The 70,073-nt window shown below is 44.8% G+C and overlaps 15 protein-coding genes across 15 annotated transcripts; 6 read left to right on the forward strand and 9 right to left on the reverse strand.

Annotated features, from left to right (window-relative positions):
• Positions 1 to 16,947: 16,947 nt before the first annotated feature.
• Positions 16,948 to 18,069, reverse strand: N7510_011832 (zinc-dependent alcohol dehydrogenase family protein; the record flags this gene model as incomplete). The annotated part of the gene is made up of 3 exons (XM_056983756.1): positions 16,948 to 17,474; positions 17,534 to 17,839; positions 17,907 to 18,069. 3 exons carry the CDS (start codon positions 18,067 to 18,069, stop codon positions 16,948 to 16,950), a joined length of 996 nt encoding a protein of 331 aa, XP_056827917.1.
• Positions 18,070 to 18,796: 727 nt separating this feature from the next.
• On the forward strand, positions 18,797 to 19,402 carry N7510_011833 (GFA family protein; the record flags this gene model as incomplete). Its single annotated transcript, XM_056983757.1, has 2 exons — positions 18,797 to 18,922; positions 18,989 to 19,402. The coding sequence occupies 2 exons, from the start codon at positions 18,797 to 18,799 to the stop codon at positions 19,400 to 19,402; spliced, it is 540 nt and encodes a 179-aa protein (XP_056827918.1).
• Positions 19,403 to 21,466: 2,064 nt separating this feature from the next.
• N7510_011834 (uncharacterized protein) lies at positions 21,467 to 22,523 on the reverse strand (the record flags this gene model as incomplete). Its single annotated transcript, XM_056983758.1, has 3 exons — positions 21,467 to 21,736; positions 21,788 to 22,219; positions 22,275 to 22,523. The coding sequence occupies 3 exons, from the start codon at positions 22,521 to 22,523 to the stop codon at positions 21,467 to 21,469; spliced, it is 951 nt and encodes a 316-aa protein (XP_056827919.1).
• Positions 22,524 to 23,630: 1,107 nt separating this feature from the next.
• Positions 23,631 to 24,404, forward strand: N7510_011835 (SDR family NAD(P)-dependent oxidoreductase; the record flags this gene model as incomplete). Its single annotated transcript, XM_056983759.1, has 1 exon — positions 23,631 to 24,404. The coding sequence occupies one exon, from the start codon at positions 23,631 to 23,633 to the stop codon at positions 24,402 to 24,404; it is 774 nt and encodes a 257-aa protein (XP_056827920.1).
• A 6,759-nt stretch (positions 24,405 to 31,163) lies between these two features.
• Positions 31,164 to 33,112, reverse strand: N7510_011836 (uncharacterized protein; the record flags this gene model as incomplete). Its single annotated transcript, XM_056983760.1, has 3 exons — positions 31,164 to 31,208; positions 31,250 to 32,570; positions 32,634 to 33,112. The coding sequence occupies 3 exons, from the start codon at positions 33,110 to 33,112 to the stop codon at positions 31,164 to 31,166; spliced, it is 1,845 nt and encodes a 614-aa protein (XP_056827921.1).
• Positions 33,113 to 34,599: 1,487 nt separating this feature from the next.
• Positions 34,600 to 35,463, forward strand: N7510_011837 (glutathione S-transferase; the record flags this gene model as incomplete). Its single annotated transcript, XM_056983761.1, has 5 exons — positions 34,600 to 34,673; positions 34,728 to 34,881; positions 34,935 to 35,045; positions 35,108 to 35,299; positions 35,365 to 35,463. 5 exons carry the CDS (start codon positions 34,600 to 34,602, stop codon positions 35,461 to 35,463), a joined length of 630 nt encoding a protein of 209 aa, XP_056827922.1.
• Positions 35,464 to 43,609: 8,146 nt separating this feature from the next.
• N7510_011838 (uncharacterized protein) lies at positions 43,610 to 45,437 on the reverse strand (the record flags this gene model as incomplete). The annotated part of the gene is made up of 2 exons (XM_056983762.1): positions 43,610 to 44,925; positions 45,407 to 45,437. 2 exons carry the CDS (start codon positions 45,435 to 45,437, stop codon positions 43,610 to 43,612), a joined length of 1,347 nt encoding a protein of 448 aa, XP_056827923.1.
• Positions 45,438 to 47,283: 1,846 nt separating this feature from the next.
• On the reverse strand, positions 47,284 to 47,907 carry N7510_011839 (uncharacterized protein; the record flags this gene model as incomplete). Its single annotated transcript, XM_056983763.1, has 1 exon — positions 47,284 to 47,907. One exon carries the CDS (start codon positions 47,905 to 47,907, stop codon positions 47,284 to 47,286), a length of 624 nt encoding a protein of 207 aa, XP_056827924.1.
• Positions 47,908 to 51,122: 3,215 nt separating this feature from the next.
• Positions 51,123 to 52,231, reverse strand: N7510_011840 (uncharacterized protein; the record flags this gene model as incomplete). The annotated part of the gene is made up of 2 exons (XM_056983764.1): positions 51,123 to 51,740; positions 51,794 to 52,231. 2 exons carry the CDS (start codon positions 52,229 to 52,231, stop codon positions 51,123 to 51,125), a joined length of 1,056 nt encoding a protein of 351 aa, XP_056827925.1.
• Positions 52,232 to 54,197: 1,966 nt separating this feature from the next.
• N7510_011841 (alpha/beta fold hydrolase) lies at positions 54,198 to 55,076 on the reverse strand (the record flags this gene model as incomplete). Its single annotated transcript, XM_056983765.1, has 1 exon — positions 54,198 to 55,076. The coding sequence occupies one exon, from the start codon at positions 55,074 to 55,076 to the stop codon at positions 54,198 to 54,200; it is 879 nt and encodes a 292-aa protein (XP_056827926.1).
• A 1,201-nt stretch (positions 55,077 to 56,277) lies between these two features.
• N7510_011842 (glutathione S-transferase family protein) lies at positions 56,278 to 57,096 on the forward strand (the record flags this gene model as incomplete). The annotated part of the gene is made up of 3 exons (XM_056983766.1): positions 56,278 to 56,408; positions 56,470 to 56,675; positions 56,774 to 57,096. 3 exons carry the CDS (start codon positions 56,278 to 56,280, stop codon positions 57,094 to 57,096), a joined length of 660 nt encoding a protein of 219 aa, XP_056827927.1.
• Positions 57,097 to 61,952: 4,856 nt separating this feature from the next.
• On the forward strand, positions 61,953 to 62,799 carry N7510_011843 (glutathione S-transferase family protein; the record flags this gene model as incomplete). The annotated part of the gene is made up of 4 exons (XM_056983767.1): positions 61,953 to 61,983; positions 62,034 to 62,201; positions 62,272 to 62,426; positions 62,476 to 62,799. 4 exons carry the CDS (start codon positions 61,953 to 61,955, stop codon positions 62,797 to 62,799), a joined length of 678 nt encoding a protein of 225 aa, XP_056827928.1.
• A 633-nt stretch (positions 62,800 to 63,432) lies between these two features.
• On the reverse strand, positions 63,433 to 65,105 carry N7510_011844 (Zn(II)2Cys6 transcription factor; the record flags this gene model as incomplete). The annotated part of the gene is made up of 2 exons (XM_056983768.1): positions 63,433 to 64,172; positions 64,694 to 65,105. 2 exons carry the CDS (start codon positions 65,103 to 65,105, stop codon positions 63,433 to 63,435), a joined length of 1,152 nt encoding a protein of 383 aa, XP_056827929.1.
• Positions 65,106 to 65,894: 789 nt separating this feature from the next.
• N7510_011845 (carboxymuconolactone decarboxylase family protein) lies at positions 65,895 to 66,452 on the reverse strand (the record flags this gene model as incomplete). The annotated part of the gene is made up of 1 exon (XM_056983769.1): positions 65,895 to 66,452. The coding sequence occupies one exon, from the start codon at positions 66,450 to 66,452 to the stop codon at positions 65,895 to 65,897; it is 558 nt and encodes a 185-aa protein (XP_056827930.1).
• A 914-nt stretch (positions 66,453 to 67,366) lies between these two features.
• Positions 67,367 to 68,149, forward strand: N7510_011846 (isocitrate lyase/PEP mutase family protein; the record flags this gene model as incomplete). The annotated part of the gene is made up of 1 exon (XM_056983770.1): positions 67,367 to 68,149. One exon carries the CDS (start codon positions 67,367 to 67,369, stop codon positions 68,147 to 68,149), a length of 783 nt encoding a protein of 260 aa, XP_056827931.1.
• Between the last annotated feature and the right edge of the window lie 1,924 nt (positions 68,150 to 70,073).

Below are 70,073 nucleotides of genomic sequence, written 5' to 3' on the forward strand. Positions count from 1 at the left end.
ACCTGATAGCTGTCGTATTCTCTCTGCCTGAATTTGAAATAACGCTCGTCAGTTGTTCGGCCCCCCTTGTCCGGTCGCCTCCTGCCTCTCACGCCCGAGTCTCAACGATACTCGCAAATATTAGAAATGTATTTTGAAACTATTTTTTCGGGCAATCTGTAATTACGACTTCTGGTCTGCCATCTAAAGTCCGAAAGTTCTGGAAGCTGAGCCGGTCATGGATGCACGGAACGCTGAGATGCCTGCCATGAAAGGCGTTGTACGCTGTTCGGGCCTGGTCTAAGTTTTGTTTCCTCTTGGAGATCAGCTCCTGGTCCATAACCACTTCTTTCTCATGGCTCTCCACACCCACCCACAACGCTCTTCCATGTAGTAGAGATATGATTCAGTACAAAATTTCCTGTATATTTCAATCCTGCAAAAAACTGCGTGTTGCACAAAATTAGGGAGTGATGATTAAATACGATAGTGATAATCTTGTTTACGTGTTGTATCAAACGAAAAAAAAAACCTGCCCCGTTATCCAGCTGAAGAATGGCAGCTAAAGTATTTTCAGTTTTTCTTTACCCTCTTCCAGCCGGTAAGCCACTTCATCATCGTGGGCTTTGGGGCGGGCGAAGGTCACCTAGTGTCCAGAGAAAGCTTCTGATTACCAACGCCGGCTAAAGTCGCAGCGTAAGTAGATCTCATGCAGCTATGCTTCCTCGGAGAGACGGCTGCAATTCTCTATTTGTGCGACTAGGTCGTTCTGGTGTCGCAGTATAATTAGTTGGGGCGACAGACCGGGTATGACTAATGGCAGGCCGCTTATAAATAGTTACGTATAGGGTTAATTAAATATCAATGGCCAAACGACACTCTCTACCGCAAATTATGCGCATTTCCTAACACCCTGGCAACCCCCAAGTCTGCTGCTAAAGGAAATATCATCGCATTCATCCAGAGAGCTGTATTTCCAGATATAACTGATTCATCTGACTTTGTACCATTTTGCTCAGTTCCCCAAGCCTTGGCCTTCTTATCTTCGTTAGCATTTCATACGCTTCAACGGTTCTACCATGCAGCAGGATCTGCATCGGCAAAAGTAGTGCCAGCAGAAATCTGATCAAACCAGATTTGGCGTGTGCCTTGGCTACCTTTCATGCCACCGTCGTCGTGCCAGCCGTTGGCGTAGATACCGACGTGGTAGTCAAATGGTCGAGCATCGTTAATCATCGTCGGCACGTTGTATACCTCGACGACTTTGTTGCCATCAAACCAAACTTTGTAGAAACCGGTATCGTCGGACTGCCAGCTGGCCTGGATGGTGACCCGATGCCACGCTCCTGATGTCACGGTAGCGATATTGCTGAAAGTCCGAATCTGCTGCTCGCAGATCGTGCCGTACTTCAGCCGAGTATAGAGCTGGTTACCAACGATCCAGATCATGCTGGATGGCATCCAGTCATCGCACCCAGTATCTGTGAAGTCGGCGATGAATTGACCCAAGTTGTACGATTGGGCTGGGGAGAATTGCCAGTCATCCTGCAGGCGGAAAGCGAATCCATAGAAGCCTTGGTCACCGAGCTTGTAGACGGCAGACTTGGCTTTTTCCGAGTGAAAACGACCGGTCCAGTTGGGATCATAAATCTGGGTCATCTTGAGGGCGGTAGTGCCCTTGAAGACGACATTGGTGACCTCTTGGATGCTGCCCTTGTCCTCAATTGTCTGCGCATTCCAACCTGCAAGTGTGCCGGTGTTGCTGAAAGTCTGGGTTGCAGACACTACAAGGCTATATGCCACTATAGTAGGAAAGATCTTGAAAAACATGACTTTCTGTTATGTATAGCAGGTTGACGGAAAGTGAAGGTGTATTGATTCTGTGCCTCTCCAACCCTTCTTATATAGGACACAGATAATTATAAAGCGCCACGAATCCTACCCGAATCGGAGTGTGTGTGTTTCGAGCTAGTGCATTGAGCCTCGTCGTGCGCGTAGGCCGGTGCTCGCTTTGCTGCGGCAACCGGAAGTAGACGTAAATCTAGCTTGGCATCGTTCCAATAGCTGAGGGGTAGCAACTTAAGTGCTCAAACTCCTCTTTTCCAATGGACTATGCAAAGCCTTCTGGGCTAATTCGTAGGGAGAGATTGGCTTCTGTCTTTTCTGCATGATTCCCGCTTTCATTCCATAAGTTCCGACTAGTTGGAATCGGACTGACCCCACTTTCAAGCCTATGTAACCCATACCCCCTGAAGTGGAGAAGTAATAACACTTGATCTAGAGGAACTACCACCTGGTTGGCTTTCGGCAACTCGTTACTCCAATTGAGAGTTGCATCAACGCCGACCTTTTTGTCCCTTGAAGGCTACAGAATGATCCTCGGCCTTTGCTATCGAATTCGGCATGGTCATATGAACAGACGCTCTCGTATCGCTCCAAAATAAGAGGCTCGGCTTTCGTTTTGCCATAAATATGGTATCGTAAAATGGAATTGGAAAGAAGTACATTTCTTGTGAACTTGAGGAACTCTCAGCTAGACTTCCCCAAACTAATCGATCTACCAAGCACCTTTGTCTCAATCATTCAACGGTTGAAAACTATACGAAAACCCGAATATTCAATCAAAACCGGGTGGAATGAATGTAGCATGTATTATGGCATGAAAACAGGTAAAACGACTTGGCTTGTCTATTCTTCCAAATTGGGAGCACTGCCGAGCTGAGGACCCAGTAGGTTACTACTGTAGGCCCTAGCGTCAATTTTATTCGGCCGCCCCGCGTCTCAGTATGCAGTTTTGTATGGTTATGTTGAACCAATACGTTTGAGAATGTAGATACAAAAAGTAATAAAAGAGATTGTCAAATTCTCTTGCTGACTTGTTAGCCGTCTCTCGGTCTTGGATTACCTACTGAACTAGGATTGGGGATTCTGGGCCAGATGCGAGTACCGTCACTAATGGTGTATTCTTCACTGTGCGAAAAGTTTAAATTCTTACAAGAGAGTGGGGAAGATCTTCACAAAATACAGTTACGGTATCGGAGCAATTGGCGACTGCGCCGACTTCCAGTCCGTAGAACAAGCGGCGAGATAACATGCCGAAATGGTGCGTTGTAATTGAGGCATAAATTGCACTAAGAGTGGCTAGTCACTAGTGTCAAGTGGTCAATATTCTCAACATGGTAGTCCGGGGAATCCCGGAGTACAGTGCCGTAACGGATTATACCCGCCCGATGGAGATCTATCAACAGGTCTCCGCTTCTAAACAGGTCACTTCAACCAACCCCTCATTCAATGTATCATCTCCAGTACTGGTCAGTTCACCGATTTGACTGCCGGACATGATGGTTTGCAATTGGTGGGTTGTCCATTTTCCGACGATAAAATTACGTGGGCATGGTTTGAGATTATGGTCAAAAACGAACTGTAAGTAAAAGCAGCCATCGAATCTATTCTCTGACTCCGAGGAAACCTTGTATAAGTACTCCTGCGGTCTATTTTTCTTTTTACTTTCCACGCTATTCTTCACGAATACTAAAAATCATGTTATGTTCAAATTTCATCTTATATTCTACAACCGGTATTCTCTCGGTTGTGTGCTTATGTAATGCAATTTCAGTCCCTTCAGAGGCGAATCAACAGCCCGACTCTACAACTGCCAGCCTGATACCTATTCCCACCGAAGCTCCAGAAAGATGGATTCATCCCGGAGTATTTGTCAATTCCATACAGCTGGATTTCGTCGCAGAAAAAGTTGATCATCATGAGGAACCATGGAGTAATGCATTTACCAGGATGATGAACTACAATTACTCATCTCCGACGAGAACTGCAGTCCCGTACAAGACTGTTGAGTGCGGGCCAACATCAACACCCAACATTGGCTGTTACCAGGAACGTGAAGACTCTATGGCAGCGTACATCAATTCGCTAGCATACTGGATTACCAAAGAGAAGAAATACGCAGAGAAAGCCATTTACTACATGGACGCTTGGTCCAGCACGATCCAAGGCCATAACAACACCAATGCCCCATTGCAAGCGGCTTGGTCCGCTGCCAACTGGGTTCGTGCGGGTGAACTTATGCGCTATGCCCCCGGTGCAAGTTGGTCACGGAAGGGCATCCGGCAATTTGAAGATATGTTGACAAATGTCTATCTCCCGATTGTTTTGCCGGGCGATACGGCTAATAACGGCAACTGGGATTTGGGTATGTATTGCTTACTGGATAAAGCACAAGACAGACACCGTTGATACATCCTGAACAGTCATGATGGAGTCTTCCCTCGGCATTGCGGTATTCACTGAAAACAAAACAACGTATGAGGAAGCAATGGGCAAGTTTGCTGGCCGAGTCCCTGCCTATATTTACCTGACTTCCGATGGCCCGTACCCGGTACCTGGCAGAGGCGTAGAAGACGCCCCGACGGCACTCATCAAATACTGGCAAGGACAAAAGTACTTCAACATCAGCGGCATTACACAAGAGACTTGCCGTGATTATGCCCATACCAGCTACGGAATCTCATCCATATCGCATATTGCTGAGACGTCTCGAATCCAAGGTAAAGATCTATGGCTCACAAATTTAGGAATACGAGTGAAAGCCGCGTTGGAGCTGCATGCATCGTTCGAAACCGAACAGGAGTCTATTCCCACCTTTCTTTGTGGTGGGCATATACAACGATCTATGGATCCAGGTAAGCTAAGAAGATATTCACAAGAAAAGAAACGTATGCTTCCAGACTTATACCGCGATTACAGTTCTGGAGCCTTCCTATAATGCGCTTGCTTACCGAATGCACAAATGGATGCCTTATACGCACAAATTCCTGATGGAACAGCGACCCGCTGAGATCGGAGAGGCTGAGCCATTGTTTATTGGTTTTGAGACCGTGACAAACGCTGGGATTCCATTCTAAAAAGGGCTATGCTAGCTGGTTCGTGCAAATGGTGTCTATAAGAGAATATTTTGGCAAGCTGTGAAGCTGTGTATTAGTGGATATAGAGCCAATTATTCCTCCACCGTTAGAATGAACTAGTGAGAGTGAAAACGGCCTGTCGTAGCTTTTGAGCAAATGCAACACAATGTAATGGTCTTTGAGATAATACGCTCTGATCTTTGGCATGCAGGATTAGCTGCTGACGGTGTATACGATGAGTTTCCGGAGGCCATAAACAGAAAGAGAAGGAGTCAGGAGAATACGCATGCGTGTCACTTCTTTAACTCAAGGCAGGCGAAACGTGCAGAAAGAAGAAGATAGAAACAAAGAAACAGAGGCGGAGAGAAGCAAACTATCTACCATATCCCAGAGGGGCAGGTCTGTCTTCTTTAGTTAGCAGTCTCAAACTGCCAACAGTTTTTTTCCACACCCACGACAATATTTCATCAACTAGATTTGAACGTCAGCATTGGTCTCGGTACGGGAGGCAAAAAGACAACGTCTCTCTCAATGCCCTGGCCACTGCCGTCACTGTTACAGAATGGAGAGAGTGCATCCCGCAGTAGCGCGATGCTACCTCATCTGATGCCTAACCTTTTAACTTACCGATACCTGTTTCATCTTCCCCGCGTTAGGCGGAGCTATAAGTTCCACCAATCACGTTACTGATTGCTGAGATGATCCTTCTTGGCTATTGTTGATAGGCTTAAAATTGACTCAGGTTTCTTTTATGGGTTATTTATTCAAGCGCTAGCTAACTGACCTATTTTGCGAAAGTATACTTACCCGAGCATTTCTTTTTCAAGGGTCTATGGCGGAATATGGACTATGGGCTTCCCGCACGAGGCCTTGCGTATCTATAAAAGCCTAGATGGATCGGAGTCTGGCGATATAAACCGTCAAAGTTACTCCTGGATATAGCTTAGTCATTCGAAGAGCCGTCAATTAATTATGAAGTGGCTAGCATCAACTTGGATCCAAGCCACCGTGATCACGGCTGCGCTCATTCCAGACATGTAAGCTCTCTGTTCGGTTCCTAAATTCCAGGTTCCTATATTAAAACATATTACAGCAATAAGGCTCATGCATTTCTCTCTGTTAACAAGTTCGCCGATGAGTCTATGGATAGTCTTCCACAATGTCTCCATGCCTCTCACGGAGAGCCTTTTTGGATGGAAACCATCAAACACACAGGCATTTCTCCTTTCCTCGAGGACCCATCGTATGCAGTATTCCGCAATGTGAAGGATTTTGGAGCCAAGGGAGACGGCATTACAGATGATACTGAAGCCATTCAGAAGGCAATTGATGGTAAGAATGACTCGTTGATGCCATGCGATCCTTGCTGACCGCGACCGTAGATGGAGGGCGTTGCTTTACCGGTTGTGGGCCCGGTGACCCGCCTGCGAAGACACTCAAGCCTGCCTTGATCTACTTTCCTTCTGGCACATACAAGATCTCAAAAAGCGTCAATATGTATATCTTCACCCAGCTTGTGGGTAACCCGCTTGATCGTCCCACAATCAAGGCCGAGGCCGGATTCAACGACTTGTACCTCATAAATGCATTCCCATCACCGCCCGTCTCGCCTTTCCCGACTACTATCAATCTGTACCTGCAAGTGCGGAACTTCGTCTTTGATACCACTGCCGTCCCTGCCCACTCATCTGTGGCATGCGTGAACTGGCCGTCAGCACAAGCGGTAACCTTCAGCTTCAACCACCTCCAGCTAGGCAAAGACAGCATGCACCAGGGTATTGTCTTTAACGGAACTACTGGTGGAGGGGGCGGATCTGCGACATTCATGGGAGACATATCCGTATCTGGGGGAGATGTTGGAATCCGACTCAACAATCAGCAGTATGCCATGCGTGCCGTTGCATTTGATAATGTCAAGACAGGCATTTCTGTGGAGCATATTTTCACCTTATCTCTCCAGGGGCTAAATTTCCAGAACTGCGAGGTGGGCATCAACTTCACCGCCGCGGGAACAGACTCTGTTGGATCTCTCATCCTTCTTGATTCTGAAGCTACTTCTACTAAAAATATCATCGTTTCACAGCATACAAGGGACGCAGACGGCTCCATTGTTATTGAAAACCTAAAGATAAATAATGTGGACCAGACAGTGGTTGATCGCGATGGCAAGTCCCTCTTGGTTGGAGCAGCGCACCCATCAACAATTGAGTCTTATATCCAAGGAAACATCTACAAGGACCTCACGAATGGTAGCTATATGGAAACCAGCGGGAAACTGTCTCGTTCCCAAATTTTGGCAGACAAAAGTGGTGCCTACTTTACCAAGTCTCGACCGCAGTACGAAGGCTATAGTTCTCGTTGCTTTTCCAGCGTACGGGAATTTGGTGCTACTGGAGATGGCAAGACAGATGTGACTCATGCCATCAATGCTGCTTTAAAAGCCAACGCAAATAAAAGGATCACTTACTTCCCGGCAGGCGACTATCGAGTCGCGGGAACCATTGAAGTACCTGCAGGATCTCGAATTGTGGGCGAGGCGTGGTCGACTCTCAGTGGTATGTTTCGTAGCTATTCTTGAGAAAAGGCCTCTTGCTGACCGCGTTTATTCTAGCCATTGGTGAATATTTTGAGAATGAGGACAATCCACAGGTTATGTTCAAGATGGGGATTCCCGGAACTAAAGGGGTTATCGAAGTGAGCGACTTGGCCTTTGACGTCGCCGACGTCTTACCCGGTGCTATTCTTGTTGAAAACAACATTGCTGGATCCAAGGCTGGAGACGTTGGTCTTTGGGATACTCATTTCCGCGCTGGGGGGAACAATCGGCTCAGCCGTCGAGACCAAATGTGCTTCATATCCCACTACAGACATTCCAGGGTGTAAGGCGGCATTCATGTTCATGCACCTGAAGCCAGGGAGTTCTACATACATGGAGAGCGTTTGGGGATGGTCGGTCAACCGAGATCTTGACGGCCTCAGCGGTGCGACCAACGGTACAAGCCAATCTGTCGCCGTTGGAAGAGGCTTACTTGTAGAGTCAAAAGGTGGAACGTGGCTCGTCGGTACAGCTTTTGAACATTTCGTGTTGTACCAGTACCAGATGCTGAATGCTGCGCATGTTTTCGCTTCGATGGCGCAGACGGAAACCGTGTACTGGCAACCTGCTCCGAAAGCTCCCGCTCCTTGGACGTAAGCTAGTTCTAATTTTTCCCAACGTGTCTAGATGTCTTCAACTAACGTATCAGGCCTAATCCCAAATACAACGATCCTGACTACGTTAACTGCGATGGTTCATCTTCGCAGTGTTTCATGGGATGGTCTTTGCGAGTTATTGGGGGTCATGACATGATATTCTACGGACTGGCATTCTGGCAGGTAAATGAACATTGACTGACACTACAAATCTTCGAAGATCATTCTAACTAATCTAGTTCTTCAATGGTCTCAACGGCGTCCAGGGCCCATATGCTCAGGAAAATATTGTCTCCATCGAAGATGAGCCCAAGTCCTTGAGGATCTACAACCTTGGCACTCACTTGGTACGCAACATGGTGACTGTGGATCAGAAGGCGACAGCTTTTAGCAAAGATAATGTGGGAGGCTGGGGCGGCCTTATTGCTGCTTATCTTCCTTTCGCGTGAGAGCGGATGTTTGAGCCTGTTCAGCCATAGACACGAGATTACGATCAGCATCGACGCCTGTTACTATAGGTGGTTCAATACATATTTGAATTTCGTTGTTATAACATGTGTTAACTTCTAAAATTCATAAACTCGTTACTGTGTAACAAAAGTATGCAGGAGGTATAACCATATTTGAGCCGGAATTGTGACCCAGGCAATAGGCACTGGCTGGTGGTGTTAGATAATGCGAATGACGATAGGGTCTTTTTCGGTGGCAATGAATATAATGAACGAGGGCCACTAGTCAGCTTCCTGCCCCAGGCGGCCCATGGATCAATCCTGATCACATCGCGAAATGGTCTCGCGGCACGGAAACTGGTGGGGAGCGATGGTCAGGTGATCGAGGTTCAACCAATGAATGAGGAAGAGTCCCTCGCCCTTTTATGGGCAAGGATTCGGGCCCCCAATCTAAAGAGTATGGAGAGGACGAGAGGGCACTGGTCCAGGCACTTGAATATATTCCATTGGCAATCACGCAGGCTGCGGCGTATATTGCCACCCGATTGCCCCTTGTCACCGTCTCGGCATACCTTCGACTTTCCCACGAAAGCGAGTCGAAGCGGACGCGACATCTCCAGAATGAGGATTCCACGGAAATCCGGCGCGATCCTAGCATTCGGTATGCGATAATCACAACTTGGCAGCTATCGTTTGAGCAGATCCGTCAGGAGCAGCCGGCGGCGACAGATCTCCTAGCGTTGATGCGTATGTTCGATCGGCAGGGAATCCCCGAAGATCTGGTGCGCGACTACGATCCACATATCCTGGAATTCCATGATGCATTGGCGCCGCTGTTCAGCTATTCTCTGGTCCGACTGGAAATGAACGAACGGTTATTTGACATGCACCGCCTGGTGCAATTATCGGTCCGGGGTTAGTAACTTAAATGGTAAAGGGTTTTCTTGTCGAGAAAATAGATGCCAGATCGAGACCGGTCTAACTCGAAATAAGCATCAGCAGCTCCACGCCTCGCAGGCCAAATCACGAGAGACTATGGCACGGGTATTTCCAGATGGCGAGTACGAAAACTGGACACAATGTCGATCGCTCCTTGCGGATGCCAATAGTGTGCTGAAGCCTATTTGTGACGTCGATGAGGAAGATCGACTAAATGCCGCCACTCTTTCATCTAATTGTGGACGGTTTCTGGATCTTCAAGGGGCTTATAAAGATTCGGAAGTGATGCACCGACAGGCGTTGGAAGCACCAGAGAAGGAGCTTGGACGCGGTATCCCGACACGCTCATCAGTGTCAATAACCTTGGCAATGGGCTCTCCAGTCAAGGGAATTATGATGAGGCGGAAGCGATGCATCGACGGGCGTTGGAAGCATGAGAGAAGGTGCTTGGACGCGAGCATCTCTCCACCCTCACCAGTGTCAGTAACCTTGGCAATGTCCTTAACAGCCAAGGAAAGTATGAATAGGTGGAAGTGATCCATCGACGAGACCTGCAAGGGAGTGAGAATGTGCTTGAACGCGAACATCCCAGCACACCAACTAGTGTCGATATCCTTTAGACTTCCTGGACCAACACGGGAACGTGAAGAGTCTTCATATTCATAGACCTTTATCTCTAGTATATAATGTAAAAGCAGCATACATGGAGATAGAAAATCTATACTTAGTAATCTCTCCTGGAGCACAGTATATCGTCGCAGTTTGATGCGTTCCCGAAGTACTTCTACAAATTATGTTTCCTTCAAGCAGGCCATCTACTTGCAGACCAGGTTGTGGGGCGGCTGTTCCGTTAGTAGCGCTATTTTTTTCCATACATTAAGTTACATGATGGTTACCTCCTCGTGTATTCGCTTCATCGGTATTTTTATCTTATGTACCTTTCTGTTGCCAAGAATTCCACCAAAATTGGTATATCCTCAGGTAAACATAATTAGGATAATATAAAAAATCAATATAGGGAACTAGGTATGCGAAATAATGCAACAATGCCTTTCCTATTGATCTTAGCCGTTTTTGTGGATGATGTCCGCGTCGTAGTAGTAAACAGTGGATTTTCTAGTAGTGCTTGTCGTCCTGTATAATCCGCCACTCCAGCACTTTGTGATCTTTATTTGAAAAGAGCTATCGAACAAGGAATCAAATGATTACTATTTTCGCTGCTCTCAGCCAATAATCAGTTCGTGGTTTGGGAGCGGCGGTGCTCAAATGTGTAGGTACCTGGTAGGCGTTTCATCACACAGGGCATTTCATGTCGTCGGGATGAGGGGTAACGTTGTTGTGTTGTGTTCCGAGTGGGAACGAACGTCGGACCAATGGCGGACCCACCCGTGGGGCTGATGCTGTGCACTTACCGATGCGCACTTGTTGTGCTTATGAAGACGATAAAATTTTTCACATCCAGATGGACAGAGAGTGATTAACATGCGAGAAAAGATCCTGAGGTTATTTGACACGCTCAAGGAGCTGTGAAATAGATCCAACAGAACTAACTGTTTTTCCATGAACCCGGAGTTTTAGCACCCATGAATAGCCTTGCTAGCTTGCTGGTACCAGACTTTCAACCACCGCCGCTTTTCCACGGTATTGAACTTTGGTACCTAGGAGTATCGCTGGTTGAATAAATTATGAATTGTAACCTTAATTACATACTTTACTCTTATTTCTACCGCTATATATGACGGTTTTTTATTGAAATAAAGCGTATTATGGATTATTATAGCTATATTAAGTAGTACTAGCTAATAAATTACTGAATACGGAAGTTAGTATGTACCCGAAAGCTCTGGCTTGAGTAAATTTATCAACGAGTATTCTCTCTAGATACTAATTTTATATTAAAAATGGACGAAATCTAGTAACTGCGTACATCCAATTTAAGCATGTCCTCGTGATGGTCGTGCGGGTGACCCTCTATGTCGAGGTTCTATAAATCCTTAGCGGTTCCACTCCCACTTTTTGAATCTCTTCAATTCTCACCCCTCAATTTCCTGATTCCCTGAATTCCAAGTCCAAACTTCACGCTTAGGTCTCCTTGTAGTGCTGTGTAAAATCATACTCAACTTTGCTATCCTTCTGCAATGTCTTTCAGCATCTACCGAGGACACGTGAAATAACAGTAAACAAACTGACTAAAAAAACTCCTTCGTTTTCTGTTGATCACCTTCCATTTCCTTCAACAATCCCAAGAATGGATCCGTCTCCAGCGCCAAAGCGTGTGAAGGCCAATATCCGCCGATTTTAGCGACAATAAAGTTTGGTCAGACTGATTCTTTCGCGTCATGTTATTTAACCCTAGCTCTTACGCACCTACATTCAACGCTAGGACATCCTTTCGACGTCGAAGTTTACACCAAAATGGCATCAACACCATTCGAGACGCTTTTGGAACAAGCTTCCATCAAGCACTACACCCCAGTGTCACCAGGTTATGAGGCTGTCAAGACCACAAACTTGTTTCTGGATTATCAGCCATCCATAATAGCACGTCCCCAAAACGCAAACGATGTGGCTACATTGATCAAACCATGTGTGGCCAATGATACCTCGTTCGTCATCCGCACAGGTGGCCATGATGTTCACGGCCATTCCACCAGATCCAACATTTTGCAAATCGACATGCGGGACATCAATTACATAGAGCCTGAGCCGAGCAAGAAAATCGCCCGAGGGTGGCGGCATTCTTGACGAAACCCGGTTGGAGGAATTGGCCAAGCATGACTTAGTAACCTCCACGGGCAATGTTGGCACCGTGGGTTATGTAAGCTGGGCAACATTGGGAGCGTATGGGCCTTTGTCGCCCCGTATGGGGTATGGAGTTGATCACATTGTGGGAGCGAGAGTCGTAAACGCTGAGGGGGAAGTTCGAAGCGAATGAGAGGATGCTGGAAGTCGTAAGGGGCGGAGGTGGGAATTTGGGCGTTGTCGTTGAATTAACGATCAAGGTCTACCCAGCACATGACGTTTGTCCCTTTCACGGTTTATATCAAACAATACTAACGAGGTATACTTAGATCCAAGGGGGTATGATCATATTCGACTCCAGCAGCCTGTGCAGCACGGCTCAGACATATTGGACCAACTTCAACAATCTTCTAGAGTCAACCGATATCCCCGATAATCTTGGCCTTCATCCAACTATTCTCTATATTCCAAATCTCGGTAATGTATTCGGCATCCCTTTCATCTGGGCTGGTCCGCTCGATGATCGTGCCAAGGATTGGCAGGAGAAGGTTTCAAGCTTAGCACCTGTCAAGATTTCAACTGTGCAAACGATTTCATTCGCTGCACTCGTCACCGAAATAACGCCCATGGTACCAAAATTTGTGCACGCAGGCAAGTGTCGGACTCTGAGCCTTCGAGTTCTTGGACTTTCCAATTCGGCGGTTGAGATCGTCGCCAAGCATGCTAAGCTGCAGCCCCAATCGGGAGCCATGTGTACTTTCCACTCGATACGTGGAATTTTACGAACTTGCAACCATTTCCAAACGTCTTTCGGAATCGGGAGGCGCATCATGTTCTCGAGATAGTAGGACTGAGTGCGTCTCCGGAAGGTGCGGATAGATTTCTACTTCGCCTGATGCGCGTCGCGTATCAGGAATATTAAAGTTAAGTAGTGGTCACGAGTTCATCGCTTTATCGCCTTATCAGTGGGTCTCTGAGTTGAATCCTCATATTAGGAAAGACCAATTGTCTCGGTTTTCAACGCGTCGATATTGCCGACTTGAGCGTGTTGTTGAGCGTGTTGTTACGTGTCTGTCGAGTTATTGCCAATTATCTGACCCTTTGTGGAAATTTTGGTCGCAAATTGGCTGTCTAGGACGGGGGAAATCACAGATCCGGATTGTTGGGTGAGTTGTTCTGAATGTCCGCAGAGATACAGCGTCGGGGCTTCGTCAGGGAAAGGCGGGTCTAGGTGACGCAGCACAAAGACTAGGATATGCGAATAACATAGCTCCGCTCTCGTTGGGAATGGTCGCCTCGATATTTGCCATGTCAAGCAGCACGGAGGGGATTTTATGCAATCCTTGCCGCAGAGCTCAATGGAATCGATTTTTACCCTCCCTCCCTCCCACATGCACATTGGTCCGAATATGACCAGTCCGATGTACGCATACAATATGAGGACTTGTGGAGTTGACGCCGAAAATGGCCGCTTCTAAGGTCAGAAACGGCGGCCTTTCCAAAACCCAGAGCGAGCAGCCGCTTGACCGCCTATTACTTTGTGGCACGACTATTCTGCACCCGCGCAGCACTTTGTCACCGCCCTTGACTTTGGCAAGCGGTTCTCATTGTTTCGACTCTAGGCCAAATGACGCTATAAATGGGCTCCCCTCTGCAGCCAAATCCAGCACACGTCCCTTTTTGCCTAGCCTAGTCGCACGCGTACACAATGGGGTCTTTCCCCCTTTTCCTTTTATTTTTTTCATACCCTTCCGCGATTTGGGTGCATGGTGGGTCGTTGAAGTGAGGGAGCTACCGCGTTAGGGCGCGATCGCGTTTTCTGACTTACTCGCTTACAGATTACGTTATGACTCGGACACTTGTTCTTCCGCTGGGTAATCTCCAATGAGCGTGTCACTATCTCAAGGTCGGGCACCAAGATAGGTTTGGGGTGAAATGAGTTATTGTAATAAATAGCTACACGCTGGACCACTTTCGCAGGTGGCGCTAACAACGTTGCTGTCCTCTAAGAAGCCTATTGAATTCTCTTGCTTAATCTATCTATAAGCCTCTTCAATATGGTTACACCGAGACCAGACTATATCCAATTTAAGATCCTCCCGGCCATAGGGGAAGATTGCTTCGCTCTAGCGCAGGTGGAATCCATCGCCAATGATGAGGCAAACAAAGCTAGAGAAGGGGAAAATATCTCGCGCGTCATTTTTGGCACTCCTAGCGAAGTAAGCCAGTCCTTCCGGGCGAAAGGTCTCATCGATAAGATGAAAAACGACCCATACGTGCGAAACTACAAGGCAGTGGTTGAGGAAAACGGTCAGCAAAAGATTGTCGGCTGGGCCAATTGGTCATTCTTCAATGAACCTCAACCTATCGAATTCAAGGAGATTGAATGGCCCACAGGAGTAAATTCCAAGGCCTGCAACGAGTTCATCGGCACCCTGACGGCTATAAGGGAAAAATATATGTCTGGAAAGACATATGGCTGTAAGTGCATTTATTTAAGTTGTGATATTCATGTCTAAATGGCAGACAGTCTTGCAAGTTCTCGCCACGCTGCCTCAATATCGTGGCCATGGCATCGGCTCTGCTCTCATTAAGCTTGGTCTTGCCGAGGCTTGTAAGGTAGGTTTGATTGAGTTCTACCTTGAAGCTTCTGATGATGGTCATGATCTCTATGAGAAGTTCGGTTTCGTGGACGTTGAGCATATCCCGGTGGATCTCAAACAGTATGGCGGAGATTGCCAGGCTCAAGTAACGGCAATGAGAATATTCCCAAATTGAGTCGATTTTTGCAGTTACATCTGATGAATATTATTCCTACATTATTGCCACTGCTCTCTATTCTTGATATCAGTTTCCCTTAAATGCATATGAACATGAGTGACGTGCGATTCAAGAAAGCTGGTTGCTCTAAAAAGGAAGAGAGAAAAAAGAAGAGCGGGGGTGGATAGAGGCAAATTCGACCGCTGTCGTCATTGCTTCCCGAGTGAAATGGTGAGCTGAGATATGCTTGACGGGCAGTCAAAATCAATCACCTCAATAGTTAAGGCGATGAATTAGAGTGTTGGGATTGTTATGATGCGTAATGAATATTCATCACTCCGATTGATTTTTGAAGTGAAGTAGTCTGTTAAGTTGTGTCTTTCGGAGTGGCTTTTCGTTTGGATGGTCTATCGACGAGGAGTATCATAGGTATCGCCACTACGACAATGATCCGATCGATGTTTGAATAGACTCATCTACCCTAACCCCTCACCGAAGTTGGTTTATCCAACTAGACCAAAATACGAATCCGTACCCAGTCTAGTAGGTTGTGGTTTATAATCAAGTTTCTTTTGCGAGGGGTCAGGGTAAATGAAATCATCCATCCGTCCATCCATACTGTATCCGTCTACTGTCACAGATAAAAGCAAGGCATTACTTACGAGCAATAGGATTTCACCAGAGATAATGAGGGCGCTAGGAAGATTGGGTCGAGAAGAGCCCCTCTGAAACAATACTCAAAAATTACATATAATTATTCAATCATCACCTTTGAGACATGCCCACAAAGGTTTTCAAGTTTTCGGCCAAAGGGAAGACGATCCTTTGATAGATTTCATCTTGCATATTCTCATCTTCCAAAGTGAGTCCTATTTTCCAGCGCCAAAAATGACATTGTTCCACAACATCACCGTATAGGAGGCCGCTCTGCGACTCCACACATTGAAGCAAATGAGCAGCTCTCTTGAAATTTGCATTAGCTTCATTGTCATCTAGGTCCTCTGTTGGACGGAGTAATATTCCACGAGGTTGCTTAGAAGTTTACTATATTATAACGATGACTCATTTACTACCGTTCATGCAAGACGATACAGTTTGATAGGGGTTTTTGTGGACATTAACTAGACTTGGACTGGCGTGTTTCAAGATAAGGTCTGAGAAACAATCTGTGAGTGTATCGGGGGGAGCTTTTTTCGAATATAGCAGTATATCAGTAATAAGGTTTCGTGAAACAATAGAGCATGTAGGTGGTGACATCAATTTCGAGACATACTATACTGTCCTGGAGTTCGAATAACTGAACTGTTCTTGGTATTATCTAAAGCGTCCTGATCTAATCATCATCTGTCTGCATTACATCGTGATCGCCGTGGGTGATTTGTTATCAATTGAACCCCAGAAAAGCCAAGCTAGATATCGTTGTAATGTAGTGTAAGAAGCGTATTGGCTTTGAGCATGCTGACAGTTGGAATGCCAAGGTTTGGAAATTTGATTAGCGCTGACAAGCACGTTTGTCACCCCTGGTTTCTAAACCCCCCTCTTAAATCAGTCCAATAACCGGCCCATTCATTACAAAGCAGTTATATTTAACTATTAAGAGTGGATACGAAGACCTTTCGTCTTTAACATTGGTTAGTATCCAATGTACTGGCAGTTAGCTTGTTTTAGCATACTTCGTCTTCCCTTCTTTTAAAAGTGATCATCCAATGAATGAAAATATATCATATTAAGGCATGCGTCAGAAACATCCATAACCGGAATAAATACACAATAGAAAGAGGAGCATGGCAGGATTGGAGACACTTATGACCCCACACATAGCTCAAGATGGAGTGGTTTTGTCTGATTCTTGATCAAATATGAAGAGGGGTGGATCATGGAACGGGATCTTCGCAAACACATCCATCGTCCAAGCCTGGTATTCTTGATTGCCCTGAGCGAGGCCCAAGACCGTAGCCGCGATAGATTTAGGAAATATTGACCACGACCTTTCCCATGTGCTTCTGTTCAAATTGGTACTTGAATGCTGCAGGTAACTCCTGGAAAGAAAAGACAGCAGGGTCAATCACAGGATGGATGTTGTTGACCCCAATGGCACGAATCATCTCCTCAAATTGAGCTCGATTGCCCATTTCAATGCCGCGAACAACACACGTGCGAGAGAACGGCTCGAGGAGGGAGGGATGATCTTCACCTTTGTCCATTCCGGTTAGGAAACCAATAATAGCAACATGACCTCCAGGTGTAACAGCCTCCAGAGATTGCTTGATTGTGTTGTGTCCACCTACTTCAATGATGCGATGGCAACCTAGGCCTTGCGGAGACAGCTGTTTCGCTTTTCTTCCCCAGTTTCTTTCGTCGCGATAGTTGATGATGTGATGCGCTCCAATTTCCCTGAGGTTCTGTGCCTTGGTTTCCGAAGAGGTGGTAGCAATGACCGTAGCGCCAGCCGCTAGAGCGAACTGAATAGCGAACAAAGAGACACCGCCAGTCCCTTGGGTAAGAACACAGTCACCCGGCCTAAGGGTCTGCAATCCGTTCAGGCTGTTCCACACTGTAAGAGCGGCGAAAGAGTTGCCCCTTCCTGGAAATTGAGGTTGGGTGGGAGGTGCAGTAAGCCTTGCTCATCGAAAACACCAAATTGCCGAAATGTGCCATCAGCTGAGCCCCCCAAAGCCTTGTCTGCGATAGACTTGGTAGGGGCAGGGCCGCTGAAGAAGTCTTGATAGAAAGCCGTCACAACATGATCGCCCTTCTTGAAGCGGGAAACTCTAGATCCAACTGCAAGAACCTCACCAGCACCATCACTGCCAGCAACCACGCCTTCCTTTACCTTGCGAGGGTATGTGCCTTGACAGACTGTAACAATATCTCCTTAGAACACGACTTATATGCAGAATGCGCTCGGCTCTGAAGACTTACTGACGAGATCGCGGTAGTTCAGTCAGGCGGCCTGAAATTTCACCAGTACATCTGTTGGGCTTAACGATGATAGAGGCTTGGTCTTCTTTCCACTTCAGCGCACTTGTCCCTGCGCCAGGGCCAGTGCCATGCACGGCCCAGGTGCTGGTGGTGGTCGGTAGAGACATTGCGACAAGAAATTTGATATTGCGCCTGAGTATTCGCCGGACCGACAGAAGATGAACGGTGATATATTGGCAACAAATGGCACGACAATCATAAGCACCACCAAATGGCCCCCCTTTTATGCCACAAGTATGAACATATATTTAACTTTAAGCCGGCTCGCTCGTCGTAGTTTGACAAACGGATCCACTCTTTTTTCACATTTGTCTTTCCCCGAGTGACCACATTCTCATTAGGAATGCCAAGAGATGGGGTCACTTAAGATGGGATTGAACCAATCGGATAAATTCGGCTATCTCGCTCCCGCTTCGATCGCTTAGGTCGCCTACTCCATGGGGTAGCGCTAGTCTTCAAGACTTCACTGATCGGGGTAATTAGTAAGAACACAGGGGCCATGGCACATCATGCCTTAAAGTCAATTAAGGAGCCAATGAATAATTGAATTGCTAGCCATAAATACGTAAAGCCAAGGGAGTCAAAGGGTTTAAGCTCTTTGCTGAGTAATGGGTAGACTAGGTCATCGAATGATTTTAAAGCAAGTAAAGCATCTCTTTATTGATAATCCGAACAGTCAACGTGAGGGACCAGACACCGACAGCCCCTTTCGATCCATTTTCGCAGGTATATAAACCAGTCCGCTTTGTCTCCCAGATCCTCGCTCTTCTTTAATCACGAAGCATATCACCCATCCCACGTTTCCAACTACGACCCTGTTTAAGCGCAAGAAACATGTCGCCCAGAGCTGTTGACAAATCAATGCCGTACTTCCCTCTAGCTGGAGGTGCTGATGATGGCTGGTCCACGGAGGATGAAGCGACCGCCACATGCTTTTGCGGTGCAGTGCAACTGTCATTCGTAAGTCGTGTATTTCGAACCTACTGTCATTTCTGCTCGGCTCTAACAGCTGTATCAACCTTCTAGCCAACCCATGGAGCTGGCTATGTTGGCTCTTTCGTCTGCAATTGCTCCGACTGTCACAAGCTTACCGCATCTATGCATGCAACTAATTTCACGGTCTATGATACGCACTTGAAGCATTTGCGTGGCCGCGATAATCTAAAGAGGTACAGCCAGTCGCGCACTGTTTTTGTGAAAGAGCCGGGCAAAGAAAACACCATGACCAACTACTTTTGTTCCACATGTGGCTCGCTCATGTACCGTGTCGGTGCAGCTTTCCCCGGCATGAGTATTCTGCGTGTTGGCAGCGTGGATGACTTCTCGTTGCACGAGACTAAATTGAGACCCACAATGGAGCAGTTTACCAAGGACCGCGTTGCCTGGAAAGCTCCTACAGAAGGTGCAAAGCAATTTGTGGAGGATGGCCTTCATGTATAGTAGCCTAAGTGTGTACCAAGACTCTCCAACTTCCAGTTTCAATATTTACTATTGGCTGAAAACCATTCGTGGTGGCATAAATTGCTGATTTAGCATTTCTTCTTTGATTCCCAAACCTGGTCCGAAATATAACTAAATCCGAAATGACACCTGTATCTGAAAGTTTACATGGATGGTACTAACCAAGAATATATGAAGACCAATGTGAACATCAATGCCTCTCGTTCGCTCAACTACAGTACCGCGGCAGAATTTCATCACCGAATACCTCCTGCTGCGCATGTCTGGTAATAACTACGCGCCGAAACAACAAGTTATGCCCATCAAATGCATCGTGTGGGTCGATGTCATCATGAGGAATGTTTCGTCATTGACGCGCATGTATATAGTAAACTGATTCGTGAAATGAGTTGCAACTGGTCCTAGATAAGCACGGCCCCACGGCTTGGCCATCGTGATCAGCATGGGTACTGTCCTTTCTTTATTGCTCTTCAAACATTCATCCATTGATTGGGTTTTCATGACTGGCAAAAGTAAAATAGCATACACGAAAAAACTTGGTTTTATTCCGTTTTTCCTCATCTTACTGGAAAACGCGAGGCACCAATCCTGAGCTGCCTCTGACGTGCAGAACGTCCGGAAAAGGAAACTCACCTCCGAGCCAAACCGTCGTTTGCGACTTCCCGCAGCTCGCATTACGTAAGGTGACAGTCTGTTGCGATGCCAAGGCCCGGGACAGCTGGCACTGACTGACGCAGGTGGCGGGCAACTTGAAGCTATTTTGGATGAAACTTCTTTTTGGCAAGTTGACCACTGGGCGGAAATATGTACACAGTTTCGCTTTTCTATAAGGTAAATAAGCTTTCTAAAATCCGACCAACCTACCTACATTCTAAGGAATGGCTAACCAGAAGAGAACAGGCGGGAGAAGAGGGAGCTTGGCTGAAAAATAACATGGCTTTCTTCAGAAAGCAAATTGACGATTATGACGATGATGATTTCAAAAATATGCTGAAAGAGATTGAAGAGAGAGAGGAATTGAACAAATTGATCAAATAGGTGATCAGGTAGGTGCCTGAGGTGTCGGCGTCCACCGCCGCTTGTAAATAGACCTTTCCTTCTGGAAGATCACTTAGTCAATACAACTCACTCCATTCGTTGCCTCTCCCTCATGATCTCCATGATCAGGTCTCTGGGTTGGCTCTCCGATTCTCCCTGAGTCTCACCGCCATCATATTCTAATGTATCTGAAGTTGAATCCAACAACTCTCGCTGTCAATGCACGACAAATTCGCTTCGTTAAACTCATTTTAACGCAGCACCGCAAAGCCCCCGAATTCTACCGGTAGCGACATTCAAGCTATAAGAATTGGTGAAATTGCCTATTGGAATGAAGTTCGGCTTCAGATCGTCAAGACTTATCGCAGGACCCATTCAGTTTCAATAATATACTTGGTAATCCTCCTATCCCGGCTAGTGCCATTGGAAATTTCGATATTCTTTTCGATAATTTTTTGTTTCACATTCCCTGGACTTCCGACCGAATATCACTCGGGTCTCGACGGATTCAGCTACGGGTTTAGTCAAAATATGGGCCCTATCTGATCGCCTTTGCTTAATTTGATATATTCCATCTATGACCGCTCAATTGAATACTTGGTCCTTTTACCCTATTGCGTCCGAATATCTGTCTTTTGCGTGGTGTCGGATATTGGAGAAAACAACGATTGGAGCACGAGGTTTATTTAGACGAAATGAAGTTCATTCCAAGTGGCGTAACTGATGGGGAAAGAGGAAGATATATGTATCAAGCAAGACCATATCAAACTCTTTCTAGATACCGATCCACCAAGAAATAAAGTTGAGCTGATTAACTACATGATTCCAAGCGCAATCTAGAAATTGCTTAGGGTTCTGAGAGCGCGTCGCTATTCACCGTGTATGGAATTTCGAACACACAAGTACGTGGTTATACCAATAACAAAGGAGATAGGCTAAAATGATTATTGCATGAAACGGCAAGCTAGTCGTCTAACTAAATGACCAAGATTTCCAGTAAATTCATCATGGATCAGTAGGCCCAAGTTGCTCGTAACAGGGCGGAGACTCTGAAAATCGAAAGCAGATTGGAACCGCTCCGCAATTTGATACTGGATGATCCAAGGCACCAATCTCAGGTAAGTTCGCGAAAATGAGATCCGAAGTGTGTTTACCATAAGATGGAGGAGGACTTCCGTGGGTTACTAAAAGATTAAAATCCTGACCAGGAACGATGGCACTTTGCTCAATCACACTGGCTGCCATGTGAATGTTGAATGATATTTCTTTCATGACCTGGACCAGAGTTTAGTTGCAAGATCTCGAATACTGAGCAGATTTGCACACCTTGGTTGATACTAGGCCTTGCCCGTCTTGGAAATCGGCGATTATTACCAGAGCATGTCCAATTTTGATATTTTGAGTCGAAATACTCTGTGAACAGTGCTGCAAGCTCTTTGGTAGAGAAACTGGCTGTTTGATACGCCACTCAGTCTCTGCAGAACTAGCTTCGTCGGTGACATCTTCTTTCTGTGTGAAAACTGTATGGTTCTTTGCTGAGGTGACATAACGAATATTATCCCGTACTGACTCTCTTGCGGTGGCATCGAATCGCAAGTAGTGCTTTTCAATAACTTCGATTGTGAGAGCACAAAGTTTGATGCTTTTCGACAGTGGCGCAAACCAGCATTCCACAAGGAAAGTGCTGCCGAAAGGAATATTTTGATCCGGCATAGAAATGCTATACTGAATATTTTGAGAGAAAAGACCCTCGACAGCCTAGCAATCAAATATTAGTTTAGTCTACCTTGTAGACAAGTGTGTACGTCCGTACCATTGGGAAGCTTTGTGTCATGTTGACCATATCCGGATTAGGAGTGCTGTAAAGTTTTACCGGTCGCGAAACGATTAAATCTTTCCTGAAGCGACGCTCCAACACGGCTTCTACTCGATAGGTGTGGTATTCATGGTTCGGACCTGTTATTGTTTCCAAGATGTTACTCGACAGCGGAATTGTAAATGGAAATTCGTAATCTCCAGCAGCCATTTGGAAAGAATCAAGAGTCTTGGATGATGCAAGCATCTGATGTCGTTCGAAAGTGAGCTGCTCCCGGCCGTCTGATATGAAGAAGTCGTCCGGTGGACTAAAATTCAAAACTTGAGCAAAGAAAACTCATCACGTCATTGTGAGATGCTCTTACATTCTCATGATTCCTCTAGTTCTCACTTTGATGCTTCTGAACCAAGCGGCACGAGAGAGACAGATGTGAAATTTTCCAGTAATCTCAGGCACATTTTCTGGATCCCGCACGTGCGGAAAGAATATGCAGGATCTCTCCAGACTACGACGAGAATATATGTTAGTAAGCCTCTGTATTGATGGTAATACTGGGCCAAACCTCAAATCATAGCTTGCTATGTCTCCTTTCCAAACCATTAAGGCGGTGGTAACCCAACTTTTTGAAGAATCAAACATTAATGCACTCTCTTTGCACGCTTTAAAACTGCTTAATTGCGAATCTTGGTCTCTTTTATTGTTTAAAAAGGATGTTGCCACCTTCTGCGGACTTGCCTAAACGGGCCAGAGTGCGACAAGTGAACTTTGCCGCTCTCATTAATTTGCGCGCTAGTCACACTAGCCGGACCAGAAAGAGAGTTACGTGGATTAAAGTTTCCTGAGGGCAATCGAGAAAAGGCTAATAAGCTGTCAAGTCCATTAGGAATGGCGGACAGGACGAGATCGAATTCTCATATAGCATACGCCAAAAGGTAGAACAGTATGACAGTTGAAAAGTTCAGGACAAAAGAAGGAGATCGAATAGGACATTAAATGCAAAGAACGCTGCACTTGATTTGCACGCAACATGGTTGTATTTTCTACCATTATGTAGAAGTTGAGATTAATTACGTTATGAAATAATATTCACGTTCTCACAGTGGTGGATACACATAAACAATTAAGCGTCACCGCCCGCGGAGCGGAAGCTTACCATAACAGGCAATAAATTTACGGGGAGCGGTCTTTGATGTAATAGGAAATTCCCGACTTGGGAGTAATCCGTATAAATTGGGCCGAAAGTGTCGGTTTTGAGACTTGCTGACCCATTTCTCTAAATCTGTCCGAATCTTTCAACACATTTCATCGATTTTATATTATCCCACTGCAGTATTCTCCCAAGCATCTTCCATCATGCTAACATCTCAATTTGCCGTTTATCCAACTCTCCGCAAAAGAATTGTGATCATCTCAGGCGGCGCAACCGGTATCGGTGGCGCAATGGTTGAAGCATTTGCCAATCAGGGTGCCCAGGTCGTCATACTCGACATCCTTACGAAAGCCGCGTGTCAGCTTATCGAGAAACTCGAAAAGGCTGGTGTCACCTACCCACCTATCTTCATGCATTGTGACGTGACAGACATTGAGGGCGATGTTAAGTCCGTTTCTGCCTCGCTTTTGGAACTCTACCCTCAAATTGATGTCCTCATTAACAATGCCGCCAACGATAAACGCCAGAAATCGGGCGATATTACGTTGGATTTGTGGGAGAAAGGTCTCGCTACCAATCTCCGCCATCATTTTTTTATCACCCAGGCACTCCTGCCAGCTTTCAGCGAGACTTCCTCGGTCATCAACATGGGCAGTGTTGCTTGGGCTACTCCTCTGACCGATATGGCACCATATGTTGTCAGCAAGTCCGCCATTGTTGGACTCACAAAAACATTAGCCCATGAGCTCGGTCTGAGGGGTATTCGGGTCAACAGTATCATGCCAGGAGCAATTGCGACAGAGAGACAAAAAAGAGATATAATTACCCCAGAGTACGAAAAGAGCTTGCTGGAACGTCAGGCCCTTAAAAGGATTCTGAAGCCGTCTGATGTTTCAAACCTCGCATTGTGGCTTTCTGCTGCGGATGGCTCTGGCATGACTGGACAGAGCATTGTTATTGATGGAGGGTGGCTATAACTGAAGTTAACGCGCCGGAGTACCAAGAAAGGTATATTTAGACAACATCATAACCCGCACAGTTGCGGGTTAAAATGGCGACCTTAACCCGACCCGAGCTCTGTTCTCTTAGTTGTTTACCTTACTGGCTCCAGACAATGGTCAATTTGAAATGATTTTTCTAACCTTGGTTCTTGGATAAAAATATTACTACAAACGAATCTATTTGTCTGTCAGAATCTGACGGACTTTATGAGGCCTTTGGGTCTTCCACTACCAAACATATGAAATTTTCCCTTTTCTCCAACACCGTCATTCAGGCTATTCGATCTCGCCAAGATATCCAGCCCCTGATCGCGATTAGGAATATTCTTAAGCCCCACAGCATCCCAAGCTATTGAAAACGGTCCAGATAACTTAGATCGGATCGTGAACCATCTTCTCCTACCAAATCAGTAGTAGATGTCGTAGAGCGAGAAGATCTCACGGACGTGAGACGTCGGCTCTTCATATGGTGTGCTATTGGATAAATCCACTGACAGTGCAGGAAGCTTCCCTCTACCTGCATCAGCTCTTAAATATTCTGAAGAAAGAAAAAGACAACAGAATTCCCGAGGTAGACCATCATTGGCAAATTTTAGTGACATTGATATTTTTGATGATAGAGAAGCCAGTTCGTGATCACGTACGACTTCTCTGATTGGTGTTGTTTAGGTTACAAGGAATATATGAAAGAGCAACATATGTTGCGGGAAAGTTGTCTTTTGCACCCTGAGCAACAGGGATACGTTGACTCGAGCTGTCAAAGTGGATATGCACAGTTGATCTGCTCATAGGACTTGCTTGGCGACGATGACACTGACGACCGTATGAACTTATATGAGAAGAGTAATTGCACGGGCTCGATCGCTCCCGCTTGATGCGTTGTCCACATGGACGTAAGGCATCACATTTCAGGACTGGATATAGAGAGGCTTTTGCGATCCGTCGCCGGGACTGCTCTGAGACTTTTGGATGAGGCACAGTCTCGAAGCGGAAGCCGATCCGTGTAGCCAAAAAGGAAATGAAGAGCGAACTCCCGCTGGCCGATGGCATGGGTGGATAGCGTTCGGGCAGACAGGGATTCCGCCGGGTGCCACTCTACTAGCTGAACTAGGCTAAGAGCTGACTCAGCGTGGTCGTGCCCAGGGCACGTGATCGTTGTGAAGATAGTGCTTCAACATTATCATGCAGATAGCTGGGACTTTTCTTTCTTCTTCTTTCCTTCTCCAACTTGGGAAGTCCCGTCGTCATTGGCACATCAAATTGACTATTTCTTCATTTTCTTTCATGATGTGCCTGCCTGGTCACAAGCAGTAGACAAACAGAATTATTGGTTACGTCATGTGACGAACTTTTATGGGAAAAACAAAGCTAAGCTGCGCGTATTTGGGAAGCATGACTCTATGGAGGCTAGGCTGAGCTTATTGCCAATCCGGCGTCCAGAATCGGGTCGACGATAAAAACTTTGAAACAGGCACGTGCTCCCGAACGCCACTCAAATAAGTGGGACGTTTTCGGTTAAAGACCCCGCATTGGTACGTTCAGCTGGGACTATTTCCACATCTGGATAGCTTGAGGAAAGAAGTCTGAAGCTTTTTTGAATACAAATCTCATTGGTCACAACGACGATAACAGTTCTGCTTTTGTGGCTTTCGGGTTTTCAGCATTCGGGCAAGATGGAAACCAACTCCCAATCGGATCTCTAGGCTGTTCATTTCAAGATTGAACCTAGGTTTGCTGTATTGATTCTACAGAAAGATGGCCCGTCGACCTAGCGAGGCTTTCAAAGAATCATAGACGTTACAGGGCGAACCTATCGCCCCCCCAGACCATGTGTAGTTTCAAGACCATATAAATGAACCGCGTCCTGGCCCCGGACACATCATGTTCACTTCCTGTCGATCCCTTCAGAACGAGTATTTTCCGCCATGGAGATAAGTCAAATGAATAATCCCATGTTTTGGCTACCGCCGCAGCCCATCGATTCTTGGCTACCATACAACCAGAATGTTAGAAATCCTTTTATTAATACAAATGATGTGTGGTCGCTGAACTGCCTCTAGGACGATAAAGATCCTTTTGATCTTATCACGGACCAATCATTCCTCACTACAGCGATCTCTGATATTGGTCAGAAGTGTGAAACCCCAAGACCGAGCTCTCCTACAGATCCGAAAGCCCCGCCAAAGTGAGCAAAATAGCCACAAATTTGCTTTATTACATAGCAACAAATGACCCATTTTGGTGCCTTTGCAGGAATACCGATCAAGTTGAGAGCCATAACAAGGCTCGCCCAGTGCAGGAAAATTCGACTGAAAATACCCCCGGCTTTCCAGCCAACGCGAAGAAGAAATGGCAAGCTTCTCAGATTCACAGGCAGACCGTCAAATCTCAAAATATCAATCAAACCACGAGCCTGGATAGAAAAAGGATCCAAAACCGATTAGCGTACGTGGTACGATGCCTAGTGAAGACAAAACACCGCTAATAGTTGGTTCAGGCAAAAGACATTTCGCCAGCGAAAACAACAATACACAGAATCTTTGGAAAAACACGCGAAGGAACTAGAGGAGCAGCTCGGCCATCTTCGAGAACAGAATTGTGAACTCGAGCGGTCTTTGTCATCATACTGCCGGAATCAGAGTTTGAACTCACGAGGAAACTCCCTGTGTGTCATGTGTCGTCACATGATGAAGTTTTGGAACAATGGAATGGTGTGTCCGGGGCCAATTCCATCAGACTGCTGCAGTGAGTAATGAAACAGAAGTGAAAAAAGATTGAATATTTGGAAAGTTCGACCTCTACCGGAATACCAAAAACAATACTACAAAGAAGGGCTTACGGGAGCAGAAACAGGTTCCGTGAGTCAACCGAGCCATGAAACTTCCTCAACTGTGCTATGGGTTTCATTTCTGGACGAATTGCGAATTCGAGCAAATATGACGTAATCGGTGGAAATTGGGAAGATTAAGTGGTGTCACGGAGTCTTTACAATTTGTACAAAAGTAACAGATTTTTGTTTTGTAATGGTATGACGAAAGCTCACCATCGTTGTGTCGTGTACTGACAAGTTGATATTGGTCGCTTGGTATTTCGTAATTCGACTTAGATAACTCTGAACGAACGCGGAATGGGGTATCATGAGATCATCCAGCCGCCCTTTGATGAGTAAGAAAAAGAGGTTAGAGATCTATGATAATTACGATTATCATGTGTTCTAAATCCATTGTCCAGGAAAGAGACATTGGGAACGATGGAAAGGGGTGCTATGTTGCAGGCACGATACAGCAAGAGTTTTATTGCCAATTTTCTGCACTATGTATGGTGCCTTATGTAGTTAAAGTTATAATTATTTCACAGAGTGCGATAGGTTATTGGCGGTATAAGCAGACTGATACATATCTGACGGAAATTACATAGATTAATAAGTGCATTTACACACATATATAGCTATATTCTATTATATCTGGACCTAGTCCGAGAAAGCTTGAATGGAATTTTCAGCACTATTAAGGCTCTAGCTGGATAATGCCAATCACATATTTTAGTAGTGGACTATATCTTTCTCAGGGCAAGACTAAAGGTAATAATTTACAGTGTTGCCGAGTTTCGACCGAAATAATTTTATCGACGTACTCTAAATTCACTCGCAACCATCCAAGAGCTTTTTGAGACGATCAAATGCTGTTTGATAAGCCGGTACGCCAGTACAAATGGATGTTTGCGATAACGTGTTGAAAAATTGTATCAGAAAAACTTCGTCTCGAGGGTTACTCTGGCGTTTTGTAGCCATCCCGAATATAAGAGCGCAGCTCAATGTAATGTGAACGAACAGCCAAGACTTTCGTATCGGACACTGCAACTTCAACAACTCCAAGTACGTTTGCAAAACAGAGCGGCAACGGCTCAGATAGATATCGGTGAGCTCATCCTGACGTTGACCGTCAAGTGCAAGAACGGCAGGCCGGCACAAGCACAGCATGACGGAGTCTGAAAATGTACGGAAAAAGTAGTGTTGAATACAGTCGTCTCTGCTTTGGCACTTCGAGATATCTTGTACATGAGGGACAGACCGAGATTCAATGGCATTGAGAGCCCTTCGGTAATCAAGGATTGTCTCTGGAGGCAATAGTTGCTGTGAAGATTTGGCATAATCAAGAGCTTGCACAATCTTGTTTGCAGTCATAAAAAGATAATGGCAGCTGTCGGAAAACGTATATAGGTGATCGTCCCCAGGTATTGCTGGTGGCAGGAATGGAACGGTTTCAAGGACAGTTATTCCCGGCGGTCGATCATAACACAAAGATACCAGTGTATCTTGCCATATCAGAGAGCGCCTGGGCGTTGTTGGCTAATTATCAGTCTCTGCGTATGAGTTTCGATAAACGAAACTTACCATATGTAGTACTTCACAGTTGCCTCGGCTTTATTGGAATCAGTTATTGCATCCGGATTTGGTACACGATGTAGTCCGAGACTTTGAGCGAGACGTATGGTTAAACCTAGACAGAATGGAATCTTAGCAGAGACACGTATGCATGTCGTGAAGATTGTAGTTATTTACCGAGCATCGACCATGATGCTCCAGCGTCTGCTTGATTCCGCAAGAAATTGACCAGCAAAACAAGCGTTTGAATCACTTCAATGGTTGGGAAAGAGATGAAATTACTCAATCTCAAACATTGGAATGAACAACATGCTGTGTTCGGATGTTAGGATCCTCCTTTATTGTAAAAGTTGGCGTCGAGGCGGCAGGATTGATGCATACCAAACACACGAGCTTTTAGTATCTCAGTATCCGCTTCATAAGCAAGCTGTCCGCCACAGGCGAGAATAGCGAAGAGGAGGCCAAACCATGCAGGGCTGGTATTGGGCGAAAACATTGCCGAAGCGTTCCCCGTCGAATTCGCTCTGGTTTCGAGAAAATGAGCGAGCGTAGCCTCAAATTCCGGAAAATTCACTACGGATGGGAGAATGCGAAATAACGATCCTTGACAAAACCGAACTAGGCTATCGCTTGCTGTTAGAACGAGCGAATACTGTTGTTAGAATGTATTCACCGACCTTACAATATCGTCGTCATCAGGTAAAGCGAGGTATATCTTCTCCGGGCCATCATCCGGTTTCCAGAGATTTGTGAAAGGAAAATTGGGACTCGAGTCTTGCAAACACAAAATTTCAAAAATCGCCTGCGGGTGCGCACCAGGTACAAAGGACGCCGCTTGAGGCCCATCATGACGTTTACTTTGGTTTAGATTCTGATATTTAGTCAAAAGCTTTGGAAGCGAACTTGAGCCGAGATGGACTTTCGATTCATATGGCTCTACCGCATCCACATAGAGACCGCGAACCGAATTTGTATTTGCTGTTTCTGCCTGAGAGGCATGGAAAGGGTGTCCTTGGTGACCGTGTTTTGTCCTATCTTCGGCTGGCTCAGGACCGATGCGACTCTGTGGATACTCACAAAGATCGGCGTGTCCACGAACATTGCAACTATCACAGGGCTGACTGAGATCACATTTCACTTTGCGACGCCTGCAAGGATAACAGGCTTTCGCAGAACGAAATCGTCGTCGTTTGAATAGCAAGTAGTCAAGATCACGTTCTGTGTGAGTTCTCGACGATTGGCCACTATAAGTTTGTAGAGAATGTTCAGTTTCAAGGCTCAGGAAGGTTTCCAGAAGGACACGCAATCTACCTCTCCTCCATGTCGAAGTTTCTATCGTGAAAATCCCTGGGTTGGACTGTTTTAAAAGATCAGAAGCAATACTCAAAGGAAGAGTTGCGGTATAATTGGCAAGCAGAGGACGATCAACTTTTGTGTACAGTAAGTCTGTGATCTAGACACGGATTATCCAGTTGGAAATTCCATGCCCTGTCGCCACATTGCTGAAGGAATGAAAAGCCGTCTTAAAAACAAGTGGCATACTTAGAAATAACCCCGCTTTGCCAAGAAATTACTTAACGAACTGTGGTTGCATGACAAGTTTTCTCGGTCATAGGTATGGTGGTACATTTATAAAATACCAGCCGTATCAAAGTAAAGTAATCGAAGCCATCTTTTTTGTGACCCGTGTTATATCTCATACCGTACAGGTTACGCTCGTCAAATTTTAGCGAGCGCTTACAGTTATTTCCTTTATTGCGAAGTGTAATTAACTTACCTACTGTAGGTTCTTGTTAGTACTGTCGCTAATGAAATACCCTGGATGTGTATGAGCGTTTCCTGATTTCACTTCATTTCTTTATGTTATAGAAATATACCTATCGTGTTCGTAGTTGATAAATTAGAAGATTCGGATACGTGGCGCTTGTCAGTCTGAGCTTGAGCGGTCGTCTGTCAGATGTCTGGTTGAAATCATTGATACAGCCACAGTTCATACTAGCCCCATATTTTTAAGCTTGGCTGGCTTCAAAATATTAGAGAAATTGAAACACCAAGCGGTGCTTCTGTAGACGGAAACGACGCTTTCGTAATATTCATTGAAGCTTTTTGCAAAAAGATCTAAGATTTCAATTGAAGCCAAGGGCTGGCCATGAAAAGTGTCTAATCACTCCCTTTGAAGACAGCTCTGGCTATTGTGCTCTTATAACCTTCGTTTTTGACTCCATACTGGGCTCCTTGAAATGCAATTATAGCAACATCTGCTTGTCATGTTATTAACGGCCCTGCAAGAAAAAGGTTCGTGCAAGTTTTTGATTATTAAAAGAATCCCTCTCGAAAGATTCTTTCACCATCTACACCTGCAGCGCGTAGTCCATCGACAGCAGAGTCTCCAAACCCTGCCGGTCCGCAAATATAAACTTTTTTCTGCTCCAGAAACTGTATCCCAGTATGATTGTTGGATACGACCCTTGTGAGAGATGACCCGAATGTTCCGATCTTGCAAAGTCCTGCTCTGCGACACAATTTCGTTCGTGAAAATGTCGATACATATTCGCAGGTTAGAAATATCGGCTGACAACGCGGATTCGATAAGGCGTAGAAATGTTGTTGGTTCTCGAGTGGAAATGGCAAGGGTAAATTCACCCCGGGCATCGGACCCGCGCTGAGATAGAGCTGCCAACATGGCCATGAATGGAGTGAGACCGATGCCACCAGCCACCCAGAGTATTTTTAATCCTCTGAAAGGAAGACAGAAATCACCGGTTATACCGACTACTGGAGCATCGATTTCGAGGGCGCGGACGTCTATCTCTTGCCCATATTTCTGCTGTGCTCCGTGTTCACGAATGACGTCGAATAGAGCGCCTGTCACGGCACCGCCTTTCTTTTCTCGCATTGTTAAATCAAAGCCACATACAGGTCCGCGTTCATGTCCACTTGAAACAGTCCATGTACGCACACGATCATCATTCAGCGATCCTGGGGCATCAGCAGCCATGTGTTGGTAGTCTGGGAGTCCCATCCAATCCATAAAATCTAGAGCGATCGCTTGCCCCGGCCGAATTTTTAGTTGCTTCTTAGACCGATAAGTGACATCGAAATGCAAAGTTGCAATATCTTTGGCAAATTTTACCACAGTTGCGAGTCGTGCAATGGGCGCGTCGGTCATTGATGGCATCCCTTGAGGCTCTTCTTGGAGATATTTGACCTGAGGACTGTATGGACTGCGTTCAACATTGGTTCCAGAAACCTGCCGTACAGGCAAGGCATTACGCACAAGCGTATATCCGGTTGTTTCGAGCACACATAGAGTGGCCTGACGCGGCATCAATTCGAGAGCCGGTAGGCCTATCAACACCTGGGCGTTGCCTGTGAGATATAAGACATCACCTGTAGCAAATGATACGATGCTCAGGCCCGCCACTTCAGATGAGTAAATATTTCCCAGCGAGGACATAAATCGGTTGCCTGAGTAGTCGGGAAGTACAACAGTCCGTCCATCAGACGGACGGACGCGAACAAATCCCGGCAATCCACTTCGTGCATTCATTCCTGCATGCGAGGGATAGTTCTCAGCATCCGCTGCTTTGGCTTTGTAGACTGTTCCAATGAAAACAGTGTCTGCATCTGTAATAAAGTTTATTACTTCTTCCGGAAGACGTGCATGAGGATCCATATCGCAATTGGTATATGCGATTTGTGGGTCAGTTTCCGGTTGCGGTGCCAGAGTGCGGACGTTGATGTATTTCGGGCAATTCCTAGTGGTTCAAGCAATTATTAGACATTCATTCACAATCAGTAGTAAAGGATAGCGCTCGCACCCCAAAGTCTGATTCACAGTTAGGGTTAGGTCGAAATCGTAAGTCCCTACTTTCGTCACGTCTGATATATGCCCTGCAAATTTGTTTCTTCTTCTCGTAGCAAGTTCAATACCGAGCCCGGCTGTGAGATAACGCATTTGGATGGGCTTATGTTGGCGACGTGCTAGCCATGTCTCGACTGTTTGGATCAAAGGCTCTCCTGGCCACAGGCGTGATTTGACAGTGAGCGTATGCGCATTCGGACTCCGAACAAATCCAATCTCTCCGTCAGCTCCGACTAATATGGAGGCCCACGGACGACCTCGACTATCGATAGTGGTAACTGGTATGAATGGGAGATTGGTGGTGTGGAATGTCCGGTGTTGTTCGCGCATGGAATTTTCATTTAGCTGCCAGCCGGTTCGAACAGCCTCATCAAATCCTAACTTGTGCTGCACAGCGACCTCGCCAGGATGCCATCCCTTGAGTGATGAAGGCATGATGCAAGTCCTAAAACAATATTAGCTTTACTTCGATCGGTGGATGAGGGTGACACTTTTTATAGTGGTAGTTGACTCTATGATCACGTTCCGCTAATGGTCGTATGCCATAGCAGGTAGCGTCGTCCGTTCTTTATCGTAGTGAATGTGCACGGGAGAATGGAAGAATGTTACTTTGGGTGGCGTGTATTTCTTTGCCTTTCTAAGCCTGCTCTAGAAAACATTCTTCCTCGGAGTGTATTCGTATTTAACAATTTCAATGAAATCGAATCAAATGCAATTAATGTTTAAGCGAACAGTATTACTATTAGTAGAATTACCAAATGCCGGTATTTAGTCACTTGGCCATAAGATGCCGAATTTCTCATATAATCAATGAGTAATACCTCGAATAATTCTTGGTACGTTTGCCATGTCAGATTAGTGGTTTCGTCTTCGGCATAGCTCCACTGAATTATACAGTGGTGTTCCATAAGCTTGAGACTCGTTATCCGCTTAAGCGGTAAGCAGAGCGTTTCAGACCTTGGAACACCGCTGTATCAAGTTTGAAATATACCATAATCGGTCATTGGATGCGGTGTATGACGCTAATCTCACATATTCGCTTTCCATGAGCGCGGCGGCTGGTGTCCATCCACGATATAAATCATCTGATTCCCACAATCTGATTCGTCGTTTCGATGCATCCAGCGCCTGAGCTATGGTAGTAATCAGTTTCCTTCAAAAATAGGGGTCGAAGTACTCTACAGAATGGACAGTACAGATTCATGTTCCAAAAGTCTGAAACTCTACCTATCGCCTTAACGAGTAACTGGTTTCATACTTTTGGAACACCACTGTATTCTAATCATTGATTGTGTGGATTATTGGGAATGTGCTTTGCTAGTGAACACCTGATTTTAGGATCCTGTTAGATGTAACAACTAATTAATCATAGTATTAGACTATTTTGAGTGGCATGAACACGTAAGAGAGATGCATGCAAGCATTCATAATCTCACTGTCAAGGTTTTTGATCTCCGAGCCCGACGCCGTTGGATAACACCCGCAAGCGGCATGGATAAGGTAGCTTGGGCAAGTGATGGAGCTCTTGTATTAATGCTGTAATCCTGATACACACTAATGATACCAACTATTTGATATACTTTGATTTACACATGCTACACGAGCAGGAAGTCAATTTGAGACGCTAGCCTGTTAATGGAAGCATTGCCCCTATCGGGTAAAGTTTCATCTAAACTTACCTTAACAAAGGCCGTTGGCCCTAACGTACACAGTGTTTAATGCCTTACGTATGCGTTACGTAAGATTCTTTCGCAGCCCCCCACTGTTGTGTAAATAGTTACTGTTGGATTGTTGGATTGTTTCCACTGAATTTATTTAAATCTGACCGCTACCTAGTGCTGCCAATTTCTCTCTGGACAAAGCTATTCGCAATTCAACTCCTAGAAATTACCTCCAAAATAAACAGCCACAATTGATCCATCATGTCGCAGCTTCCGACTAAGCCCGTTCTGCATTATTTCGATATTGGCAGCTTGGGTAGAGGAGAAGTCGTGCGGTAATTAATATCACAGGAATGCTTTGCGCCGGACTGACGTGAGTGTCTGAACAGGCTTTTCCTGCAAGATGCTGGAATCAAGTTCGAGGATAAACGATATTCGCCCGGCGATAACTGGGCAGCGACCAGCACGGATCTCCAGGCAAAACGCCTTTCGCGGACCGGGAAAGTGCCAGTGCTCGAATACAATGGTGCTATTTTGAACCAGGTTGGCCGCATCTCTTCGTTTGAATGACTTCTGCTTACTAACGGTGATACTAGCACATTCCTATACTACGCTATCTGGCCCGAGAATTGGGAAGCTACGAGGGTAAAACAAGCCTCGAAAAGTACGTTGTTGACGCTGTGGCAGATATTTATATTGATTGGAGAGTAAGTCATAGATAGCTGGTCACTTTGCGGTAAGTTATCATGGACTAACAGGTTATTTGCAGTCACAATGGGCAAGCCAGCTAAAGGCTAAAACGGCCGAGTACAAGAATGATTTCGCTCCGAAATACTATAAAATCCTTGCGGAGTATTACTCCGAACGAGCGGGACCTTATCTGCTGGGAAGCAATATCAGTTATGCTGATTTTGCTGTTTATCAATCTATCGACAATGATGAAAATATTGGGACGCTACCGGTATGTGTCTTCCGAGCTGACAATATAAATATATCTTCAAGGCACTAATATGCCGACTCTCTTAGGCGGAACTGCCGGAGCCGATTCTTAAGTTTAAAAAAGCTTTCGAAGCCCGCCCCCGCATCCAATCGTATCTTGCGAGTGGTCGCAGTACCAAATCCTAGAGACGTCGTAGGGTTGTGCTTAAAATGCGAGATCTTCTGCTTAGACGCTCGATGGAGGTCTACATATTATCTTAGTGTTACTTCATTTTTTGATATCTCGGTAATTCGATGTTTGTTTTGGAGATTGACTCCAAGTAAATTGACCAATTGCTACTCGTATCGAAAAGAAAGAGATTTTATTACGTAAGACTTAAATACCACCGCTGATACTCGACGATCAGCGATCCTTTCTCGTCCGCATTCTCCCCACTCTGACGGGGGCCTTTTGTTTCAGCTGTTTCAGCTTGTCGAGTTAGTCTCTCATATCCATTGCCGGATTCTTGTACGGGAAAGTATTGACGATTTTCTTGCATATCTCATGTCAGAGGTTGGCTTGGAGAGCCGACCTCTGAGTGCGTTTGATAGACCGGCCTCGCTGTGTATACTATGAGTTCATAGGCTTGCAAATAGGCCATGATGCGCAGAGGCGATACTGGTTTTGCTTTGTATTTTTCTGGGGGCTTGTGTTTCTAAGCTCTCATTCATCCTACAATTCGGAGATAGATTTTCAGGGAAAAAAGACTGTTAAATCAGTCGAACCTTATTCTGTTCGTTCCTGTATATCAGTTAGACCTTTTTGTGTATCATAGATTTGCGCAGGTCTTTCGAAATATGCAACTCCATGTGCTTCAAGTCGATGGACATTATGAAGGATGAGAATACGGGCTAATAGCTTCAAAACTCATTTCTGTATAAGGATCTTTATGGCGAAGCCGGCTGCAAAACATGCGCGAATAACCAGCAAGCAACAAGTTTTTTAAGATAGACTTCAAGAGCCCGGGCATCTGCTTATGGGGCGAGACTCTGGACAGACAATGCGTCCACCCATATTTCTCTTCAGGTGAAGACAGATGACACATTCGGTACAACTTTGTGAGGCGATCGGGGCCGGCATCTGGCCTGCACAGTACGAAGCCGAAATATCTTTAAGTTGGGCGTTCTCATTGCGAATTTCTTTTAGCTGCTGTTCCAAGTCTTGAATATGTCTTTCCAACGATTCGGTGTACTGTTGTTTACGTTTGCGGAATGACTTCTGTCTGGACCATATATGAGCCAAGTCTCTAGACTTTGAAGGGCATAACATACGCAATTCGGTTCTGGAGTCTTTTCTTGACCGTTCTCACGTCACCGTTTTCCTTTGAGAGTAAATCTGACTTCTCGTTGGTAATGAATGAATCTGTCGTATCGCTTGTTATTACAGCGACAGAAGTGTTTTGCATATCTTCCACTCGAAAGTCCAAACACGGGTGGTATAACTCGCTCGCTTCGTTGTATCTGAATTTGGTATACGTCTATTAGTGTTTGAACCATAGGATGCAAGGCCGTTTACTCACAAGCTATCTTCGCTCAACTTCTGGCCATTGTATGTAACCGGCTCGGGGCGTTGGTGGTTTGGTTGTATTTTGAAGCTCGAATTTTGGTCCCAGAGGGCCTGTGACGATTGTTTGATGGCTGGGTCTAGCGAGCTCGGATTATCCTATTACGTGAGCTCGGGCTGGCGCGAAAGTTGAGTATTAGTGAGCGATTGGAAACAACTTACTGTTGGTCTGCAAGATGAGCAGGAATGTGGAAGTTGTGATTGGAGCAAAAGAAGCGAGTTATCAAATTCCCCATGATCCATATCGTTAGTGGAAATTGTTCAAAGTGGCAAATTCGGATGTACTAATCGGTTGACGTCTTGAGTTCCGGGCGGCAATGGCGATATTTATACTTTAGTCGGTCACAATACTTAATTCAGTTTTGATAGTTCCGGCTTGACGCATTCATAAGACACAACTTCCATCAGTCTTTCTTTTCCTCTTTTTTGGCCGCCGATTTTTCAGTAAAGCGGTGGCATGATTCTCTTGGATTTGGCCGCTGCACATCGTCTAATTGGTTTCTGCATGGTCGCGACTGTAGTCATCATACTCCGATTTCACGCTAGCCCATCAAGGCAAATGCCTCCCTGAAGTAGATCTAGGTTCCGTACAGCAGCTCGGTTACGTTAAACCTTGGTCAAATTCGACAGGGTTGCAGCTCGGTGCTTCGGCTTCTAGCCAGACTGGGTTTTTTGGTTTACAAAGAGTAGACCCATATGAATATAAAATTTAGAGGGATAGATTCCCGCCTGCACGTAATTTTGTTAGCAGACATTCATCAGGCACTATCAAACACTTATGTCTATAAAGTTTTGATGGTTGTTGAAGACAATCTGCGGATGGAAAGATCACGATAGAGAGCGGAGAGAGATAGCTCCTGAGTTCCGCGAATTAAAAAGCCTGAACATTCATTGTCGTGGGTTCCGCGGCCGGTTAAGAGGACACGTCCGAACTATGACCCGGAGTCACTTTGATGTGCCGGTTGTACAGGGTGAATGTATTAACCAGAATAGGAAGCAATAAAGATAGCTTCCCCCAACGCCGAGCTAACCATTTCAGGCATTTAATCCAGCTGGATTTCGCCGTGTCAAGATCGGAGCAAGTCTCACCGCCATTTTTGTGGTTAGTTTCCAATAATTGCTTTCGTAGGTTTCTGAACAGTAAAGCCTCTAGTTAGAAGCTGCACCGTCTCCTATAAGAGTATCTACGGCTGTGAATAGCAAATTGTCCATGGAGCAGATCTGAAGATTCTGGAATTCTCTTGCTGTAGGCGAACGAGTTGCAACAGGAACGCTCTTGGCATTCCAGAGATTTACGATCGAGTTAGTGAAATCTCGCCAGAGTCAGCGCCCCATATTTAACTCCGAATCGAATGCGAGGCTAAACCTTTACCGTCAGTCGCATATTTGACATTTGTCAGTATAATGGCTCCTGGTAATTAATCCGCTGCCGCAGCCTGACACGCTCATCTGGAAATTTCCCAATCAGGGAACTGTGCCCCGATGTGGCCAGATATCACTGTGTAGAGTTTTTCCGCGTCTCTACTATAAATATGGACATGATAGCTAGACCTGAATACCATCGGTTTCAATCATTGTCACATGACACTATCTAGTAAATTTCCTAGTGGATACGCGGAATCCAGACTCCGCCAACTTCCGATATCAGTAAATTACTGTATGCGTCTTTAACATTACAGACTATCGGTTGGGGGTAATGGCTCATTTACGTCCATCTGACCACAAGGTGTGGGGATAGCGATCCGAACAGGACGCCAGACAAACATATACAGGACTCAATCAAACTGCATTGCTGATATTCTTCCCAGCTGTAGATGGGAAGCGTTGACAGACTCAGGAGCCCGCTGGCGCTGCCATACGAAGTTGCCGTAAAGGCAATAATTTAATTCATTTGGTATGCTTTAAAGGCAATGAGGAACGCATGATATGCCAGTGGGATCGATGGCGTATATGAAAGATTCTTTTTAGAGCGACGGACGGAATTGCAATATTCGGTCCTTGCACAGATTTTGTTGATTTTCATGACGGCCTTGGGACTTTGGCTGACCTGAGGTCATGTTGAAATATTCATATTGGAGCTGTCTGACCTCTCCTTTATTTAACTGTTCTGGCAAGTCAATAGGATAACTAAACATGGACTTGTTCTTAATCTGAGTCAAATACTAGAGCTGAGAATCAGAGATAGAAATCCTATTACGTCATTTGTAGGTCGGTTTAATCACATTTGTTTTGCTGTGTGCGGTGTTAGATTAATGGTAATATTTATCACTTCTACTTGACTTGTCTACTTTTGGATTACTCTGCGTTCGTACACGCCATCTTTCAGGTGAGATGAGTAGCACGCCGTTAACTCAAGCGTGTTATACTCGCAATTGGCAGGATAGAAAAAAGCATTTTAATGTTTATACAACATATGTATATGTTGGCTTGACCCCTGAGCCTTCATTGTCAACGTGCCATCCTAATAATCACGATTGACCGATAAACAAGAGACAATATAATCCACAGTATCACAAACAATAGTTAGAAGATAGTTAGAGTGCTCCTGCGTATAAATTGTGTCTTTCTTTTACAGTCGACTTTGGAAACCCTTGAATTTATATTACATACAACTTCCTAGTAGCCAAAACATTTTGCCAGCGCAACAGGACAATCATATTTGCTCTCTGAATAACTACTCTGTTAATACTCCTCTGGCCACGTTTTGAACTTTACGCTGTCTTGCTAATTTATTTTTCATGCGGTACCACCAGAATGGCGCCCAATCTAACCATTTAATAGCATGAGATTATTTGCGACATGATCAGCAGCGACGTATTATCTAATACCAAATGGCACGGGGTGTCGAATACAGCTAGCGCGTTATCCTAGGGATCTCCTCAACCTTGGGCTGTTTGGCAACGTCGCAACACAGCCTAGTAAAGCTAGGTATCCATGCAGCACCATACCTGTCAAGCTGGCAGCTCTGTGCGATCATCTGCTGGAATTTATATAGACAAGATGGCGATACTTATGTGAGGCGGGTTCAATATTCAAATACCAAGATTTAGAAGCAGTCGTCCTCTTCCATCCAAGGGATGGTCAAAAGACCTGCCCTGTAACCCCGTTCTACGTGATGAATACGACCACTTGATTTCAGAGCTTCATTCGTACCCCCCAAGAGACATTATAAAGTTCGCAGACAATGCATAAGTGTTTGTTAGCGCACCAGTTCGCGAATTGATGCCCTTCCAGGCTACTTTGTGTGTTATGGACAGGCTTGGACATAATTCTGCTTATGATACCTTGCTTTTCCAGCAAAAAAGCGATATCGGGGCCCATTCGAATCACCCCCATGAGGTAGAGATCTCCGGAACCAGACATTTCATTCGTTAGATCGGTCTGAGATCAAAAACCTGTATAGATTAAATCCTATTCTATAACAATTTGGTACCACCAAGCATGTTCATAATAGACGGGGATGGTTGAATCCAGGCCCAATATCTTTACAGCTGTAGCGAAAAATATTTCAGGCCTCTATTGAGACATTGGGGCTTTGCTGTCCGGAGGAACTGGTTGCGGGGTATTATTAATGAACGCTTCGCTCATTTGACAAGTTCTGTAGTTGTTAGCAAGTTCACAGATACCACATTTGTAGTAGCTAAGATATACCTCACAATGAAATCGATGACAGCATCAGGAAAGCCCTCAAATCCATTTCTCAGGGTCATTAAACTTCGAAGTCCCCGCAAATTGACTTCAAGAGCACTTTTCTCTCCATTGAGCAACTAAAATCGAAGGTGGTTCAGTTTGTAGCATGTAATAAGCTGCTAACCGAGATCGCACGACACTTACATCAGCTGCCAGTAAGCATGCGATACTGTAGATGGTGACAATATCTGTTGCATCGTCGACATTATTCATTCTGTTTCCTAGGACTTCGACCGCTTTTATTTTGCACACAATCTGCCAGTGTTCAATGAAGCCAGTCTTCAGCTTCATTAGTTTTCCATTCTTTTTTGAAACGCAGAACTATCATTACTTACGTTGATATTGTGATCTTTCCGTAAAACTTGGCTTCTCTTCAGGGCCCCAGAATAGCTCAGCAGAGCAAACATAGCCCCCGGGTCTTTGGTAACATGCGATGTAATCCAATTGATATGACGAGATTGGTAGTTTGAAGTAGCAAACACTTGCGGAAATTCTTCTTCGAAAACTTGATTTGTTAGCGAGACTCGACGTGTGATATGATAAAATAAGTGTAAAGAAAGAGGCAAGAACATAAAAGCGAAACTTGCATAATCTCAGAGACTTTTGTAAATCGAAACTCACATGAGGACAACAGCAGGGCCAAAGTACGGTTGGGACCGTTTCCGTAAACACGAGTATTCGGTCGAGATGAGAATGAGGCTATCACTGATTGAAGAAAGTTTTCACAGTAACGGTCCAGAGCGTCCACTTCTTGAACAGGCCAACTTTTGGTGATGTAGCTGGAGTCAATGTCCAGACATTCACTCGGGAGATTTGATTTATCTCATTAGTATAATCAGCATTAGAATTGTGCTTGAAGAATTACGGGCTGCCATACCACACTGGCTATCCCTTTCTGCAGACTGACACTGGCTTAAGAATGATTGCCTTGGCAGAACTTTGTTCGGTGAATGTTCTTGCACTTTTCTCGCATTTCGGCTCCCAGAAAACCGCTGGACATGAGCTCTCTTCTTACTATCGTAACCGTGGCGTAAAGGTAGTTTGTCATGCTCGACGAAAAGATACGTTGGTTCTTTTTGCGTGTTATTGACATCGATTCAAGGCTGCTCAAGTACGCTACTTACGGACTGCTGCTACTGCTCTGAACTCGGGGTGTTCTTGGATGAACTGGGTTTCATCTAGGGGACATTGTGGATTCCGAGCATCTCGCAGTTCGTTTCCCGTATGATGATGAGTTAGAGACATTGAAAGTCCCAGACGACGCTGATGAAAGTCTGACTCATACAATGAGTTATCGGCCTGACACTTCAATGGATGAATAATGCGTATTCAGAACTGACTCAACACAACAGCGCCTGTTCGTTATAAGTATTCCTACGACCTAAGTGAAGTACGGATATGGCAGTGTACAGTAACAAACTATCTTTCATCCATGGCGGCCTACCAGCAAAGGTGGTGATTGGCCAGTTCCACGTCAATATAACGGGTAATTCGCGCCACCTGCAGGTGGGTCTTTTCTTATCACATCACTGATTGGTCGAGCTTGGTCGGGCTTGCGCACTAACCCTTTATAGAAGGTGCATTAACTACTAATGGTTTAGTTAACCAATACCAATCCGGCTTTTGTTATCCTCCCTCACGTTGATCGAAATGGCCAATGAACTATTATTATGAAGATTGAAGCTCTCAAACGTATTCGATAAACGAGTGCCGCACCCCAAAACACCATAGTAAACGCGATATTCTACCGATTCATATATCAACAATAATGTCGTAATATACGATTTAATTGTGTTCTAATAAGATTTTGAAAATGACTAGCCTATTTGTGAGATTTTAAGAAATTTGAGATTTAGCGTTTAGATATATATCGAGCACGCGATCGCAGTCCATACTATTAATTATACGTATGAATAATATCAAATCAATAATCAAAGTGAACAACTTCGTCGTTGTTGAATTATCAAATTGTAAAAATAATATTTGTACTATGGTGTTTTGGGGTGCGGTGCTCGCTTGCGTGCGGCGCTCGTTTACTAAGCACGCTAGAAGTTGTGGATTTAGTAATTAAAGAGCGGTATACCACCGTTCCTTATGCGCCTAACAACAGTTGAAAACAGAAAACACTAAATTCACTGATCAATGACTACTGCTCTACTTGGTTTAGAGGGAACTGCACACCTCACGTCTGATACATCAAACGTTGTTTCCATAATCTCTTGTCGTCTGTGTCTCCGGCCTCGAGGTTGAGAATAGTGTTATGCGATAAGCTAGCTTCTTAGTAGATTCTGCGCCAAACGGGTATTGTCAGTTTAGCTTATTGGCCCATTACATGTCAACGTCAAAGAGATCTTACATTGCTTGTATTTCCACCATGAAATTTAAATAAACGGCCTCGCAAGAGCAACAATTCTACTGATACCCAACCAGTAAGACAATTATGCTAATTAGGAACACAGGGTCAGCAATTAGCCCCGATCAGGAAGGCCGAACGGAATTTAGTATCTCCCGGCGGTAGAAGGAATGGAGCAGTGTGACAAGGAAAGTTGAAAGAACGACACTGGTCACTCAGGCGTAAGACGATATGTTTGACTTTATGGGATCAGTTCTTCAGGCAACATCGGCACCAGTGTACGCGTATGCTAAGACAAGGGTTCACAACGGATTTCTTTCGCACATTCGACATATGATAGTCTCACGGGTCACCTTTCTGTGTCTTATTTTCACGCACGATTGGCAAATTCCTGCAGTCAGGGTGGGATTGCACCTTCGGAACCGAACTTAGATAGCTCTTCGATCGGCAGGGTCTGACATTTTAAGCCCTTATCACAGACTAAACTTCCCTGAATATCCTCCGTTGAAGGACATCAATTTTACGCAGAAGACGTCGAGGTGAAAACTGGAAAAGGCAAGGCAAGGAGTGTAGTAAAATATATTTTTCGACCCTGAGACTACCTACAAGGCCTTGACAGAATACGACATTGAGATTATCATTAACTATATTGAAGTAGGGCTAGCGGTGGACAACCAGGCTGATAACTATTTCTTGTCCCCGGTCATGGCACCCCCAGTGCCTGCCACCCGATCCACCTTGCGCCGCTGCGTGATGGTGAAGCCACCGGTCAGGAAAAAGAGCGCTTCAAGACCCAAAATGACTGCCAACGTGACCATGGCCCCAATCACACCAGCAACGGGACGCGAGACACCATCAGAGCCGGAGGACGAATCATCGGCCGTTATAGAAGCGTTCGAGTCTAAGGTTGCACAGGAACCCGTCATGAGTTCGCACATCTCGCACAAGTTCGTGTCACTGGTGACAGCAATCTTCTGCGTTTCCGAAACAAAATCGGACCAAGAGATCAGCTCGTTCGACGTGCCAAACAATGGGTAGCCCACTGGTTCGTCAGATCCGGTGAGGGTGCCATTATGGAGAGTGAAGCGCACTCTAATCTCATCGGTGACGGGGATCCCGCCACCAGTCGCGTTGGTCACCAGTTCGAACACGAACGAGGAAGCACAGTCTGGAATACCGTTGAAATCCATTGAGGCCTTAGGCAATCGCATTAGTCCAAAGAACGAGAAAATAGTGCCGTAAGAGCCAATTTGCAAATCCAGCAGCTCTCCCGTTCCGGTGATGGTGTTGTTGAGACCCTGGAGGATCTCGCCGGCCAAGATAGCACCAGCAATAAGCCGTACAGGTTCGGAGGCGTTGTAGGCCAGGCCGTACCCGTGGGTATTGGCAAGGGTCATTAGTTGGTGGTACACGGAGTTGGTCAACAGGCCACTATGAGAGAAGTCGGTCGACGAGTTGTGGATTCGGGCAACATTCAGGTAGTCGAAGATTTCGTAGGCATTCAGATAAGTCATGGAGGACTCATTGAAAGCCGCAGTCAGTATGGGCGCCAGCGAATGATAGAAATCGGTGGTGGAGGAGAGCAACTCATTGTACTGACTCGACAGGAAATAGTTATTGCTGCTGACAGTGGCCTTGGGGCAGCTTGTCGTACCCTGCAGCCAGTTCGCGTCCTCACTGTTCTCACCGGTGGCAACGACGGATAGAGATATCAACTGGTAGCCCTGCAGCGGCGACTGGACAGTCGTTCCGTTGGCGAGCTTCATGGAGCCATATTTTGTACCAACGGGTGGGTACACGCCTTGCAAGAAGCCTGTGGCCGAGTTCTGCAGCACCGCGTCTACGGGCGCTGAGGCTTGGATCTGAGTGAGATCCGCAACCTTGGAGCTGATGCTCTGGATATATTTGACCGAGGAGTTGTCGATGTAGCGAGCATGGTAGAAGGAGCCCGCTTCAAAGACCTCGCTGTAGCCTAGATCGGTCAAAGTGGAGTCGCCCGACACTTTGGCGTTACGATCACCGTGGCGCGCGAAAGATGTATGCACCCAGCACAGGCTCAGCCGAAGCCAGCGGTGCAGTCATATAGGAGGCCGGATTGAAACGAGGAGCGTATGATTGGAGGATCGGGAATATTTTGCGCAGGATAGGAGAAACAGCATCAGGTAGGACGGCAGCAGGGGGTCATCATAAAATAAACTCTTGTGTCCGATTTCTATTTACTCAGTCATTACAGTAGTTATTTCGCCGCCATGCATATTGCACGACAGTGTTTGCAACCTATAAAACCCACTACCCGCGGGGGTACTGTAATCTGTATCAATTTCTAGGTAAACTTGTTGAGTGATACCGTAGGCACGTTAATCCAGCCATACTTGCTGCTATCTGTTACAGAATCTGGTCAGGGTTTTTGGGCTCAATGCGCCTTTTGACATGTAATTATGCCAACAAGTTGTCAATGACGTGCAATTTCTGGAAATCAATACGTGGGTGCCTCCACTTAACGAATACGGACATGCGGGCGAACCAGACAGTTGGATAATGTACCAAACTGCGCAGTCACTCGGGAATAATTGCGAGACTTCCCGCATCATTTGTTTCTGGTGGTGGTCGGCATATAAATCAATCTGATTGGCTTCGCACTTAGCTCGGGGTTAATTGTGGGGTGTGGAACTGCATAACTGGGCTGCAGAAACTCTCCCATAGGCGAGCTTGTAATTCAATGCTTCGCCCTGCGCCGCGGACGGCCAGACGGTAGATGAGACATTTACTAAGAACAGTAAATTTCTTACACATCAGGTAAGGGAGCAGAGCTCTACCCGTTAATGTATTTTACAAGCTGTTCAGTCACACAAGCGAAATGATGATCTCTGAACATGTAGTAAGTGTTGTCAAGAATTGGAATTCCACCAGGATACATACAGGAATTTTACCCCTTACTAATATTTCCTATTTTGTACTAGTACTGTTATTCATTGTTTATTAGCTAGTTCGCCTTCTAAATTGTCGGGCATCCTCAGATTTATCTGAATTAGAGATTTAATTCTTCGTGATTTACACTTCCATGAGGGACTGTCGTACGCCCAGAGTTTGACAAGTGTCATAAATTGTATATCTCAACAACTATAAGTTATTGGTGCATATTTTGGTGGGTTGTAGTTCCCTAGCATAACAACCGTTATATGTTGACGTCAAGCTAGATCATTTCTTTTCGTCATACAAAATACGCTGCCCTGCCATGGTCTGATATAAAAATATATGCGGTTTAATCGCTATACGTCGAATGCTCCTAGAACATATCAACACACTAGATATGTGATGAGAAAGTTTACTTCAGTAGAAATAGCCTACGATAGCCATTGGTCGTTGAAATATAGAGCTGCAATCTATCACGTTTGCTATGTGTTTGGGGTGATTGGCTTTCTTGTGAGGTACAGTTGATGTGAGGAAACTTGTGTCTATAACTGAAAGCTTGGATACCTAATCACAAGTTTATATGTCGGAATCCAATCGAGACAATGCTTTGATATGGGAGCGTTATTTGCTCGGGAGCTCCCCTTTTGTAGCTGGTGAGCACGCTTTGAAATTTATATGCTGCACAGATTCAACAATATGTAATTATTCATGTTCTACTGCATGAAAATTCAAGGGTGCCCTAGTATCTTCAAGGAAAGAGGAATCATGGTCTAAAAACATAATACCACGTTGTTGGTATATATTAGATCGGCTCTTGACAGCAAAAATTATTTTTACCGAATTGAATCACACGAAAACCTCGGATCTTAGTCAGTGGACTTGTTCCTTGAGGTATATATTTCTACAATGGCATATATTTACCAATTCTATTAATCCAAGAGAAATATTATCAGATACTTTTGTCCATGAACTGTTATAAACTTGACAGTAAACTATCAATTTTAGACGCATTATATCTCTATATTGATTAATCTTGATTCCGAAATATCGAGCCTGTAGTATATGGCATTTAGTATGCTGGTTAGGCCTGCTGTTGTCGTATCAAGCAGTGAAATCTCTTGTGCAGAGTCAGCAATAAGCCAGAGAAGCGTAGCGTCACTGGTGTACAGACATCCACCAAGAGTAGATCTCAAAATTGTACATTTTCTTGGGTATCACATATCAGTCTGTTGAGTCTATCCATTCGGTACCCAAGACACCAGAAAGTATAGGTATCGTAGGGTGTGTCGAGTGATCTCCAGGATCAGGTCTCCGCCGTGGCTCTCGGACTTCCCCTGAATCTCGACGCAGTGAAAACCAAAGCTTTCATTTATATTGGCAAATTAATAGGTACGCGACAACAACAAACATAAGAACGCTAGCTTCAAGGGCTTAACGAAAATTTTGGTCATTCAAGGTCCTTAGAGGCTTTCCAAAGTTCACGAGCACCCGTATCACATGCACAATCTAGCCACAGCACTGACTTGAGGCTTCTTCTGAGGCTGCTAAAAGTTGTCGTCCGGAACTGTGACAGACAAGTGTGCAGTTGCGACACATACCAGTTCCTCTCCGGCATACCTAACGAAGCCATGCCACCCATGACCAGTATCCATAGAAGAAACCGGCGACTTAGGGAGCTTTGGCTGAAATAGGACCAATCAGTTTGCTGAAGCTCTCGTTTCAGCATTGTTGCCAGACTTTTGAAGGGCGCGGTCTGTTCAGGTAGAGGAAAGATAACCCCAACCCCATATATCATAGCGGCGATGCGGCAAGGTTCATACAGAGATAGCTGCTTGTGATGGACTGCTGCTAACTGCGAACCTTGTGGCAGACTTAAAATTCTGTGTTGGGTAAAATTTCGTTGATCTGCGATTCTGTCCAAATTAGGATTGGCCAATGAGCCCGACATATATTTTTCAACAACAGCTGAATAAGCGCGCATCGCATGGAAGGCTTCGATAAGTTCGGAGGTTAATCCGAGCTCATGGCATCCTGAAAGCACGCGGATTTCGTGTTCATCAATGTCGAACATGGTCCACAATGTCACGGATGCTCTTTTGCAGAACAGTATTACCGGGAAAAAGGCAGGCGAGCAGGCTCTGCTTGCCTCAATAATGTCAGCACTTCATATTACAATTAGCATCCTTGACGCGTTACTTGAAGCATAATAGGATGACATACTAGGAAACAACGGCTCCTAGACCGGGAAGTTCTACCTGTTCGAGGCCTCCCCGTAAGACAACAAGCTGAGCAAGTCCAGCTTGGTGTACCGGATTAACAAGCAATGCTCCATAGATATTCAACCACTGAAGTTTCTTCAGAGGGGCATCGAAAGAAGAAAAAACCTCTTCGTCGAAGGTGGACTCTTCGGCTCGGTTTGTTGCTAAGGCCAGAACACTTAGGATCATTGCATCCGAGATTGCGCGGGTAGGATCTGAAATTATTTCGTTGATCATTCTCACGGTCTCCATCTCACAGATTTCCATCATTTGTTGATCTGCAGTTTCGAAACTACTGTCTCTATTTTCAAGCCAACGGACTCGTTTGTGTGCCAGGGAGGCAAAAGACATGGCCGTGAGTAGTATGGCATTTTGCTGAGTTAAAGAAAACCAGCGATGCATAGGTTTATTAAACGTTGACTTAAAAGCTGCGGGCATCAAGCCTGGCCAGATTATTGAAAGACCTGGAAGAGGCATATTAGCACGCAAATGATTTGGGGGAAATATTTCTCCTCACAGTATGTATTGCATTTGTTCAGAAAGGAGGATCGAAGCGGAACATCAACATGGACTTGAAATGGGTCGAGAAGTCCATTTCCATCAACGCCAAAAAAGCATTCCCGGCTTAGATTGTCCGAGGTTGAAAGTGGGAGCTCAGTGACTGAAACGTGGGATCTGGCCAGATCTTGAACTCTGTCGGATTCATCAGAAGCTTTTTCTGCGATATAGCGATGCTGATGACGCGTTGTATTTGTTCGCCCTCGTCCCCGGATCATGTGGCCGCGACGATGTTTGGTCACCAATCTTCCTTCATATGAACCCCTTGAGTTCTTCTGTATGTTTGTTTCGTCGTCGTCTTCATTGGCAGCTGTTCGCACTGCCGCATCTTGTTTTGCTGGTAGATACCTAGCGTTCCGCCAAGACCACTGCGTTACGTGAGATCGAATGGAGCAGAACTTGTCGGTCCTGTTGGAGACAGCCGTCGGGTCTTCGTTAATAAAACGTAAAATGGGATAGTCCGCGCTAGACATGGCGCGTGTCTGTTGGTCTTCTGGCTGGAGCTTTTCCTAGGCTGTATGAATTTGCAGTCATATTTCTGGGTGGCGGGTGGCGACCCTTTTTCTTTGCTGCGGGGGCCGAATAGGACATTACATAAACACTTTATGAATCGATCTTAACCAACCAATAGACCGAATATCGTACGAGCTAGGAGTATCTTATGCGTCGGAATGGAGGGAAACACGTATCGAATACTTTGAGGAATTCAAATCAGGCACCTTAGACTGCGCGACCTTATGTACCACAGTATACAGATTGCAAGCTACCGAGAATGCGCAAGGGGTTGATCTGGATGACCGTAGAAAGTGCCAAGACTTTTGATCACAGAGCTCACCTTTGTTCTCACATTAACTACGAACGCCCACGTTCCTTACAAACAAGCAGAAACGTGCGGCGAAGTCAACTGATCATTAATATGTTGCTATAATTTGCTCATAAAGGCGCCTTTTTCCATAATAGATCCAGTTCCCGACCGTCCCCTCAGTTCTGCCTTTATGAATCACTCAATATGAGCTGAGTCCGGCTTCAGGCATAAGATCCGCCCAAAGAAATGAAATTTTTTCATTCCACAGATGGTCATCCGACAATGGAATATATGAGCGTTTCCAGTGCGGGGACATGGACCAACACCAGCGTTTTCGAAGAAGAAAATGTATACAAATATTATTTCCTAGCCAATAACTTGCAAAGTTATTACTTGAACAAATAATAGTAGATTCATCATTGTGCTCTGGCAACGAAGATTCACATTTCCCGACTAGTTAACATAGAGCAAGCTGGCATGGTTACCATCTTACTGCAGAAATGGTCGCCAACGACTACTAGGATACCATCCACAGCGATTCTAATTATGTGGATTCTGTTCTTGCACATACCTTGAAATAACAGCAGTTTCTCAGAATTCTTAATCCTACAATATAAAAGCTTCTATGGTTCGCCAACCAACAGAAATAATAAGGACAAGTACCACCAACATATTCAATAGCTCGAAAGATGCGTAACACTTTATTTCTACAAAATGGCCTTTTATTTTAAAGCGGAAATGAAAAATTATATCTCTTCTCCATGCCGAACGACTTGTATTAATTTATTAAGTGGAGTTCTAATTTGTCCTCAGACTGGTTATAACTGAACAGCAGTAGCTCCGGTATCATGTCTTGTATATTCGGGATTGTCTTGCTCTGTTTTACAGAGAGTCGGAAAAAGTTTCGTTGTCCAGCCGTTGACTGGAATATCCTCAATATGACACAGTCTGTCAACAAGTGTGGATGAAGATGATACGGGTTGCGAAGAAACCTATGCCCACTGTTGTGTTTACGAACATCGTTGCAACACAACTTGGAAATATGAAGAGATAATGGTATGAAAATGAACTCAAGTGAATCAAAAAAAGCTTGGAAAGCTACACTGTTTTTCTTTGTTCGTGATGCCTAATAAAGTTAAGAACTCATTTGTCGCCCAAGGATTTGATCGACGTCTCGCTGACTTCTGTGAACAGAAAACTAGTGGTCTCTCTGCACAGTTGCTTGTCAAATGTCTGCTCAGTGTGAACTCATGAAAATGTGTTGTAACAGGATGCCTCTTCATGAGAAGACAGTTTATGGTTGGCGCGAGCTTTGCACGATTTATGCGGCCGGTGAGGGAGATGAAAAAAGGAAACTCGTATGCGTTGAGAAGTTTGGGGAGGGATTCGGGTAGAATAACAAAAGGAGGCGAGAATGAACCAAAAAGAACGCGTCGGTCCACTCGATTGTTTGTCATGTCATACATTTGTGCGAAAGCTGCTTGAGATCCTTCAGTGTCAGTTCAGACGACTCTTGAGTGCAACACGAAGTAGATTTCGTGGGCGCGTATAATAACATTGCCTCGTGTTATTACAGCACTAACTTATCAAAGGATTTTGCATTTATCGTAGTCGTGTATGGAAAGTAATTTTTGACTAACTATTTCTTGTGATTGCTATTGGCCGTCAGGGTTCACGGTTGACATCGAATGTTCTATGTAGATGCACTTGTCCCATTGGTACGGGGCTTGTGTCAGGAGACTGTATAGTGGTCCCCGTCGAGTCGAAATGCGCTGTGACATTTGTACAGTTTGCGCATATTTCCGTTCTCGTATTTGCAGAATTCATGGTGAAATTTTCTGGGTTGACGCCTTTTCTTTCCTTGCCATCGTGGACTGAGTGGACGATACGATCGTTGTTAAAACCTAGTTCAACGAGTAGTCTGCGTGGGGTAAGGGAGTACACTAACACATCAACTAGACCCGAACTTGCCATCATCGTACCAGCAACGCAAAAATAAAGCGCGCTGGGGCTGCGGTTCTTGGTGGTAGCCATGCGACCAATGGCAAGAGGCAGCGAGAGAATGATGTACGCTATCGGATAGATTGCCATGTATCCAACAACGCGACGCAGCTGATTGAGACTTTCGGAATGTCTGTTTCCCACCAGGGCCGACTGCGTATAACGGCGATGAAGCTGCAGGCCCATGGCTGTGTAAAGGCAGACGGTGCCAAATTCCGACAAGAAAATCCAGAAATAATGAGTCCATAAACGGATCGACTCGTAGTCCTCGCTAATCCAACACTTTCGTTCATTTTAGTACAATCTTAACACATCAAAAGTTCAGGATTGCTAACCCAGGCACCAGATGAGAGAAAAACGGATCTTCCATGAATTCCAATTGGAATGACCGTCAAGATGATGATAAAGAGCCACAGGCCGACAACACCAGAAACGAACACTCGATGTTTCAGCCGACGTCTCATTGCAACCAACAGGAAGGTGTGAATAGCAATTGACAGCACAAAAAATCCGCTTGAAGGATCCCCGATTTGTAACCAGAGCCCCTGCAGAATGCAAGCGGCTGCGGCCGCTTCGATCCTACTTTCTGCAATCCATTTGTAACAAATCATGAATGCGAGTGACTGTTGCAAATCTGCCAATATTAGATTGTAAATGAGAACAACATACGGATTGTAGCCGATATACTGTGCGTCCTCTGAATTGCAAAAGATCAATTTGTATGTAATAAAAGAGATCAGACAAGAAGTTGCGATAGCAGAGAGGATAGCCATTACAGCGACTGCTATTTATCCATTATGCAGAGAATTTGGAGGCGGGCCGCAATCCATGATCGTAATTGTCGCCGCTTTACATTTGTGATGATAATAGTATTTTCCGCTCACCATGAATATTGGATCCTCAGCGTCATATATATAGTTTAAAGTGAATAATATTTTTCAAATATCAGATAACCGTGCTGCTGACATGTTCTCGGCCAGTTGAAAGAAAATATCACTTATCATGTATCCATCATGAAATAATTATACGTCGTCACCATTGAGTAAACAGATTTTTAATTAAGCGCATTTTTACAAAGGTTTCTGACTTTGTTGGCCTCAACTAGCTGACATTCTGGCTGGTTTCGCTTTGATCATTCGCTTCGTATCAGCACGTTGTGCGTTTGTGGAAACTTATGTTGGCTTTCGAGGTTGAAAGTTTTTAGATTCCCGTTTTGACATTATACCTCTGGTATATATTATTCTGGTATATATTATCTCGGAATCAGTTAGGCATTTTCCTTGAATTGAAAGTAAAAGAGGCAGCGTGCAGTTGATCGTATAGCGCGAGTTTCTGCGAATACTAGCCTAGCCATATGATTATGCTTGCCTAGCATGCAAAGTCGGTGTATCTTTCTGTTGTTCCTGGGATTCTTGCCCAACCGATGAAGCTAGCCCAATTTATATCACCCTGCTCCTCGAAGACAGATCCGAGAGACCCTCTGCTTGTATTTTCATTCATTAGCAATAAGGTTTGATTTAACCTATTTTTCTGTGGGGCGAGATTTACGATGTAATATTCATGTAATAGTTCACGTAATTTACAAAGGGCTAATCAACCCAAAAACAGGGTAAATGCGACAGATTACGATCTCAATTTGGAAAATGGGGCCGTCATATGACCTTCAAAGATATCTACTCTCTTCTGTAATCGACCCTTGGCAACTCGTGCATCAGCTTTAACCAGTTCCAGAACGCTGGCAAGCTCTCGGTTCGTGACCGTATCGAACAACGAAGGCTCGGTTGACTCATCCTCATTGAGTTCAGTCTTCCCCCCAACTGCGCCGGTGTCTCTGTTGAGAACGTTGTCCCGATGGGGAAGGGGGGGGCCTTGTTTCCGTAGTTCCCCCCTTCCCCAACGACCCTTCTGCTTTGGAAATTTTAATCACTTAGGATACTTCAACTTCGATTGTACTCCAACTGAGGTTTTATTAATTCTTCGGAGGAAAACGGCTCTAGCTAATTATGATTTTTATATTTGAAAGAGGGGCCTTGTTATCTGCCACGACGCACTTAGAGAGAATTAGCTGAAAACAACAACATAACCACGGTGGCCGCTATTCTTGGTCCAATTCCTGGAATAGTATATCACAAACAGAGGAATGTTGCTTATAGCTCGGATCACCACAGGTCTGTCACAAATGGCATCCATGCAAGCTATAGCATATGTGACTACGTTCTATTCACTCTAGCTTTATGGGAATCTTTGTGGATGACCATTTACAGTACCAAGCCCCTAATTTACTGCACAAGAGAGAGCATATCATAATTGATGGAGATGCTGGGGAACGGCCGGTTTCCACGCCATCATCAAGTAAAATAAACAAAGGTTGCCCCATTCGGTGTTACTTGTTCTCCAAGAGGGGAGATGTTCTTTCCGGACGAAATCAGACATTATGCCGATCTTCATTTAGTTGCAGGCGAATCTTGCGGTAGTAGAGATGCAAGCAAACTAAATGAGCGTTGATTATGTACCAAGATCAGAGTATACGATCAGGAGCATACAAGGATATAATCTTGGCACTGGAAAACGTAGATGAGATGTTCAGAAGCGCAGGCATTTCACAAGTTGCAGGGAATAAACGGTCGTTTTGAAATAAAATTTGGCGTTTGTCAAGAAAGTCGCCGGCACGATGTCGCATTTCTTTCGGCACAGAAGACATGATGAAAAGACCGATTGCGAGTCATAGTGTGAGGCAAATCATACTTGCGCACCAACCTTTTTCTTTTCAAAGAAGGCCAGGACTAGATGTGCGATAATTTCCGGATCAGTTTCCGCAGCAAAATGTCCGGCATCAAGTAAGTGAATCTCTGCGCCCGGTAAGTCCCTTATAAAAGGATGCACGCCGGCAACAGAAAATATAGGGTCATTTTGACCCCACACTGCCAAAAGTGGGACCTGAGTCTGACGAAAGTATTTTTGGAACTCGGGATAAAGTTTCACATTGTTTTCATAATCTTTGAAAAGATCCAGCTGAATATCTGCATTGCCGGGACGTTGCAGGAGAACATAATCTAACCAGTATGACTCTGGCATGATCTTATGTAGGTCCGTACTTCCCTCTTCATACTGCCACTTGGTGGCCTCGAAAGTCAGCAAGGCTTGTTTCAGTTTTGATCTTATGTTGGAAGAGTTGCCACTGGACCAATAGTCTTTGATCGGGTCCCAAAATGACCCCAGGCCTTCTTCGTACGCATTACCGCTCTGGGTGACGATTGCCGTTATGGCATTTGGCCGTTTTAATGCGATACGCAGAGCAACAGGCGCCCCATAGTCAAATATATATATCGCAAACTTGGAAATGGACAATGCATCCAAGAATTCCGCAATAGTATCGGCTAATGTGGCAAAACTGTACTTGAACTCGGACGGCGCCTCTGTGAAACCGAAGCCGGGAAGATCGGGCGCAATCAGTCGGTATTTTTGCGATAAGAGTGGTATTAATTTGCGATACTGGTGGGAAGAAGATGGAAAGCCATGAAGCATGAGGAGAACGGGTGACGTGGCAAGCCCCTGTTCGCGATAGAAGAGCTTCACGTTCGAGGAAGGGAGGTGGAGATGAGTGACTCGCATGGCCATGGCGAAAAAGAAATTATTGAGGTATTGTTGGATACTCAGAAAATATCCGAGAAGGCCGTCTATTAATAGTGAGCATTCTGACGAAGCATGTTTGGATTACACTAGACTGCGAGAGTTACGTACTGCATGATAAATAATTAGGCTACAGTGCGGGCAGGCGTTAGATAGCCCTAATGGCACTGTTCAAGTACGGTAATTTGGGTTGCGGAAGGCAGCGGACGATCTAGCACAGCGTCAATAGCTTTAGGGGCTTGAAAATACATTTTCAATTAACTAACTTAACTAGTTAATTAGTTAACTAGCTTACTCATATTACATAATTTGTGGCGTCCTCAAATCAGAATGCCAAAAATCATTACAACACTTCTACATAGATAGCTTAATTAGAACTCAGACATTCCGGGTGACCTCCGGATTGGGATCATTGGTTGCATTTGGGTACTAGCGTATACCAGAATTCTCGCTTCCCACCAAAGACTGGTCTCAAGAATGAGTATTTACAGTAATTGACTTTGACTCTTATTTGCTAAATCACGTAAGTTTTCACAAAGATCAGTAATCAATTCAATTTGGATGTCCCAACTCTTCGAATTCTAATCCGCTAGCTTATCGCACTTGATCCGCGCTCTATGCTTCCGGCTTTACTGCAATAAATACAGCCATTAGAATGCTGTTTCGTAGTGTTCAGCTACTCAGAACGTAAAAATTAAAAATTGTAATTTTTCTATATATTTGTCATTTCGGTTTAATTGTTTTGCATTACTAAGTAATTTATCAAATCACCAGTTGTCTTACCAATGAGGATATTAATAATTTGACAATGTCAGATGTTCTCCAGGTATTAGCGGTTGCGAACAGGGATGTCATTAAGCTGCTGAACCTGAATGCATAAGCTGTCTTCTCTAAGAAACGAATATCTGAAATCTGAAATACATACATGACGAAGACGTGCCCTAATTACATTGTTTCCTGTTTGGTTACAGAAGTCTCTTCATAGCACTTTAGCTAATATGTGGATTGCAGTGGCCTCAAATGATCAATGGCAGTCAAAATAGCTGACCAATTTTACAATACCCGTTGTACCTATATATTAACCATGTATCTTCCCTCCCGCCCACGTTGTTATCTTCATATACTCAGTGTTAAACATTGCCCTCGCAAAATTCATTTCTATAACTTGTTCGATATCATTCCTTTCGATATGACACCTGAAATCACTCTTTATAGCTGGGCTACTCCCAACGGGGTTAAAGCTTCGATTGCCCTCGAAGAGCTTGGCCTGGTGTATAGGAACCGCCCTGTTGATATACATACTAATGAGCAAAAGAAAGAGTAAGCTTATCGCACATCAAATTCAATAAGCCAGGGTCTTACGCTTCTTAAAATGTCAAAGATGGTTTCTGAAAATTAATCCGAATGGGCGCATCCCTGCCCTAGAAGACAAGGATGAGCGAGTTTTCGAAAGTGGAGCAATCCTGCTCTACCTCACCGACAAGTACGACCTTGAAGGTAAAATCAGCTATCGTACCGGAACACCGGAGTACTATGAGCAGCTTGGATGGATTATGTTTCAAGTCGGTGGTATTGGACCAATCCTCGGTATGTTCTGGCACAAAAACAAGAAAAGATATTCTCTTCAGATTGGTACTTGAAGGGCAATAGTCACGGCTAGCACAAGCTAACCTGTTTTCGCGCAGGCCAGGCAAATCATTTTCGGGGCATGCCATTAGTGAAGTCGGACTCTGCATGCATTGCCGGTCAAGATTACAGTGTGGAAAGGTTTACAAACGAATCAAAGAGACTTCTAACGGTGCTCGAATCTCAATTGGCTGGAAGCCCCTTCCTTGTTGGTACAAAGTACACTATTGCGGATATCATAAATTTTACGTGGGTGAGGCGTGTGCCAACCATTCTGGGTGCTGATCTTGCTCAATGGCCTGCGGTAAAGAGATGGGTGGATACTATTGAACAGCGAGAGGCAGTGAAAAAAGGACTGTCCATAGTTACAACTCCGTTTTAATGGCGACGTTAATAACTTTCTTGTCGACTTCTGGCTCATTATTGCGATATTGAAAGTTGTAGTTAAGCCAGAATGAAAAACTTTCCACTTTTGCCCAAGATAATTTGTGAGTTGTTTCAGGAGTGCCTCATTAGTGAATGAACACAAGAGAGAAAGGTTTGGCTATACATGGAGCCCTGAGGGATGATTAACATGATATTCGTTTGCATATCAGCTAGACACTGAGGAACGTAGTATTCACAATATTCACATCGTATCAAGCCGATATGTTTTTGTATTAGATGTTGTAAGAGTGACTACTAGATTTTTCCAGGATGAACCCCGGCAGTGGCCGAGCAAATAATAATCTTGCGTGGATTAACCACCGGAGACCCGAATTAGCCGCAATAGCTATAACGAATTTTGTTAATATGTAGACCTTAGAATTCAACCAAGGCTCTTTCTAGTTGCGTATTCTTCATTTTTTCGCAGGCCCTTTTCTTCGATTCTACATGAACACTAAACTAACACCATACACCATCAAAACTTTCGTCGTCCCAGCAACAACTGTAAAGCCCTTGTCGCAGAATTTGAATTTCCAAGTGTCCTTTGATAGGCAATTTTCTGACGTGGAAAGTATATCAGGTCATAGGGAAGTAGGGCCGTAGTGCCACACTCATAGATCTTCTCCCATTTTACAAGTTCTTCGTCTCCCATTTGTCAATCGCCCAGAAAGCGGGCCGCTTTGGATAATAGTGCTAAGGCTAGGAGAGGGTTCAGCAAGCATTGGATACCGTCGTGTCTATAGTGCCTTTCAGTTGTTGAATCATATCTAGTGTCAATGTGGTCCGCGATCCATCCGTATATTCGCCATCTGAGACTTTTACAAGCGCGCGTAAATCGGCACCGAATTTGGATTCATCGCTCCAAAATGCGAAATACTGGAATCTCCACAAAATTTCTTAACAAAGGTTTCGAGAGATCAAGGCCCACGTGACTAGCCCTGTTTGAAAAATCTCGCTCAACAGCTAACTTTGGCCGCGTGTGCTTTCTGGTTACTTTTGAGTAAAGGACATGTAGGCGATGATGGAATCCAGGACAGCAGTGTGTCCGAGCAAAACGTGAAGGTCACGACTATGTCGACCAACTTCGTGAATGTATTTTGGATCGGCATAGTGTGCAAGGTAGTATAAACCATTGATACTCATCCGGCCCTTTTTAGTTCTTTGTAGATGCATTGTAACACCACATTAGGCCATGTATCACGATATCGTCCAAAATTCGGATCCTTTTTTCGCGGATCTTCGCTTATTTCTAACGAAAAGAAGGAGAGCAATGTATACCCTTGACAAAAAATAGAGAAGACGGATAGGAGGAAGAGACGGTGTAAATCAGGTGCACTATTTTATCGTGCAGACCATTTAAAACTATCTCATATTGATACATACTAGAAGACAGTAAATCTCACGTTTTGTTAACTTTGATATCCTGCTGGGGAAAATTGTAATTCTACCTGCAGAAATGAATCTCCGCTCTAATAGTCTACCGTCTATTATCGTGCCCGGCTTTGTAGATCATTGATTTTCGATTTTCCAAAAGCAATTTAAATCACGTTCAACTTCATTGAATATTGAATTCTCCCAAGCGGGCCCCTGGGGATTGTCTGATGCCCGACAATCTAAAGGCTGAAACAGATGAGATAATTTGATCGTTTGCAGATACAACAAGTCTGACATTATATTTAACAAATCCAAAGTGTTTAGAGGTTCAGAACATCCAAACGACAACTTATGACACTAATTCCGGTCAAATCCTAGAACGGGCTGAACAATTTTTATGTACAAGGGCTTCCGTAGCAAGTCTTTCTCTTCCAGCGCTCTGGCAAAAGCAGAAAAAGCAGGGTTATTCTGGTGAAATTCGATCGCCGCAAAGTCTCTAAATCTAAATTTCCAAAGTTGTATAAGCATTCTTTCGATAATCAATTTTGAATCCACCTACCTCTCAATCATGAAGATATCTGGTTCTTCGTTTTCTTCATGCCTTTCTCTGTTGGCGTGAAATGAAAGACAGTTTGGCTCCAACGACTTCACCCCTTTTATGAGAGGGTCGTTTATTAGCTCGAAGACCTGAACAAAATTGTTAGGGATTATCAATCTCAGAAAAATTCTTACGGGAACTAACCTCTTCGATTTTGCCCGCACGAGGGCTAATAATCGCAAGAATGGAAATTGATCCAACTAAACACATTTTTGGTACCGAAGGAGAGAGATGGATATGCTTCTTAGCATTTAACTTTATGGGTTAACACTTATATTTTTATATTCGCAGAGTTGCCTTCATTTTACGGCTCTTTCATGGCGAATTCCGGCAAATACGCGGTGAATGGTCACGCTGACGGACCTAGCTGAATTCAAACCTTATTATTCATGTACGACACAAATTCTCGTCGGGGTTGTCTTCAGTTCACAAGCAGTATTTTTGGGAAACTTTCAAGATTTTTGGATTAGATCATCCAACGCTAGTTGCATGCTTCTGTTGTTGTAGATGATTACAGCCTGCGGTCTAGACCATGCCATGACGAATAAAACCTAAAATCGCGTAATAAAGGAACACCCTCCCACAGTCGTAAGGTATGGGGTTACAGCAGCATTACATGTCTACAGGAGATATGTCAACATTCGAGGTGGTAAGAACCATGCGGCTTGCGTAATATTTAGAAAACATGGCTTTTGACGCGACAAGTCTTAGTCAGGCTGAGACGCAGATCTGAAAATCGATGGCTTAGTCAAACTTATGCATAAAGTGCCTTGGCGGCAAGCTTTGTCCCGCAGGGTATTATAAAACACCTAGAAACCCGACTTCTCACTAGTATATTCTTCCCTCTATCTTGGCTAAGTGTCTAATCTTTTCAACACCTTTCTTCATAATGTCTCTTGAAAAGAGGAATAAAGAAGTTGTGGCGAAGTACTTTGATGAATACTGGGCAAAAGGAAATGTCTCAGTGGTCGATGAGCTATGCTCTGATGACTTCCTGATGTGTTACCCCAATCATGGACCCCGTCATGGGAAATCAGGAGCCAAAAAAATGCTCTCTGAGTTTCGGGAGGTTAGATTGATACCTGATACGTTAAAATGCTTTGTGATTGACAGGTTGATCTACTAGGCTTTCCCGGACCTAACATTTCGTGCCTACCAAACGCCGATGATTGCAGAAGGAGATTACGTCGCTGCCCAGTGGATCGGTGGTGGTACTCACACCGGCGTCGCATTTGACGATCTGGTAGTTGGCAAGCTAGCAACTCCCAACACAGGCAAAAAGATACATTTTTCTGGAATCTCCATTTTTACTCTGAAGAATGGCAAGATTACTCGTGAAATTGCTGAAGAAGGAGGATTGTCTGTTTTACAACAGCTGGGGCTTGTGCCGCAGCCAAATCCGGGCAAGGAGATCAAATATGATGTGGATGGAAATCAAATTTATGCTTAAATGTCGACGGCGTGCTGTCAATCGACTTGATTCTATCTGTGAAGACCAAAAGGGAAAGTCAGGATCAAGAAATTCGGTTTACACTGTTTCCCTCTCTTTGTATTTAGTTTGCCTGCTTTCCGTTCTCTTTTTATTCTTCTCTTCTCAGTTTGAAGATTCTTGGAGAATGCCACTTCTTCATCTTCGTCGAATCCAACCCTCACACTATTGCGTTAATTTTGCTTTTGCACAAACCACGACGATAATGAGGAATTGGCAGCTTTAATTAACGCCGTAGAATATGCAGAAATGAACAAGAAGGATAGACACCGAGGACAACCACCGTATATACTAGGTGGTCTTAAGCAAGTAAATTGAGTTGAAATTTCTCTATCCATCCCGCTCCACATTATTCTTTTTCCAGTAGTAAGACCCAAATTTCTTAAGATTCTGTGTGGTGTCCTTTAAATATGTCTGTGACCCATCCGCGTCTCACTAGAAGATTTGAATTACTCTCATCGTGGCTTGACGCACTAGGATTGTCGTAATCATTACGGTCATTGATAGTTGAAAAATACAGGAGCCGCTTCCCTCCCATTGAAAGCGTCCTTCTCAAGAAATGTATATGGGGTTTCTTTTCTTTTTCTTTTCTCGGTGCGCAAAACCGGCCGGCCGCTAAAAGCAACAAAAGATCTAAAAAGATCTCAAAATGGGCAGATTTTCTTGGAATGGATGAAATGGTCCCTGTTTCAGATTGAATAATCTCTATCGATGTCTGTGGTTTCGAGCGTTTGAGGCCATTGACCAGCCCGTTATTATATCGTTGTTCTTTATCTTCTGATCAGTGACTCTTTTTTTATACATCGTTAGAAGGAACATCCATCTGAAAATTGGACTTGTGGAATGAAAGATCTAAGTTCGACAATAACTTTTACCACGGAATAGACTATACGAACATGGAAGATCTCTTCCGAGACTAAATGAACGTACCTGAGCAGAGAGACATTTACCGTGATGTGTTTTAGTAAGAAAGTGAAGCATTTACCGTCTAATGATTTCAGGCTGACAGCAGCGATATTACCAATCCAGAGACACGTCGTTTATCATCGCTTGCCCGTCCACCGCGTTCTTCTCCAAAATATTGTCGACCAATTAGTGCATTTGTCGCATTGCGAAATATTATTTCAGTTGATAATTTAATGACGTAATGTCTTACCAAATCGTGTTTGTTAGTCAATTAGTGGCTTTATTTTGTCATGAACCTAATCAGGACAGTAAAGGAAGAAAGTAGTGATGATTATTTTTGAACAGACTGGGAAAATAATATGATAAAAACCCGGCTTCTTCAGGCCTATATTAGCTATTGACTAAGACATCAATAGCTGTATCGCTTTCGACCTTAACCTTGACAATGACCGAAACAATTGAATTCTATTCCCACAGTGAGTCACAAAAAAAGGAAAACAAATAGTGGAGACTAAATATCAAGCAGAGCAGGGCCCAAACCCTTGGAAAACAGTCCTGATTTTTGAGGAGCTCAATATCCCTTACAAGACAACCTATCTCGACTTTGGTAACGCCAAAGGCGGCGTTGAGCACGCTGAATTTCTTCACAAGAATCCTGCGGGACGTGTGCCTCTTATTGTCGACCCAGCAAGTGGTAAGTTATGCAAATTTGAGTAATTGGGAACATTTTGGTCTGTTCTTGTTCCTGACGTATCCGTGTCTAGGACTCGTTCTGACAGAGTCAAATGCGATTGGCCAATACCTGGCAGATCGCTATGACAAAAGTGGTCTCTTCGCCACTGAAGACGACTTGGATCGATACAGAGTCAATCAATGGCTAGGATTCCAATCAAGCTCGCAAGCACCGTTCGGTGCGCAGGTTTGTACTTTTTGCAGCTATTGAGATGTTGGTTGTTAATACTATACAGTCCATTCAGCTGCGCAATAAGGATAATATCGAAGGAGCCGCTCACTTTCACGGTCTCGTCAAACGAACCCTGCGAACCTTGGATCAAGAGCTGAAAGGCAAGAATTATCTTGTGGGAAACAAAATCACTTTGGCAGACCTGGCTTTTGTTCCCTGGGATCTGATACTGGACTTTGTTCTACAAGGAGATGATGAAGCCAGTACCTCCGACCAAAGAAAGATTTTGTTCCCAAATTGGTATAATTGGCATTCAAAACTGGTGGAGAGACCGGCGGTACAGAAAATGATGGCGATGCAGAAGGCGGTGAATACAGCAGACCAGTAGCAAACTCAAAAGCTATTTTACTTGAACAATGCCTGTCCTCTTAGAGCTCTTGCCCTGGTAGATATATTTGATTATTTATCTCTTAAACTAAGTAACTGCATTTTCCTACTGCCTTTTACTCATAGTTGGAGACTACTCTATTGGTAAACTTTGCGAAAGTTTTGCGGACTAAAACATGTTGCGGCCATAGACTTGGCTTTTGTGACGAAAACTGAGAAGATCATTTCATGTTTAGAGCATTTGTTAATCAAGATACATAATTTGAGAACATTGGGCGTAAACCATTCCCCTTGCTCAGCACTTGGCGCACGGATCGGTAGTGGTCCGGGAAGGTTCCTTTGAGTAGGGTCTGGGATACTGATCCGTACAAAGAATGAAATACTTTGATAAACATGAAGCTTTGTCTTAATATTTCGTTCAAATACTCTGCGTTGAAATTCTCATTGAAACGTATCATCGCTCATTAATTACTTGTTCGACTGTACACTGAGCTAATCACGGCTCCCCAAACCTACATGGATATCTTAGTACTCAATATTTGTTTCTCACAAGTCGCGCTAAATGATCAGAACATCATGCTGTCGTTCCAAAGTTGCATTTCGGGTCTGCCAAAATTAGTCGAGAAGCAAATTCTCAAGGAGTAGGACGTACAAATTGCATCCACGGGACATTGCTAGGATCATTTCGTGGTTGATTCCGACGTGCATCCCACACAATATTTAACAAGGCAACAGGCGTCGCATTGCCAAAACCTGCTCGAGATTTGATATCATCGAGTCGTATTAGCACATAGTGACGCGCATGGGCTTCTAATGTATCCACACCAGCCAAGAACAATGGCATGACTAGCAACTCGATCAAGCCGCAGTCACTTGGTATTTCCGAGGCTGCATTCAGGATAGCAGTGACTGATCTCTGGATAGCGGGTGTCTCAGAGGGCTCAGTAACGTCCAAAAGCCTGGAGGTATGCAAAATGCAAGCGTGACGGAAAGCCTCGGCCACTGCGACCCAGCGCGGGTCATCATTTGGATATAAACTGTGCTCCAATTCCCAGGTTTCAAATCGGGCTCGGGAAGCTAGGAGAAGCTGTTCATATTGCGATTTTTGGATCTCCCCAGCAGCCAGTGCTTTTGCATAGTCCAATACGTTACCAAGGATCAAGAACAGATCCCGAGGACAACCGTTGACCCGTTCAAACTTAGCGTCGCTCAATGTAAAGATAGCCTCTCGAATCTCTGATGAAAAACAAAGACGTTCCGGGTCGGCAAGGGACCGAATAATATCCAACCTTTCACCATTTGAATCAAAGAGGGCCAACGGTGACAAGAATGGACTACTCACCAGGCCAGATTTCCCAAGAAAAAGTTTGTCCGCTTATCACTGCGGGATAAACGGTCCGATAACCGTAGAGTATGGCAAATTGACAAGGCACCGGTAATATGCACACCGTGTGCCGAAATGCCCGTTTCGAAAATCTGTAAAGGCGACCTTCAGCGATGAGTCGACGTAGCTTGAATCACATACTAACATCAAGAAGTAAAAGTATTTGGATTGTAGCAAAAATGCCATCTCGCTCATCAGCACCTAGCCCCTCGGAAATGCCATTTTTAATCGTAAGACCCAAGCAGTGAATCGCTCTTAGACGGTAGTCCACTGCAACGGTGCCACTAAACTGACTGTTATATGTTGAGATCCCAAGATGGCTTGCAGAGAGTGCTAAAACTGCATACAGCAAGCCAATTTGCTTGTGAGCCAAGGGTAGGACATAGGTTCGATACGGATTTTCCGCCTCGTTTTCTGGAAGTGCAATCTGATGTGGACAGATTACGTCGACATCTGTTCAGAATTATTGTATTAGGCACTCATCCATATTACCCCAGACAAAATGACATACAGTGAGATAAAAGCAATTCTGTCTGCTTTAGCTTCAAAATATCATCTAAATTCCCAGGAGCATCGTGTTGAGCGAAATTCGAATCATGTTTTGCTAAACCAGATGATGATTGTGGAGTTTGAACTGGTACTAAGTTCGGTTCGGGGTTGGTGATCCTAACAAGCCGTCGCTCGTAGCTTGGCTTCGAATCGACAAAGTTTTGCGGTCGGGTATCTTGCGACGGACTGGGAGACTTTCCCACAGGAATGACCTGGTCCTTCAGTTTCCCCCGGCTTGCCAAGCCACAAAATCTGAAACGATCAGGATATCCTTCGCAGCGAAGTCCCTTCGAGATGCATCGGTGACAAACAGGGCGGGTACGGTCGCAACGACGACCTTTTTCTCGGCATGTGAGACATGCTGGGTCGGACATATTTTATTACTGAAGTGGATAGTTTCCCAAAGCTTGTTTCATCACCATAATCCAATTCTTTCAAGAACTTTGTGATTACTTCGTGGACATTGTGAATCATGCCAAGATCTCGCTCTACTGAAGAAGGGAAAGAACGGAGGAATCGGGTGCGAATTTCAGCACGTGACATTGTGAATCTTATTGGAGCATTGGTTCGTACTGACTCACGTGGTTTTGATTGCGATCATGCTTAGTCAGGAAGCAATCGACGGGAGAGACACGAGGGAAAGCGTCCAACGACGCATCTGGCCCGCTCTCGGGAGTGCTTTCCAGTTCGACTATGCTATTGGTTTTACGGGTTAGGGCAAAAGAGACTCGAAGGTAGAATTTGAGTGCAACTCAATATATGCCTAAGACCGATCGCTGGGGCCTACAGCTGAAAGTACCCAGGAATTCTCTTAGAGTACCTTGCTCATGTGGACCGACCCACTCCTCGTAGTACTTTATGCAACGATGTCTGAAGCATATATATGTTATTCCGTGTTTGCCTTGCTTTGCTTTGGCTCGAAGAAGCGCAAAGACATTTTCAACGCTTGTATTGTTTCCATAACCAAGTCTTTTCCTTTTTCATTTTTTATATATTCTTTTTCTTTGGAATCTTCAGGGCTCTATTATACAGATAAATAAAACCCACATCCGGGGACAGCAATAGCACCCAATATAGTTGTCATGTGCTGGTTGGAGCAAAACCAAACGGCCGTATGGCTGTACAAGTTATCAACTGCTAACAGGACAGTGTACTTAACCTGACTAGACGGCATCTTCCTTCAAGTCATTATTTTCTCCAACGTCCAATGCCACACAAAAACGCGCCACCATGTTGAATCCTGCGATAGTAGCCGTAAGCTCCACCATTTGTTGGTTATTGAAGAATGTTCTTGCTGCCTTGAAGACTTCTTCGGGAACTTTCGCGGCTTTCGTCATTGCGTCTGCATAATACACAACACTGAGTTGGCGATCACTCAGTCCCTTTGAACCCGTTGCTTGGCTATCCCGGAGTGTCTGCAGTCCGTCCTGACTGACACCTGCAGCGGCAGCAATGGGTGAATGGATCTCCCATTCGTACCAGCAACCTGTCAAAGATGCAACCCGGCAAAAAGCAATCTCTCTAACATCGTCTGGGAGAGAATTTCTCGTTCGGAGGGCAATCATGAACGCATTGAAACCATCTGTAATGGACGGTGCGTGAAGAAGAGTTCGATCCAGAGGGATTAAGCTGCCACCGCGTCGTTTCAAAACCCGGGTAAGGATTTGTTGATCCGCTTCGTCGACAAATTTTGGTTCCTTGGAAGTGTATTCAAGACGCATTTTTTTTCTCGTGAGGTAGTTGTAGCATAAAACTGGCTTTGACTGGAAAAGCTCAATCTGTTAATATGAAGAGGAATCAGACTTGCTCGACTTGACCCGGAAAGCACGCAATTTATAAACGGAATCAAGAGTCAATGTTCAGGCTAGAGCGCAGCCTAACGTGTACGAATCCTTTCTTTCGGCCGATAAATCAACACTCTTAGTAAAGTTTTTACTTGTCACTAAGAGGAAAAATCTTAACATCAAGCCAGTTCGTTTTTCCGCAAAACTTCCGTACCTTTGGCTCTCAATTTGAGTTTGTGAAACGGAGTTTTCATCATAAAGCTGAAAGGTCTCGGGCGAGAAGTTAATAAACTGGATGATCAGCGAAATCATGTAATTTTCGCGATATCTGTGCAGGCAGCGGCGATCTGAATGGGCAATTTGATCGCAATTTGCAATAATAATTATAGCCCGAAAAGGTAAATTCGAAATGTCTCACGTAATTGTGCCGCAGGGGACCCACATCTGAAATCAGCTAATCTGAAAATAATACATGGCGTGAGTTGGTAAGTTTTAAGTATTTGTGACCGCGTGTGACGCAAAACGCTTCCCATGTGTGTAAAATAAAGCTAAATTCCACAATACATAAAGGGCAATCCGATGCAGCAAAGCCCGCATGTCCAGTGGTTAATTCATTTTCGAATATTTCAGGCCTGGGCGTTTCTCCCCTTTCCTTGAATTGCAAACTAGGATCAGTCAGACTACCGGATATCCTGAGCCGTAAGTACCCAACGCACAGTCTCCCAGCCTAATATTTTGAGGCCCATTGAAAAGCAAATCGCTCAAACCCAGAGAATTCTCTCTAAAAGCTTGATTACTGATTCGTTATTTCCATTATCAATCAGTCGTGCGTCCAGGTCTACCAACCCAACATGGCGGAAGAACGAGCGAGAAAACTGCGCGACTTACATCGACCGGGAAAACCTGTCATTTTCGCCAATGTTTTCGATGCCCCGACAGCTGAAATTGTGGCCGAAAACCCTGCGAGTGAAGCTCTTGCTACCGCAAGCTTTGCCATCGCAGCGGTTATGGGCGTTGATGATGATGCACTTGATCTTGAAACGAATATTGCAGCGTTGCGACGTATCATTCCAGTTGCATTGAAACATGGGAAGCCCATCACAGTGGATATGCAAGACGGATATGGTGATCAACTTGAATCAGCTGTTACTAGGATCATCGAACTCGGGGCCTCGGGATGCAACATCGAAGACCGTGACAACTTCAGTGGCCAGTTGCTTCCCAAAGAGATAGCTGCAGACCGCATCAGACGTGCCTGTCGCGCTGCGAAGAATGCTAGAGTCCCAAGCTTTGTCGTTAATGCTCGCACGGATGCTGTTTTAGTGAATAACGATGTGGAAGATGCGGTAGATCGCGGAAAAGCGTACCTGGAAGCCGGTGCAACTACAATTTTCGTCTGGGGAGGGTTAAAACGGGGCCTGACAAAAGCTGAGGTTATATATTTCTGTCATGGATTCGGTGGCCGGTTAAATGTCATTGCCAGACTCAATCCTGATGGTTTAACGCTTCCTGAACTGGCCGAAATTGGGGTGGCTAGGGTGAGTGTTGGACCAGCTCTTTGGCGCCAGGCAATGTCTGCCTACCGCGAGAAGGCAGAAACGTATCTGCTGCAGGGAGCCGATATAAGGAGGTAATAGGTGCGAGCTTTAAATCAATCTATCTATACCCCAAGGGAAGGTGTTCGAATAGATATCTGCCGCCTCAGTAGCCACAGAAATAGCGGTCAAACATGCAATAGCAGCCACAGGTTGACCGAAACAAAAGATAATTCGCTTCTATACTGTATTTTTTCTGATGAATATCCTCAACTACATCTAGGCCTGCCACAACACATGGAGTGGCCAATTCTACGGTCACGAGTCTCCATTCCGAATAGTCAGCGAGCAAATCCTTCAGGAACTTTCACCGATTGATCAATTTCGTAGAAGCATTTACTGCACGACCACGAGTAGGTTTCCTTTCTGATCCTTAAATTAGTGAGCTACGCCAATCCCATTTTAGTTCATTTTGATATGTTTTCAATAAGACTGAAAAGTTGTATGCTTTGCTGTAATCGTTAGACCATTTGAAAACATTATTCAAAAGTGAAGCAATACTTCAATCCGATGTAAAGTGACTTTTGTCAAATTAAAATCGCCGGCATAAACTCAGACTTTATTCAGACAAGACAGTATATCCTGCATCATTTTTAACCATTCTCCAAGGGCCATCAAACACACTTTTTCTGCTTAAAAGCATCCCTTTTTGATCAAACTTGACACCTTCACTCTCTAAAAGCTCACGCTTTGCCTGGACCCTGGACCCTGGCTGGGAACTGGCCTTCGACTCGAGTTGGGGCCTTTTCCTCGACGGTTGGGATATAAACGGTTCTTTTTTTGGGTGGGGGAAAGGTGGTTTCTTTAAAGCGTCACCTTTGTATCCATCAATGTAGCCACTGGTTGCAATACACCTGTGGCATGGAATTCGAGGGGCATTCGGATTGGTGCGTAATGCATTGCCAACAGCGCGTGGAGATGTGTGCAGAGCGCGGGCCAGTGATCCGTATGTCGCAACTCGTCCAGGAGGAATTTGTTCGATAAGATGAAATACTCTCTTCTGAAAAGGGGTAAGAGCCAACTCGTCGTCTGCTCTTATCGTGTCCATTGTTGGCAGATCTGAACAAGTCAATCGATAGTAGAGAGACTCTCGGTCAAAACGCTAAAGTATCCTCCGCTTATGTGTTAATGAAGTTCCACGAAGTGGTTGCTCAAGGATCGAAGCAACTCTTGAGTCCACCATAAAATGGTGGTCAGCAATATTCTGGCTTTTAGAGTTTGAAATATATTTGCCGGGACCGCTAAGTTACGTAGGAGACTCAGGCGCATTGGGTTGGATGAGTCACATTCTATGACAAAGATTACGTCATACTACGATCCATTCTCTGTTAAAAATTAGATCCCCATTGCTAATCTATTTGGGAGCCATATACCATAAGAGGTTAGCGCCTATAGTCAACCTTCGTACGAAGTAATATTTGCACTTATTAATTACCCTCTGTATTGTATTTACTGAAACACTGGCAGAATTTTTCATTTGTCTAGAAGGCCTACTCTACTACTGCTCTCAGCCATCTCCTTTTTACAGCTTGTTTTGCAGCCTCCATTTCAGTGCCACTTCTTACCATTCGCATCGTCTGTTTGTGGTGATATCGTTAATTCATAAAGCCTGCATTCGCCTCCCCCCTCAAAATAATGCTCGACAGGGGCACAGCTGGACTTCGTGTCTCTTTGCTCACCACCTACATTCGCATAGAACATCCTGGAATGTAAATAATGCGGCGCTAACTCATCAACACCATTGAAGAGTTCAACAAAAAGATAAACAAATAACAACAGCATCTTGAAGGAATTAATGTTTTAAGTCAATACTAAATAATCATTACCGGCCTGAGGCTTGAATGCGAAAACTAAAGGTTTAGTCATGAATCTCGAACATTCGTTAAGAAAGATGATGTGCGAGAACGACCAGTGTTATTCTCATATACACATATACACACGGCGGCTCCCGATGAAGAAATAC

The sequence above is a fragment of the Penicillium lagena genome (genome assembly GCF_028827675.1).
Source record: "Penicillium lagena strain IBT 129212 chromosome Unknown utg000009l_segment0_segment0, whole genome shotgun sequence".
Taxonomy (NCBI): Eukaryota; Fungi; Ascomycota; class Eurotiomycetes; order Eurotiales; family Aspergillaceae; genus Penicillium; species Penicillium lagena.